The 62466-nt window shown below is 39.9% G+C and overlaps 1 pseudogene; it reads left to right on the plus strand.

The window, feature by feature from the left end:
* The first annotated feature begins 4649 nt into the window (after positions 1–4649).
* LOC120032756 lies at positions 4650–47668 on the plus strand (annotated as a pseudogene).
* The last annotated feature ends 14798 nt before the right edge of the window (positions 47669–62466 follow it).

Below are 62466 nucleotides of genomic sequence, written 5' to 3' on the forward strand. Positions count from 1 at the left end.
GTCACTTTTTGTTAAATAATAGTCTTTCAATTCAGAGCCTGGATTTTCCCCTGAGGCTAATATCCATATAATGCTGCAATCAATTGAACAGGGCAAACGATAAGGTAGAACATCATTAAAATACTCCAACTACAATGTTAAAACATTCTACATTGTGACATCATTAAAATACTCCTTCTACAATGTTAAAACATTCTACATTGTGACATCATTAAAATACTCCTACTACAACGTTAAAACATTCTACATTGTGACATTATTTCATTGATATCATGAAACAACTCCTTCATGTATGTATTTTCTGATGTTTGATCAGAGATCTTTTATCAGAGTATCTCTTGTCACATTGATCACAGCTATGAGATTTCTCTCCTGTGTGTGTTCTCTGGTGTCGAATCAGATGGTTTGATGTGGTAAAACTCATCCCACATTGATCACAGCTATGAGGTTTCTCTCCTGTGTGTGTTCTCTGGTGTTGAATCAGATGGCTTGATGTAGTAAAACTCATCCCACATTGATCACAGCTATGAGGTTTCTCACCTGTGTGTGTTCTCTGGTGTATTTTAAGTTCTGATGAAGATTTGCAACCTTTCCCACAGTCAGAGCAGCAATGAGATTTCTTCCCTGTGGGTCTCTGCTGGTGTTTCCTGAGGTGTTTTGATGTGGAGAGACTCTTCTCTGCCTCGTCAGCATCATGAGGTTGTTGAGGCCCCCCAGAGGATCCACGATAGTCACGTCTCTCGCCTGTGTGAACAGAAAGTCGGACAGATGGTTTAAGGCCCACAACAGCAAAAATCCGCTGTAAAAGGTGATGCCAACATCGTAGCCATGATGTTGTACAAACAATGACGTCTGTCATGAATGTTCATTATTTGACATTTGTCTTAAGACAGTCAAGTGAACAACAATAGTCATATTTTGTCTTGTTTTCACATTAGTAACATCGGCGATTGTATGCTAGGCAGTAAGCAGTGTGCCAGACAACTTTTGGTCTACAATATAGGCACCTTTCTGTAGGTCTATGTTGTTGTTAGGTGAAGTTATGGGTCCTACAGTAGGTCTATGTTTTTAGGTGAAGTTATTGGTCCTACAGTAGGTCTATGGTATAACTAGAGGTTTCCGCATTAGCTTGGAGGAGTTTCTGCAACCAAATTGCGTTTTAACAAACACAAAGGGCAGAGAGCAATGTAGAGAGCGATGCACCTATTTGGGGATGTCTGATAGTATTGACGCACCACCACTAATGATTTGTGGAGCTTCTCAAAGTAATTTTCTCTTCACCTCAAACAGCAAGTAAAGAAAGTCTTACTAAAATAAATTGGCAAATGACAATAGTTCCTCAAAGTATTTGTAAAATATTTCCAGCTCTCACTCTTGATAAACACTTGACATGAAAGGGAAAAATGTAATGCTCTGATCCAGTGGAAATATCATAAAATACCTGATTACTTCTTATCCCTTACACAAATAGCCTACATCTGTGTCTGTCCCAAACTCAATGGCGCGGGAAACTCTGAGGGCCCAGAATATTTTATATCAAGTTTCGGACCGACCTAGGTGATAGAACTTGAAACATTGTATCAACTATGTAGACAGGCCATGAGCAGCCAATGTGATTTATTTTTATCTGGATATTTTCTAGCTGTTTTTATTTGTAGGCTTTATGTAGGCTATTTTTACATAGTTGGCAATGGCAATAAAAGTTATTTAGATTTGTATAATTGTCATTTAAATAGAATGTAGATTAATCATAGAAAATGATTTTGAGATACAAAGACTATTTAATTAGTTAATTAATTAAATGAAACTGTTCCAGTAAAATGTAAATATGAAAATCATAACTGTTACCAGATCAGTAGAAATGGTCAGATAAATTGGCACTACAAATGTAAAAGGTTGCCGACTGCTGTTGTAGCCTATTACTGGAAACTTCAGGAGCATAACGTCAGAATTTACGAAGGCCAGCAGCAGTGTGAGGAGAATTTAAGGAAGAGTTTTTTTTCTTATGGTTAGGCTATCTTGATCTCTGGTTCCCTCGAGTCATTTGTGTGTCTCAATTATTTAAGAAAACGGGTGATTCCTATGTTGATGATGTAAATGATGTTTGCTGCTCTGTGGTATGTAATGAGGAGCAACCAGACGCTGCACGCATTTATGAAATTGCTTATTCCAGTTACTAATAAGCAAGCACCCATTAAGAAAATGACTGTAAAAACTGTTAAATTCCAGTGGATTGATGAGGAATTGAAAAATGGTATGGTTGAGAGGGTTGAGGGAAAAGGAATTGCAAATAAGTCTGGCTGTACAACCGATTGGCAAACATCCTGCAACTTGAGAAATCATGTGACTAAACCGAATAAAAAGAAAAAAAAGACAATGAAACAAAGATAAATGACATAAAGAATGATAGTAAAAAGCTTTGGAGAACCTTACATACAATTTTGGGGAAAAAGGCAAACTCTGCTCCATCATTAACTGAATCAGATGGCTCATTCATCAAAGCCAACTACTTTTATGATTTTTTCATTGACAAGATTAGCAAATTTAGGAATGACATACCAGCAACAAACGCTGACACTACACATCCAAGTATATCTGACCAAATTATGAAAAACAAGCATTGTAATTTAGAATTCCGTAAAGGTAGTGTGGAAGAGGTGAAAAAATGATTGTTGTCTATCAACAATGACAAGCCACCGGGGTCTGACAATCTAGATGGAAAATTACTGAGGATAATAGCGGACTATATTGCCACTCCTATTTTCCGTATCTTTAATTTAAGCCTACTAGAGAGCGTGTGCCCTCAGGCTTGGAGGGAAGCTAAAGTCATTCCACATGTGCTATGCTCTGCATAGTTAGCTCCAGGTATAGCCATTCTGTGACCAAAAACAAGCTACATATGGACAGTACCAAAGTAAACTGACTCTGGAAATGACAAAGCGCCTCGTAACCTTGCTGGGAATGGGGCAAACGGACCTCGTCTGTGGTAACAAACTGGGACGATTTGTAATCAAATCTAATTCCCAGGAACGGGGTTCATATGAACCACAGAGACTGTGTGGGATAATAACATAGCCGTGTCCAACCCTGCTTGTTCCCTCGACTCCGCTACCAACCACCAATCTCCAACAGGGCCCTTTACCTGTATCACTAGACACCTCATGGTGAGCTACAGGTAGGAATCAGCAATGAATCCCAATAATGTCCCACCTATGGGAGGGGTAACAAATCTCTGTGAACAAATCTCTCAACGTATTACTGCTACCCTGGGGGGGATTGATATACCCCTTGAACACTGGCTCCGACCCTCGTCGGATGTGGCAGGGCTTGCAAACTATTAGACTACGAAGGGAAGCACAGCCGATAGCTGCCCAGTGTCACGATACTACAAGACAAGCTAAATAACTTCTATGCTCGCTTCGAGGAAAGTAACACTGAAACATGCATGAGAGCATCAGCTGTTCCGGACGACTTTGTGATCACGCTCTCCGCAGCCCATGTGAGTAAGACCATTAAACAGGTTAACATTCACAAGGTCACAGGGCCAAACGGATTACCAGGACGTGTACTCCAAGCATGCGCTGACCAACTGGAAAGGGTCTTCACTGACATTTTCATCCCCTGTCTGTAATACCAAGATGTTTCAAGCAGACCACCATAGTCCCTGTAGCCAAGAACACTAAGGTAACCTGCCTAAATGACTACCGACCCGTAGCACTCATGTCTGTAGCCATGAAGTGTTTTGAAAAGCTGGTCGTGGCACACATCAACACCATTATCCCAGAAACCCTAGACCCACTCCAATTTGCATACCGCCCCAACAGATCCACAGATGATGCAATCTCTATTGCACTCCACACTGCCCTTTCCCACCTGGACAAAAGGAACACCTATGTGAGAATGCTATTCATCGTCTACAGCTCAGCGTTCAACACCATAGTTCCCTCAAAGCTCATCACTAAGCTAAGGACCCTGGGACTAAACACTGAGCACGCCCCCATTCTCATCAAAGGGGTTGTAGTGGAGCAGGTTGAGAGCTTCAAGTTCCTTGGTATCCACATCCTTGGTGTCCACATTATAGGCTTAGTTAACTGGTGAACTGTTGAAATCATGGAAACATAATGACAATTCTAATTCTAGATTTGGAATATATTGTTGTTTGACATGACTACCAATTAATAAACCAGGGAGGAATTACTGACAGAGTAGGAGCATGGTGGAGACATCCAAGAGAGGGAAATCAGGAAGGGAAATGACAGCAAGTAGTGCAGACGAAAGGGATAACAAGTTGGTGAAGCAACAGATGTGCTGGAATGAGAACAATATAGATGGAATGACAACAATATAGATGGAATGACAACAATATAGATGGAATGACAACAATATAGATGGAATGACAACAATATAGATGCTACTTTGAGAACACAAACTCTCACATCTTTCACAGCACAGAGCGAGGGAGTCCAGGGATGACTGGAGGAGCAATGGAGGAAGCATTGTGGGATTCTCTTGGCGTGAGTACAGTTGGTGAGACTGCATGGAGGATGGTGAAGAACAGTCACTTTAACTCTACCTACATGTACATATTACCTCAACTAACCGGTGCCCCCACACATTGACTCTGTACAGTTGGTGATACTGAGTGGACGATGGTGAAGAACAGTGGAGTGAAAAGGGCTAAAGTTGGTAATGAACAGCCGTTTAGGGTCGGAGTGGGAATCATCAGCAAGGACGTTTTTGTGGGTGACCTGTTAACGGTCTCAAAGATGGTGAAGGATGAATTGGGTAAAGTGGAATCGGTTCGAGTGACCAGGAGCGGTATGATACTGATTGTGTGTCAACAACGCGAAAGGAGAAAGCTTTATGTGGTTTAGGTTAAACATTTCAGGTAGATGCACGTTGATTAAAATGAATGATAGATGGAAGGTCTTACTGTGGTTTGGTGAAGTGGTTCTCCCATCTTATGTAAAACCTGGGTAAGTGAGATATACAGAAGCCGCTGCAGTGTTACAATTGTAAAAAAGTTTGGACACGTGGCAAGTGTTTGTCGAAGGAATAAATATGTCGTAGTCAGATGAAGCATGTTGTAATTGTGATGGGAATCACGTTCCCGAGTTCCCGGAGTGCCCTGTATGGATGAAGGATGTCACAGTAGCTAGGATGATCAGGCCCATCCAGCAGGTGTCCTATGTGGAGGCAGTGAAAATAGCTGAAGGAGTAGAGAAGAGAAGGTAGTTCATGTCCCACAGTCTGCAGTGAAGCCATGCAGGAGAAGGATCCCAACACACTAATAGTGAACAAGTTGGACTTTGTTGTGTTTATAGAGCAAGTGATAAATTGCATTAATAAATTATTAGTAACCTTCGTCCAAAACTAGCAGTTTCCGCATTAGCTTGGAGGAGTTTCAACAACAAAGTTGCGTTTGCATTGCCCTCACTGCCGCAGTGATAAATTGCATTAATAATAAACTAATAAAACATCTAAGAAGCTAGACATCATTGTGAAGGCGGCAAATAGATTTCTGGATCTCCAGGACTTCAGACTAAATGTTACAGGGAGTACTGAATGAAGACGTTCCCCCCCTCCCGGGTTCCTGAACCTGTGTAGGGATCTGAATAGTACCATTTTTGTTTGAAATTCAGGGTAGTGGAGTGAATTTGGTTCGTGTTAATTTTACGTAATTAGTATGATTTGTTAATCCCAAATTGTTTTGCGTTTTGGATATTTTTTACAATCCTGTACAGTAGGTGCCAGCAATACACCTGATGAGTGTAGTCTGACAATAAACCTCAGAGAAGAAGACATGGTAGGAAGCAAAGTGTTGGTCAGTGTTTCCAGTTGACCCTAATTAGATGTTACATTACATTTTGTTTTCTTACTTCATGTAGCCGGCTAGCTAGCCAACATATTCATACTTCGCTTACTCCTCTCTGATAAGATACCGCTGCACAAACATGCTTATCTAGGCCTACACCAGCACTGGTACCAGGCAGTATTAGCTAGCTACGTTTGCGCTGACTCTTAATACATTTAGCAAGCTAGCTAGCCCGCTAACTAGCGATTAGCATTAGCAGCTAACATTATTTGAGCAACACCTTGCTAAGAAAAGACAATCTTTCGCCTTTAATGTAATGGCATGAAAAGAATTGCCAGAATAATATACGATGACTTATCAACAGCTGTAACAATTTGACCCCAACAGGAAATCTACACTGGCAGTTATAGAAAGACCCATTTACTATATAACCATTGATTCTTGAAGAATATAACTTATAAATGCCTCAAATGTTTCAACTGTATTACCCAACCAGAAACCAAAACATAAGCTTGTATAACGCCACTGTTTGTAAACAAATACTATATGGCTGAGGAGTAGGGTCAATCCAAGCGTTCTGACCTCACAATGACAGTAAAGCACCCAAGCTAACTGGCTAACGTTGGATAGCTTGCTAGACACAAATCAGAGAAAACCTCACTCTTACCATTTTACTTGACCTAGCAGAGTTGGTTAGGCTGTTTTCATGTTATCCAGGGTGTTGGTGACTAACTGTGCTGCTGGCAACAATTTAATTCGATTTTTTTTGCAGATGTTTACTTACACCGGCCATATTCAACGGGTGTTGAGCGTTATTAAATTCATCAGTTATTCTGCGCTCTAATCAAGTCAATAAATATTGGGTAGTTAGTTAGAATATAGTTACTATACTGGCAAGTTGGATGTATAAGTAGCCAACTAACGTTAGGTAGCTAGCTCACATACTGGTACATACTGCTGTAAAGATATGCTATGCGTTTTGTAAGGATAGCGTTGCTAACATAACGTGTAAGGTAACTTATTTGAAAAGTCATTACTTTATTACATTGCTCAACATTTGTCATAATTATTTAAAGCAGTTCATTTGTATCCGCTCTCTCGTTGGACTTCGGCTGCATATTTTCCCCCATTTTCTTCTAATCTGAAAACGTTGAAGCCACAACCATTTCCTGAAGAATTGCATTATGGGCCCTAAAGTACTGCGTGTATACTTCGTATTTCTGCGAATTTAGTACGACATCCGGGAACTTTTGGCATACTAACTACATCATACTATGACCAATAAGCAGACTATATACTCAATTAACATCACAAATAGTGCAGTTAGTATGAGTATTCTAACACAGCTCAGGACTCTGGGCAGCCATTTTGTTTGTTTAAAAACTAGGTTGCCCCTTTAAAAAAGCCACACAACAATCAACCAATCTGCAGTTCAACCAATAACAAAGCTGTAATTCCACCACTGTTTTGGTAATAAGATGATGGATGGGGCTGGAGAAATGTAACTAGTCTCAAATTCATAGACAGACCTATGTATGAAAGGACTGACCATCCATGATATCAACATTATAGTTTTAACCATGTTGAGGCTATACAGTGTTGATTTACATTGTTTCTAAACATTGGAGTAAAAAAAGCTTATTTGGGGTTCTGATGGGGTAAAAACAGTTTAACTAAGGTCATGAGGCATGTGTTATATTCTTCAAGAATCAATGGCTATAAATAAATAATTTAAAGTCAAAATATGGATGTAGCAATTGCACATTTCCCCTTTAACACCACACATCAGTTCAACAATCGCAGAGTTTGTGCTTCTGTTTTTAAGACAGTATTTACGAGTGTTAATCAGGGAACGGTTTCTCAAAACCATCTTATTGCTAAGTTCATCTTTAGAACCAGATGCCTTAAGATGCTTTTGGGAAACCGGGACCAGATATCCAGTTTCGTCCTCTTCATTTTTCGATGTGACAGTCATCTCACTCTCCTCTTCTTTCACTGAAACGTCGTAGTCCTCCTCTTCCTCTGTAACGTCTTTCTCTTCTTTCACGGTAACAGCCTCACCTTCTACTTGTTTTTGTATAACAGCCTCCTATTCCTCCTCCCCCTCTTTCACGAGAGCTTCTTTCTCCATCCAGCAGACCGCCTCTTCTTCAGCAGGAACGGGGTTACGTTTGCGACTGGAGCTATGAGGCATGTACTGAAGTCTCTAAGCGGTATAAATCAAAGGAGTGTCACTTTATCAGCAGCACGTGATCAATGACGTCTGAAGAATAATTTCGTCGAACACCTGATTGGTTTGGTATTGGGCTCGTTCGACATTGCAGCCGACATTGCAGGTGGGTGCTGACTGACTAATTTACAAATCACCTTGCATCATAAATAACTACTCATGACTATTTATAAATCAGTCAGCCAATCGCCGTTTACCCACAACGCAACATGGATTTGATGCTGTCGAACACGGCCAGTGGTTTAATATATGACATAATGGCTACGCTGCTACGGCGTGTGACTTCATCTATAATGATGTGGCTGTTCTAAATTCTGTGTCGCTCAAAGCCTTGAGTAATGAACCTATTTTTGACACAATTGGCTGGAAAGAGCCAATGCTTCAGGAAGCGTTGTTTCCCCATCACTACTTTTCAGCATGTTTTCTGTGAATTAGACTACGGGAGTTTTGTAACTTTTTCTCCGGTAATGTTAGTTGGTGTCGCTGACCATAACCGTGCTGGTTGGCTACGCTGGTTAGGCTAATAGCTAGTTGGCTAAATATCTAACGTTAGCTGGCTGGCTAAGATAACTGCATATAGCTAACGTTAGCTGGCTGGCTAAGATAACAGCATATAGGTAATGTTAGCTGGCTGGCTAAGATAACAGCATATAGCTAACGTTAGCTGGCTGGCTAAGATAACAGCATATAGCTAATGTTAGCTGGCTGGCTAAGATAACAGCATATAGCAAACGTTAGCTGGCTGGCTAAGATAACTTCATATAGCTAACGTTCTTTGATATTTTGTTAGATGGTGTTATGTATTTCCAAAATGTTTGTTTACTTTAATTACTCAAGTCATGAGTGCAAACGATTGGTTTAATTTGAAGTTATACATTTGAAGTTATTTCTGTTGTAGTTTACATCACAGGGAATAGGCTGGTCCTCCATATTACATCACACCTGACTTCATCATTCTTCTGAATTCTGATTGGTTTCATGTATTTAATTTATTAACTCCAAAAATAGAACAGTGAGGTGTAACTTTGCAATGGGACTTCTTGTCAATAGGGGGGGCGCTGTTTTCACTTTGGAAAAAATCGTGCCCAATTTAAACGGCCTCGTACTCTATTCTAGATCATACAATATGCATAGTATTATTACTATTGGATAGAAAACACTCAAGTTTCTAAAACTGTTTGAATTATATCTGTGAGTAAAACAGAACTCATTTGGCAGCAAACTTCCATACAGGAAGTGAAAAATCTGAAAACGAGGCTCTGTTTCAGGGCCTGCCTATTCAATTGCCTTATATTTATCGATATGCATGCACTTCATACGCCTTCCACTAGATGTCAACAGGCAGTGGAAGGTGGAATGGGGTGTCTCGCTTGATCTGAGGTCGAACAAGAGCTTTTGGAGTGACAGGTCAGCCATTTTGTCAGTTTTCCAAGGCGCACGAAGGACCTCGACATTGTCTTCTGAAAAGCGTTCGGTATACACGGCGATTGTCTCCGGCTCTGATTTTATTTGATACATTTGATAATAACATCATAAAGTAGGTTTTTTCAACCGAGTTTTATCAGTTTATTCAACGTTTATTGGGACTTTTGGAGTTTTCAGTTCTTTGCGCCAAGAGAGGATGGGAATGTTAGTAACCTTGGCTAGCATTGTGGCGCGAATTCGACAGAAGAAATGGATATTCTAAAACCAAACAACGATTTATTCTGGACCAAGGACTCCTTGTACAAAATTCTGATGGAAGCTCAGCAAAAGTAAGAAAACATTTATGATGTTATTTCGTATTTCTGTGTAAAATATTGACTCCTATTCTCCGCCGTGTTGGTGAGTGCTGTCTCACAATAACGCAAGCTGTATGTTATGGTAAAGTTATTTAAAAAAAAATATAACACAGCGGTTGCATTAAGAACCAGTGTATCTTTCATTTGCCATACAACAAGTATTTTTATGTAAAGTTTATGATGAGTTCTTTGGTCAGATTAGGTGAGTGTCCAAAATATCTCCGGACATTCTGGGAAAATGTTGCTATGTATTCACAATGTATAACCACGATTGCAGCGCTAAATATGCACATTTTTGAACAAAACATAAGTGTATTGTATAACATGATGTTATAAGACTGTCATCTGATGAAGTTGTCCAAAGGTTAGTGATTAATTTGATATCTTTTGCTGGTTTTTGCGAAAGCTACCTTTGCAGTGAATAAATGTGTTTGTGTGTTTGACTATTGTGGTAAGCTAATATAATTCTACATTGTGTTTTCGCTGTAAAACACTTAAAAAATTGGAAATATTGGCTGGATTCACAAGATGTTTATCTTTCATTTGCTGTACACCAGGTATTTTTCATAAATGTTTTATGATGAGTATTTATGTATTTCACGTTGCTCTCTGTAAATATTCTGGCTGCTTTGGTGCTATTTGTGATGGTAGCTGCAATGTAAAACTATGATTTATACCTCAAATATGCACATTGTTCGAACAAAACATAAATGAATTGTATAACATGTTATAAGACTGTCATCTGATGAAGTTGTTTCTTGGTTAGTGACTAATTATATCTCTATTCTGTCAGTTTTGTGAAAGCTACCTATGCGGTGGAAACATGGTGAAAATATGCGGTTGTGTGTTTGGCTATTGTGGTTAGCTAATAGAAATACATATTGTGTTTTCGCTGTAAAACATTTTAAAAATCGGAAATGATGGCTGGATTCACAAGATGTTTATCTTTCATTTTCTGTATTGGACTTGTGATTTCATGAAAATTATATTATATGATATCCCTGTCCCGTTAGGCTAGGCTATGCTAGTCAGCTTTTTTGATGAGGATGCTCCCGGATCCGGGATGGGTATCATTAAAACATTTTTTGGGAAAAATATTTTATTTGATCTTTTATAAACTTTACCATAACTTAACCATTTTATTAACCTCCGTCGCCCAGCACTTTACATTTTTAGATAATAAAGCATTTGACCTTTCCACTGCGTTAACAATGGAGGATTGGTTGATTTCCAGTTGAAGTTTTTAAGATGATTGATGAGAAAAGTATCGTCCAACCATCCGGTAACTTGTTTCATGCGCATCAAAGATGAGGGTGAATTTCAGATGTTCACTGCTTGTATTGATGAAGGAGTGGAATCGATGAAGTTCCTCTGCTGTCCCCTGGAATAGAAGGAACACGTCATTAATGAAGACTTTTTCAGAGCCTGATGAGTTGCTAGAATAGATTGTTAGGGCTGACAATCACATTCTTCTCAAACAACCCCACATACAGTTACGCATAATTAGATGCTAATTTTTTTAAACTACAATGACCATAATGACCTGAGCACCTACTTGTCTTGTCTGTGTTTCTTTTACACATGCTATGTAAAAGAGACGGAAGAATGTGTAACATGGTCAATGCTATCTGGGATTCTTGGGACATCCCCACCCTAAACCCTAACCTTAACCCTTAACTATTTTAAATATCAACTTCAATGGGCTAGGGACGTCCCAAGGATGTCTCTACCTGAAAATATATGATCTAAGTGATTGATAGTTGGTATTCAGCAGTCATAAAGCCTTATTTACTTTAATGAACTACTAAAATAGTGATTTTGTCAGACAGCAGCTCTACACTTTATTGACTGACTGATCCATTCATCCTTCCATCCCTCCTCAGCCTTCCTCTCCTCTGAAGACCCAGTGAGGGTGGAGCTCAGTCAGAGAGCTGTTGAGGGACTGGTTAGGAAGAACACTTCTACAGCCAAAGAGGTGAGAGGTCACACATGGTTTAGATGGTAAATATTTATGTTCCCTTAGCGGTTCATCACGATAATTTCTCACCCCTTTTGGCTGTATGAAAGTTAATTTCCCCTCAGGCACACACATTTGTTCTTTGCTATTATGAAGGTCATTTGTGTAGAATGTACTTTTCCCCACTCATTCACCCCATCTCTTTAAATTGGTTATGCATATTCAGTGGCCTGGCTGCATCCAGACTGTCTCAAAGGCCCATCCTGGTAGATCTGAACCGAATGCAAAGTGATCAGATGACAGAAGTCACATTTAGGTGCCAGGTGTAACTGAGGCCCATCCTGGTAGATCTGAACCGAATGCAAAGTGATCAGGTGACAGAAGTCACATTTAGGTGCCAGGTGTAACTGAGGCCATTGAGTGTTTTATATAATATGACTAAATGTGTTTCTGTGTTGCAGGGGCAGTCAAGAAATGGAACGGCAAGGCCACAGAACATAAGCAGAGCTGTGGGAGACAACCTCAAGCCCCTGGTAGAGCCGGGGGTGGTGTTTACCACTCCACCACTCCTTCAGCAGGCTGGAAAAGTGGGATTGACACTGTTTTTCATACTAAGATGGAGGGTCTGTTGATTGGTCAGTCATTGGGTTAATTTGTTGAAATCAAATCAAGCTTTATTTATACAGCACATTTCAGACATCGATGCAACACAATGGCTTCACAGGAGAAAATAAACAGAAATATTTAGTACACAAACAGAAGACTAACAACTGAAAGACTAAAGAACATTCTAAGGAAATGCCATTGATTAAAATATTAATTGGATGCAATATCCAACCCAAAATACAAGCTTGTTTTTTTAAGAGGGGCTCTGAAAGACACTAGTCCACTGAAAGTTAACTAGTAACAACCACTGGGACCTAAAAGAAACCCACCATGAGACCCACTAAATCTGCCCAAGAAGAGGAAAACAAAAGAAAAACCCACACCAAACTTAAAGACAGGAAGCAAACCAAAAAGCTGGAGCAACTAAAGGTGTTGACTCTCCACATCTATCAAGACAACTGGACCACTGGGCCAGACACTCTTAAATAGAACATGGACCAGCTCAGGTGAAACACCTTCCCACTAACGAGATGGACAAACCAGCACAGGTGTAACACATACTGACTAACGAGGTGACACCAATCAGTGCGCCCTACATGCTGACGTGCTACAGTCCAACCTCAAAATATAAATGAAAAACCAAAGCCTGTAACACCTTCCCCCTTAAGACAACAAATAAATCCTATATTTTTTATGGACAAGTTCGCTCACCACCAACAGAAAACAACTTCCATTTCACATTATAATCAACTACAATGCTTCACCTTCACCAATATAAACATGGTGTCTACTGGCTGTCAACAATTAAAAACAAGAAAAAAACACTTAGTACTAAATAATAAAATACATTAATTTTTTTCAAATTTTCCTTCTATAGAATCCTAAACTCCATTAGCTTCTAGAACTCTCGTCCACTTTTTATTTAACTGATGCAGGATTTGTAATAAATTTGATCATAGACGATTGATTATTATTCTGCGTCCATATATATATATATTATTTCTTTACCTTTATTTAACTAGGCAAGTCAGCTAAGAACAAATTCTTATTTACAATGACGGCCTACCGGGGAACAGTGGGTTAACTGACTTGTTCGGGGGCAAAAATACATTTTTACCTTGTCAGCTCAGGGATTCGATCCAGCAACCTTTCGGTTACTGGCCCAACGCTCTAACCACTAGACTACCTGAAAGTACATTGAAATTAAGTTGTTTTCAAGTAGTTTTTAAAAAATACATATTTTCAACTATCACTTTCAACCACAACTGAAAGAATATTGGACGTCAGACAGTCTTCTTTTCAATGACATGTTGCTAGGTGAGATAGCCCCAATATCAAAACACAGTTTTAACTTGTCCAAATCAATAACCAATGTGCAGAAACAGTTTCTGATATATTGAAAACCTAAACATAAAATGGGCTATATACACAAACATCTGCCACAATAATCACATTACTTGTATTTTTTAAACAAGCACCTTATAAACTGCACAAGCACCAAAAACACTGTTGTTTTGACAAGTAGCAATAAATCACTGATATCGATTAGGGGGGAAATTAGGTTGTACGTGCTGTTGAAACTAACACAACTAAACAAAACACATGGAAATGGGAGATATATTTTACCTCACTGGTTAGAGGACAACCTGCAGAAGACAGTCAGCTATATTTTGGAGTGATGCATTTAAATTTAGGGGTCGCAAAACGAAGGAACGCAACACTTATTTGTCATCACTCAACGATATCATGTTGAAATCAATTGTGTGACAGAAGGGAGATGAGGTTGCACGTCCTGTTAAAACTAACAGCTCAAAAACCACACGAAATTTGGGAATAATGTGTACATCACTGGTTAGAGGACAATTTTTGTTAAATCACAAAAATAGTACTCTTTCAATTCAGAGCCTGGTATTTTCCCAAGGCTAATATCCATATCACGCTGAAATCAATTGAATGGAGCAAATGTTTAGGGTTCTACATTGTGAAATTCCTTAAAATACTCCTTCTACAATGTTAAAACATTCTACATTGTGACATCATTAAAATACTCCTTCTACAATGTTAAAAACATTCTACATTGTGACATCATTAAAATACTCCTACAATGTTAAAACATTCTACATTGTGACATCATTTCATTGATTTCATGAAACAACTCCATGTATTTTCTGATGTTTAATCAGAGATATTTTATCAAAGTATCTCTTGTCACACTGAACACAGCTATGAGGTTTCTCTCCTGTGTGTGTTATCTTGTGTCGAGTCAGATGGCAAGATCGACCATAACTCTTCCCACATTGATCACAGCTGTAAGGTTTCTCTCCTGTGTGTATTCTCTGGTGTTGAGTCAGAGAGCCAGATCGACCAAAACTCTTCCCACATTGACCACAGCTATAAGGTTTCTCTCCTGTGTGTGTTCTCCGGTGTTTAGTCAGACAGCTAGATGTAGCAAAACTCTTCCCACATTGATAACAGCTATAAGATTTCTCTCCTGTGTGTATTCTCTGGTGTTGAGTCAGAGAGCCAGAATGACCAAAACTCTTCCCACATTGAACACAGCTATAAGGTTTATCTCCTGTGTGTGCTCTCTGGTGTTTAGTCAGACTGCTAGATGAGGTAAAACTCTTCCCACATTGACCACAGCTATAAGGTTTCTCTCCTGTGTGTGTTCTCTGGTGCACTGTCAGATCACTAGATGCAGCAAAACTCTTCCCACATTGACCACAGCTATAAGGTTTCTCTCCTGTGTGGATTCTCTGATGAATTTTAATGCCTGATGAGGTGAATCTCCTCCCACAGTCAGAGCAGCAGTGAGTTCTCTTCCCTGTGGATCTCTGCAGGTGTTTATTGAGGTGTTCTGATCTGGAGGGACTCGTCTCTGCCTCGTCAGCATCGTGAGGTTGTTGAGGCTCCCCAGAGGATCCACGATAGTCCCGTATCTCTCCTGTGTGAACAACAAAGTCAGACAGATGATTAAAGGCCCACAACAGCGGTAATCCACTGTAAAAGGTGATGCCAACAGTGTAGCCATGATGTTGTACAACAATTGATGTCTGTAATGAATGTTAAAATGATTTAACAATCGTCTTAAAATGAGCAAGAATAGTCATAGTTTGTCTTGCTTTCACATTAGTAGTAACATCAATGATTGTAGGCTAGAAATAAGTTATTCATGTTGTTGAAACCCTAAGCAGTGTGCCAGATGACTTGGTCTCCAATATAGGCCCCTTTCTGTGTTTGCTAAAATTGCGGCACGAGGGCGATGCACATGCAATTTGATTGTAGAAACTCCTCCCTGCTAATGAGGAAACCGATAGTTATGGATGTACTATATCTGCCTGGAGCAAAAATGGTGAGCAAATATTTTAGTTTTTCACAATGTATTCTGAATGTGAATGGGGGGAAACTCAGGGGAGTAACCTCCATTTCCAGGTTGCTTATAAGAACATTTCACATTACTTTGGATTATAAGTGTAAGGCTTGTTTGAATGTCCTGCTTAATATAATGTTTGCTACAGTACAGTATTAAAAATTGTGTAATTATTGAAGAACTGCGTTAATGACAGTATCCATTTGGGTGTTGTCAATAAAGTTAAGATATTTTTTAAATTATCTTACCTTTAATTTAACCAGGTAGGCCAGTTGAGAACAAGTTCTCATTTACAACTGCGACTTGGCCAAGATAAAGCAAAGCAGTGCGACAAAAACAACACAGAGTTACACGTGGGATAAACAAACGAACAGTCAATAACACAATAGAAAGTCTATATACAGTGTGTGCAAATGGAGTAAGGAGGTAAGGCAATAAATAGGCCATAGTAGCGAAGTAATTACAATTTAACACTGGAGTGATAGATGTGCAGATGATGTGCAAGTAGAAATACTGGTGTGCAAAAGAGAGAAAAAAAGTTAATAAAAACATGGGGATGAGGTAGGCAGTTGGATGGGCTATTTACAGATGGGCTGTGTACAGCTGCAGCGATCGGTAAGCTGCTCAGATAGCTGATGCTTAAAATTAGTGAGGGAGATATAAGTCTCCAACTTCACCAATTTTTGCATTTCGTTCCAGTCATTGGCAGCAGAGAACTGGAAGGAAAGGTGGCCAAAGTAGGTGTTGGCTTTGTGGATGACCAGTGAGATATACTTCCTGGAGCGCGTCCTATGGGTGGGTGTTGCTATGGTGACCAGTGATCTGAGTTAAGGCGGCCTAGCAAAGACTTATAGATGACCTGGAGCCAGTGGGTTTGGCGACGAATATGTAGCGAGGGCCAGCCAACGAGAGCAGTGGTATATGGGGCTTTAGTGACAAAACGGATGGCACTGTGATAGACTGCATCCAGTTTACTGAGTAGAGTGTTGGCGGCTATTTTATAGATGACATCACCGAAGTCGAGGATTGGTAGGATGGTCAGTTTTATGAGGGTATATTTGGCAGCATAAGTGAAGGATGCTTTGTTGAGAAATAGGAAGCCGATTCTAGATTTAATTTTGGATGGGAGATGCTTAATGTGAGTCTGGAAGGAGAATTTACAGTCTAACCAGACACCTAGGTATTTGTAGTTGTCCACGTATTCTAAGTCAGAGCCATCCAGAGTAGTGATGCTGGACGGGCGAGCAGGTGCAGGCAGTGATCGGTTGAATAGCATGCATTTAGTTTTAGTTGCGTTTAAGAGCAGTTGGAGGCCACGGAAGGAGAGTTGTATGGCATTGAAATTCGTCTGGAGGTAAATTAACACAGTGTCCAAAGAGGGGCCAGAAGTATACAGAATGGTGTCGTCTGCGTTGATGTGTATCAGAGAATCACCAGCAGCAAGAGCAACATCATTGATGTATACAGAGAAGAGAGTCGGCCCGAGGATTGAACCCTATGGCACCCCCATAGAGACTGCCGGAGGTCCGGACAACAGGCCCTCTGATTTGACACACCCACCTGTAGCACACGCTCCAGCAGGTATATCTCTCTGGTCACCCCCAAAACCAATTCCTCCTTTGGCCGCCTCTCCTTCCAGTTCTCTGCTGCCAATGACTGGAACGAACTACAAAAATCTCTGAAACTGAATGACCACTTATCACCCTCACTAGCTTTAAGCACCAGCTGTCAGAGCAGCTCACAGATTACTGCACCTGTACATAGCCCATCTATAATTTAGCCCAAACAACTACCTCTTCACCTACTGTATTTATTTATTTTGCTCCTTTGCACCCCTTTATTTCTATTTCTACTTTGCACATTCTTCCACTGCAAATCTACCATTCCAGTGTTTTACTTGCTATATTGTATTTACTTCGCCACCATGGTCTTTTTTTGCCTTTACGTCCCTTATCTCACCTCATTTGCTCACATTGTATATAGACTTATTTTTCTACTGTACCTACTGATATTACTGTATTATTGTATGTTTGTTACACTCCATGTGTAACTCTGTGTTGTTGTATGTGTCGAACTGCTTTGCTTTATCTTGGCCAGGTCGCAGTTGTAAATGAGAACTTGTTCTCAACTTGCCTACCCGGTTAAATAAAGGTGAAATAAATAAATAAAATAGATCAGCAACGGTGGCTTCAAACAGTGGATAGTAAGTAGCCCACCTTTGGAATAACTATGTATAGTTATAACTGTAGTATCCTGTATAACTGTAGTATCCTGTATAACTGTAGTATCCAGTATAGCTGTAGTATCCTGTATAACTATAGTATCCTGTATAACTGTAGTATCCTGTATAACTATGTATAGTTATAACTGTAGTATCCAGTATAGTCTGGGAGGAGGTGAAACCACTCAGGCTTATTTGATGTGATCTAATGTTTTGATCATCTAGTTTTCCTTACAAGCATTCAGTCACCAAAGGGGGTTCGGTCATTCCTTTGTTTATATACTGTCTCATTGACAAAAATATTTTGGATTATTTGTTTACATCATTCCTTTGTCTCAACCCAGTACACAGTAAACGTGCCGAGGTTCTAATGTTGCCAAGGAGAAACATTTTATTTATTTATTTACAGTTTGGAGGTCTGACATCCAGGCGACACATTTTATTATTTATTTACAGTTTGGAGGGTTGGGGGTCTGACATCCAGGCGACACATTTTATTATTTATTTACAGTTTGGAGGGTTGGGGGTCTGAAATCCAGGATACACATTTTGTTATTTATTTACAGTTTGGAGGGTTGGGGGTCTGACATCCAGGATACACATTTTGTTATTTATTTACAGTTTGGAGGGTTGGGGGTCTGACATCCAGGCGACACATTTTATTATTTATTTACAGTTTGGAGGGTTGGGGGTCTGAAATCCAGAATACACATTTTGTTATTTATTTACAGTTTGGAGGGTTGGGGGTCTGACATCCAGGCGACACATTTTATTATTTATTTACAGTTTGGAGGGTTGGGGGTCTGACATCCAGGAGACACATTTTGTTATTTATTTACAGTTTGGAGGGTTGGGGGTCTGACATCCAGGAGACACAGTCCCACAGTAGTTGTCTGTTATTGGTGTAGAGTGGACGACAAAGGAGAGGGATCCCACATGTGGATATGAAGACACAAATTATCATTATTACTGGAAAATATTAATTTAAAATCCAGGAACTTTACAACTTTAGCTCTCTAGGTCAAGCCAGTAGGCTACAGTAGGTTGTAACTCTTTAGGTCACACCAGTAGGCTACAGTAGGTTGTATCCAAGTGGAAACAATTATCAACCCAATGTGGAAAGTGTCGAATTGTGTCAACAACTAAATTAATGGCTTATTTGCTACGTGAGGTTTACTTGATCCAACAGAAGTTTCGTAATGATTAAGTTGTTATGTGGACACGTGACATATAGACAACTTTAAATAAAAACACTAAAGGAGTTGTCTCCAGATCGCTATGCATATTCATGCTAGTAGCTTAGCATCTCTCTCCATTGAATACAGGCGGTTGACGTCAACAACCCTCCTAGAATATAAACAATAGATTACAATAATAAGATGTATCCACCAATCCAAAGAAAGGATAGGCGGGAGCTAGACAACCCGCAGTTCCGCTTTGTGGACAACGACTCCCCTTGTGAGGGCGGAGAGACATCTTGTCAGTATATCCATAATCTTTGATGTAGCCAACCCAACTCTCGCATGGCACTATTGGGGGGTACGTTGTGTAGTAAAACATCACTACATGCCGCGCCCCCCAGTCTGCGGTCAGCAGATAGACCCTTCTCAAATATATATGTTAAGTCACTTTTGGAAACGGAACAGAGAAAACAAGGGGTAGCTTGTTCTCTACGTCGTCTGATTCTAGACATATCAGTCATCATCCTAGGGCCCTCCGTTGAAGAGGTATTGACGAGCCAACTCCGAATATCCAAAGTTAAAAACAAATTTAAGGCGGTACTTACTGGTGTTAATCAGATCTCCTATCTCCTCCTCTTCATCTTTCAATGTGACAGTAATCTCCCCTTCCTTCTTCACTCCAAAAACTGCATTCCCCCATTTCTCTTCCTCCTCTTTTACTGTAACATCCTCCTCTTTCACTCTGAACGCGTCTTCCTCTTCTTTCACTGTAACAGCCTCACTCTCTACTTCTTGTTTTACTGTGACATCATCCTCTTCTTCCTTCTCCTCTTTCACGACAATGTTCAGCCCCAGACCTTCTTTCTCCGACCAGCAGACCTCCTCTTCTTTAACAAGAGGGGAGTAGTTTAGGGAGCTCATGTTCGGGGATGTTAGCTAGCTAGCTATCATTAGCGACTAGGCTAGTGCTAATTTAACCAGCCAGATACTATAGCTGACTAATACAAAATAACGTAATATTAAATTAAGTAGGTTAACAAGTAGATACGACAGAACTGTGTCTAAAACACAGTAGCTAATTTACACCGAAAGCGTATAAATAGCTTGAATCTTTCGGCTGTTGGCTAGCAAGCTACCGAGGTGGTTGACGAGCTGTTTATGAAGAACCGTCCACTAGATTATACGTCATGCTGGCAGCATCGCCTGAAAGACGCACATCGCCGTCTGCTGACTGGAGTGGGAAACGCAGTTGAGGATCATATTTTATTTTCAGACAAAGATTATTGTAAATGGATTTAATTAAATAATACTATTATATTGAGACATACAAAGACAGGAATGTGTTGATTGATTAGTGCGAATATTTTTTTTTACCACGGCATATTTAAGGCAGTTTCATTAAGTTATACTACATCTAAATTAGCAGCTAGCTACTGTAGGTCTATACTGCTCCTACATGGTGTAACAATACATCATATAGATGTATATAATGAACAGACTAGGTCTATACTGCTCCTACATGGTGTAACAATACATCATATAGATGTATATAATGAACAGACTAGGTCTATACTGCTCCTACATGGTGTAACAATACATCATGTAGATGTATATAATGAACAGACTAGGTCTATACTGCTCCTACATGGTGTAACAATACATCATGTAGATGTATATAATGAACAGACTAGGTCTATACTGCTCCTACATGGTGTAACAATACATCATGTAGATGTATATAATGAACAGACTAGGTCTATACTGCTCCTACATGGTGTAACAATACAGCATGTAGATGTATATAATGAACAGACTAGGTCTGTACTGCTCCTACATGGTGTAACAACACATCATGTAGATGTATATAATGAACAGACTAGGTCTATACTGCTCCTACATGGTGTAACAATACATCATGTAGATGTATATAATGAACAGACTAGGTCTATACTGCTCCTACATGGTGTAACAATACATCATGTAGATATATATAATGAACAGACTAGGTCTATACTGCTCCTACATGGTGTAACAATACATCATGTAGATGTATATAATGAACAGACTAGTTCTATACTGCTGCTACATTTTTGTGTTATTATGTTGCATTTATTTCTCCTTTATTTAACCAGGTCGGCCAGTTGAGAACAAGTTCTCATTTACAACTGCATCTTGGCCAAGATAAAGCAAAGCAGTGTGACAAAAACAACAACACAGAGTTACACATGAACAAACATTCAGTCAACAACACAATAGAAGATAGAGAATATATTTTTATGTTTAGGAATACTGTGAAACTGTGAAACACGATCATTCCAATATTAATGCAGATATTATGGACATTTTATTTAAAACATGTAGTTACATTTTAATTGTAGCTCCTTTAATTTAGACCCAAAATGTATTTGCTATAATGTGTGCCATTGCCTGGCTATTAACATGGACAGGCGACTATTTGAGACTCAGCCTTGAATTTAAATTTTATGGAATGTTAACTTTGATTGTCTTCAATGAAAATGATAGACCTTTCAAACATGGAATGCAACATTGTGTGCAACATTATTGTCAACTGACTTGATGTCTACGGTGCCAAAGAGATTGATAGGTGGGAGTGTTGGGAGTGTCCAGTGTGTTGATATAACGGTAATAATGTAAAAATCCCACTTTTAACAACCATCAGAATTGGTTAACAAAAGGTTGCATCTCAACGTGGCAATAAACACTAGGCAAAGTGACCGTGTCAGGACAAAGTTAACTCAAACGTTTTACCAATGGAACACTTGATGTATTTAAATCAAACGTTTTACCATTGGAACACTTGATGTAATTAAATCAAACGTTTCACCATTGGAACACTTGATGTAATTAAATCAAACGTTTTACCATTGGAACGCTTGATGTAATTAAATCAAACGTTTTACCATTGGGACGCTTGATGTAATTAAATCAAACGTTTTACCATTGGGACGCTTGATGTAATTAAATCAAACGTTTTACCATTGAAACGCTTGATGTAATTAAATCAAACGTTTTACCATTGGAACGCTTGATGTAATTAAATCAAACGTTTTACCATTGGAATGCTTGATGTAATTAAATCAAACGTTTTACCATTGGAATGCTTGATGTAATTAAATCAAACGTTTTACCATTGGGACGCTTGATGTAATTAAATCAAACGTTTTACCATTGGAACACTTGATGTAATTAACTCAAACGTTTTACCATTGGGACGCTTGATGTAATTAAGTAATTCGGATATAAAGACTACGCGGTATCAACAAAAAAACGGATTGCAACTTGCAAAACATCCGGGAAGAAAATTACAGACGGAGGCGCAACAACTTCCAACTTTGTTCGACATTTGAACCTGCACAAAGAACGGTAAGTCGTGGCTAATATAGCCAACAGCTATACAATATTTGTTTTTGCTAGTATAGCATGTAGGCTAACGTAACATTAAATCAATGAGCCTCCACACAGTCAGTCAGTGCGGGAACGTGAACATTGCACCCAAGATTGCGCTACAACTGGCTAGGCAGTTGTAGTCTATGTATTACTCATCTCATATGCATATACTGTATTCTATCCTATTCTACTGTATCTTAGTCTATGTATTACTCATCTCATATGTACATAGTGTGTTCTATCCTATTCTACTGTATCTTAGTCTATGTATTACTCATCTCATATGTATATACTGTATTCTATCCTATTCTACTGTATCTGTCTATGTATTACTCATCTCATATGTATATACTGTGTTCTATTCTACTGTATCTTAGTCTATGCATTACTCATCTCATTTGTATATACTGTGTTCTATCCTATTCTACTGTATCTGTCTATGTATTACTCATCTCATATGTATATACTGTATTCTATCCTACTGTATCAGTCTATGCCGCTCTGACATCACTCGTCCAAATATTTATATATTCTTAATTCCATTCCTTTAGATTGTGTATATTAGATATTACTTGTTAGATATTATTGGACTGTTGGAGCTAGAAACACAAGCATTTTGCTACACCCGCAATAACATCTGCTAAACATGTGTATGTGACAAATAAAATGTGATTTGATGTATAGAGGTCTGGTGTTGGAGATCATTCCACACTCTGTGTTCTACTTCCCAGGTCTGGTGTTGGAGGTCATTCCACACTCTGTGTTCTACTACCCAGGTCTGGTGTTGGAGATCATTCTACACTCTGTGTTCTACTACCCAGGTCTGATGTTGGAGATCATTCCACACTTCGTGGATCTCCTGCATGTATTTTCTGATTTAATCAGACCACTTGAATGAGAGTATCTCTTGTCACACTGATTAGGCTTCTCTCCTGTGTGGCTAAGTTCAAGTTGGCTACTGAGGTTCCTCTCAGCTCTAAGCTGAAAGTCGAAGGCCGGAGGGCAGTAAAAAAGTTTTTGGGGGTAACGATTCTCAGCCGTTTTTGCTTTTCTTTTCAGTTTTTCCTTTTTTGGAAGAGAGCGGGAGTGGAGATGGGGCAAAATTCTTCAAATAGGTCGGTCCCTGGGATCGGGCTGGCGAATACGGTTCGCTTTGTGTGGAAGGACAAAGAGATGGAGCCATTCGGGCGTGAAACTTTTGGTAGGACTATCATAACGTGGATCTTTAAACTGACAGGGAAGGATGTGTTTTGCCTCCTAGGTTACCCGTTGGAGGGAACTTAATGATGTGGCTTTACACACAGAAGAAAAACATGACGAGATCCTGAAAAAGGTGAGAGAAGTGGGAGGTGCGAGGCCGATGTGCCATTACGAGGTAACCAGCTTGGCAAAAAACAATTTCAGTATTGTAACTGTGAACATTTATACTCCGTATGTCAAGGACGAGGAGGTGAGGGCCTTTCTGGGGAGATACATGGATGACATCTCCTCAGCAAGGCACCTCAGGGACTCCCTGGGTTTTTGGAACGGGAGGAGAGACTTCCAGGCCCTCCTCAGGAAGGACCCAAAGGGACCTACCTTCATCCTCCAGCTATCTTTTCCCTGGGGGCTGACAGGGGGACATTGTTTTATGCACGTCAGCCCCCGTTTTGCAAGCGTTGTATGGCCTACGGCCACATCCTAGGGAGAGCGAGGGGGACAGTCAGGGACAGGTATCTGCTCTGACTTCTCATAAGCCTCTTTAAACGGGGGCTGTGGGAAGCCAGGCAGGACATGGTAAAGACAGGGAGAGATTGGGGGGTGGAGGAGAGGAAGTGGGGGCAGCATGCTGCCCGGGAGAGGTGGAAGGGAGGTTTAGGGCTGAGGTTAATTTGGATGATTTAAGGGGATAGATTAGGGACGGGAGATAGGGGAAGGTAGGGCTTTAGAGATGTAGTTTGTAGGCATGAAGGGGAGGGAAGATGCTCCCCTGAGTTTTTTGTATTGTGTTTTTGTTTCGTTTTGAATTTAAAAATGCCTATATCTGAGTTTGTTTGGAATATTGATGGTTTTGTTTTGTAGAAATGGCATTGTACGTAATAAAAACTTTTATATATAAAAATTCTCCCACAATGTCAATATAGTGCATGGTATGTACGTTTAGTATCACTTTTCAACCAACCCAGTGCATTTGTTGAAAGCGAAAAATTTAGAAATCAACAATACGTCAAAGGATTCAACAACTGAAAACTGAAACAAACACTTGTCTCAAACAGATCAATCCCACTGGACATTGGGTTTGATTCAGACCCTGCCAGTGTACCAGGTGGACATTGGGTTTGATTCAGACCCTGCCAGTGTACCAGGTGGACATTGGGTTTGATTCAGACCCTGCCAGTGTACCAGGTGGACATTGGGTTTGATTCAGACCCTGCCAGTGTGCCAGGTGGACATTGGGTTTGATTCAGACCCTGTCAGTGTACCAGGTGGACATTGGGTTTGATTCAGACCCTGTCAGTGTACCAGGTGGACATTGGGTTTGATTCAGACCCTGCCAGTGTGCCAGGTGGACATTGGGTTTGATTCAGACCCTGCCAGTGTACCAGCTGGACATTGGGTTTGATTCAGACCCTGCCAGCATGGCCAGAGATGTAACTTATAACCACAGAACCAACACAGACCTTTCATGCATGACTAAAAACGCCTAAGTATTAGATTTACTGCCCTGGTCTGTATCCGCCTCAGACACCATTCATAATGCTGGCTGAGGTACGAGTAAAACATGACATATTATTTCCTAACCATTCACAATGCTGGCTGAGGTACGAGTAAAACATGACATATTATTTCCTAACCATTCACAGTGCTGGCTGAGGTATGAGTAAAACATGACATATTATTTCCTAACCATTCACAATGCTGGCTGAGGTACCAGTAAAACATGACATATTATTTCCTAACCATTCACAATGCTGGCTGAGGTACCAGTAAAACATGACATATTATTTCCTAATTGTAAAAAATGGCTTTAGCTCAGTGGGCTTTTCCATTGTTGAGGAAAGCAGGAAGTGTTGTGAGTAACAGAACTGCCTGAGATGTGGGGGAAGGGAGGCTGCTCACTGATTGGCTGTAGTGACAAGGGTCCCTCTAAAAATCTATCACTATTCCAACTGACATGTCAAATTCTCCCCCAAATCCACCACTAATAGGCCAAGCCTCCACAGACCCTGTCTTGTATTGACAAACAGAACAAATCATTTGACATTCAAATATGTCATTTAAACAGCTCAATTCAATCCAGCTGGGCCTTTTAACACGGACAGTTGTTCCTGCTGTAGATGTTATGCCTTTGTACAGATCTAGGATCAGTTCGTTTTATATGCTCTCTAACACAGACAGTTGTTCCTGCTGTAGATGTTATGCCTTTGTACAGATCTAGTATCAGTTCGTTTTATATGCTCTCTAACACAGACAGTTGTTCCTGCTGTAGATGTTATGCCTTTGTACAGATCTAGGATCAGTTCTCCTCTACAATGCATATGCAGACAAACCTCCAAATTCAATGTTATTTCTTTATTTGAACTATTATCTACTTTGTAGAATAATAGTGAAGACATCAAAACTATGAAATAACTCATATGGAATCATGTAGTAACCAAAAAAGTTAAACAAATGTTAAACAAATCAAAATATATTCTATATTTTATATTCTCCAAGTTTATCATTTTAAAAGGCTAATTGATCATTAGAAAACCCTTTTGCAATTATGTTAGCACAGCTGAAAACTGTTCTTCTGATTAAAGAAGCAATAAAACTGGCCTTCTTTAGACTAGTTGAGTATCTGGAGCATCAGCATTTGTGGGTTCGATTACAGGCTCAAAATGGCCAGAAACAAAGAACTTTCTTCTGAAACTCGTCAGTCTATTCTTGTTCTGAGAAATTAAGGCTATTCCATGCGAGAAATTGCCAAGAAACTGAAGATCTTGTACAACGCTGTGTACTACTCCCTTCACAGAACAGCGCAAACTGGCACTAACCAGAATAGAAGGAGGCCCCAGTGCACAACTGAGCAAGAGGACAAGTACATTAGTATCTAATTTGAGAAACAGACGCCTCACAAGTTTTCAACTGGCAGCTTTATCAAATAGTACCCGCACAACACCAGTCTCAACGTCAACAGTGAAGAGCCGACTCCGGGATGTTGGCCTTCTAGGCAGAGTTGAGATTTATACAGGGTAAAAGGGATCTTGAAGAAGGAAGGCTATCACTCCATTTTGTAACGCCATGCCATACCATGTGGACGGTGTTTAATTGGAGCAAATTTTCTCCTACAACAGGACAATGACCCAAAGCACAGCTCCAAACTATTTAGGGAAGAAGCAGTCAGCTGGTGTTCTGTCTATAATGGAGTGGTCAGCACAGTCACCAGATCTCAACCCCTTTGAGCTGTTGTGGGAGCAGCTTGACCGTATGTTACGTAAGAGGTGCCCATCAAGCCAATCCAACTTGTGGGAGATGCTTCAGGAAGCATGGGGTGAAATCAGATTACGTCAACAAATTGACAACTAGAATGCCAAGGCTGTAATTGCTGCAGATGGAGGATTCTTTGACGAAAGCAAAGTTTGAAGGACACAATTTTTCAAATTTTAAATACTTATTTATAACCATGTCAACGTCTTGACTATATTTCCTATTCATTTTGCAACTAATTTCATGTCTGTTTTCATGGAAAACAAGGACATTTCTAATTGACCCCAAACTTTTGAATGGTAATGTAGGTTCAACAGGTTTGAGCAACACAGAATTTAGAACAGTCACATCGATATAGATGACGTCCCACACGCCCTAGAGCGTCATCTACTTTGAGGGGCCATGTTCGAGAGCATGAAATCCATGCTGCATTGTGGGTAAATGGTCACTGGCTGACTGATTTATAAATAATAATGAGTAGTTATTTATGATGTAAGGTGATTTGTAGATCAGTCAGTTGGCAGTCGCCTGCAATGTCGAACAAGCCCAATACCAAAACCAATCAGGTGGTTGTTGATGAAATGAATCTTCAGACATCATTGATGACGTGTTGCTGATGAAGTGATACAGGCATCAGCACTGCTTTGAAGTTTACTGCTTTCAAGGCATGCCTCGTACCTCCGGTATCAAACATTACATCCCCATCGAAAAGTTGACAAAACAAAAAGGAGCAAGCAGGTTGATTTCCTCTTTTATTTGAGCCCATGGCAAGAAGTCATCAGAGCCTACCTTGCTAACGGGTTCCCACTTGATAACACAACCACACAGTACATGGAAAGCATGAGGTGTGGCTAACGTTATCAAGCTTGAGCTAGCCACCGAGCTAGCATACAAACTCGGTAGCACAGAGTAGATCCGCCATATGACTTCGAGAAATAGTGCATTGTGGTTAGTTTAGAAGATATCCTGAAATAAGTAAAAATGTAATAACGCAAAAACATAACTGTTTGTACTTATAGGGAACCAGATCGTGACTACAACTCAGTTACTACGTTTTTAACCACACTGTGTTGTTACACTGGTGAGTAAAAACTCATGCTTCCTACACTTTTTGTCAACTGCGTTACCCACTCCAGTCAATAGATGGCGATGTGAGACTTGAAGGCAATACTGATGGTGTGACGTATAATCTAGTGGACAGAACGCTTCTTTCAGCAGCAGCAACAGTTAGTCAGCCACCTCCGTAGTTTGCTAGACAAAATAGCCGAACCAATATAGCTCTTTAGACGCTTTCGTGTATATTAGCCACTGTGTTTTAAACCCTCTTCTGTCGTCTAGTTAGTTATCCGATTTAATTTAATATTTACAGTGTTGTTATTAGTCAGCTAGCGGGCAGGTTAGGTTAGCATTAGCATAGCCAGCTAACATCCCGAACATGAGCTCCCTAAACTACCCCCCTCCTGTTAAAGAAGAGGTGGTCTGCTGGACGGAGAAAGAAGCTCTGGGGCTGAACATTGTCGTGAAAGAGGAGAAGGAAGAGGAGGATGTCACAGTAAAACAAGAAGTAGCGGATGAGGATGTTACAGTGAAAGAAGAAGAGAAAGACGTTTCAGTGAAAGAAGAGGAAGATGCGTTCAGAGTGAAAGAGGAGGAGGATGTTACAGTAAAACCAGAAGTAGAGGGTGAGGCTGTTACCGTGAAAGAAGAAGAGAAAGACGTTTCCGTGAAAGAGGAGGAGGAGGAGATGACCGGTTTCCCAAATGCATCTTAAAACCTGATGAGGACAGAGGGCGCTGTTTTCACTTTGGGGGAAAAACGTGCCCAATTTAAACGGCCTCGTACTCAATTCTTGCTCGTACAATATGCATATTATTATTACTATTGGATAGAAAACACTCTCTAGTTTCTAAAACCGTTTGAATTATATCTGTAAGTAAAACAGAACTCATTTGGCACAAACTTCCTGACCAGGAAGTGGAAAATCTGTTCTTTCTCCGTCCTGTTCTGCTCTCTTCTGGGTCCTGCCTATAAATGGGCATGATACCTATTAGTATACATGCACGTCATACACCTTCCCCTGGATGTCAAGATGCAGTGAGAGAAGAAATGGAGTGTTTATCTTGGTCTGAGATGGAATACGTCCTCTTGGAATGACGTGTCACCCATTTCCTGTTTTCAGGAATGCGCGACGTTGGACCTGGATTTGCCTTCTGAATAGCTTTCGTTATAGGCGACTATTATCTCCGGCTTTGATTTTATTTGATACAAGTGACAATATCATCGTAAAGTATGTTTTTTCAATATAGTTTTATTAGATTTTTGAAATTTATTCGGGACGTTAGGCGTGTTGCGTTGTGTGCCTTTGTTCAGAAAGGAGAGCTTCGCGCCACTTGGCTAGTGCGCTTGCTAATTCAAGAGGGAAAATGGACGTTCTAAATCCAAACAACGATTGTTCTTGACAAAGGACACCTTGTACAACATTCTGATGGAAGATCAGCAAAAGTAGGACCCATTTTATGATGTTATTTCATATATCTGTCGAACTGTGTACTATTAGTTTTGCGCCCAGGTTTTGGGCACTCGGTCGACATAACGTAAGCCTTATGTGGTAATGAAGTTATTTTTAGAATTCTAACACGGCGATTGCATTAAGAACTAGTGTATCTATCATTTCCTATACAACATGTATTTTTTAGTTATGTTTATGAATAGCTATTTGGTCAGAATATGTGTGTCAGAAAAAGTGTCAGAAAAAAATCCGGACGTTGTGGGAAAAAGTAGCTACGTTAGCACAATGTATAACCACTGATTTCAGCTATAAATATGCACATTTTCGAACAAAACATAAGTGTATGTATAACCTGATGTTATAGGACTGTCATCTGATGAACCTTATCAAGGTTAGTCAAAAATTATATATCTTTTGCTGGTGTGTCACGATCGCTAACTTTTACTGCTGGGAAATGGCTTGTGTTTCTGGCTATTGTGGTAAGCTAATATAACGCTATATTGTGTTTTCGCTGTAAAACACTTAAGAAATCGGAAATATTTGCTGGATTCACAAGATGCTTGTCTTTCATTTGCTGTACACTATGTATTTTTCAGAAATGTTTTATGATGAGTATTTAGGTATTTGACGTTGGTGTCTGTAATTATTCTGGCTGCTTTCGGTGCAATTTCTGATTGTAGCTGCAATGTAAACTATGATTTATACCTGAAATATGCACATTTTTCGAACAAAACATAGATTTATTGAATAACATGTTATAAGACTGTCATCTGATGAAGTTGTTTGTTGGTTAGTTTGGTTGGTTCTTGGTTAGTTAGGTTGGCTTTGTGCATGCTACCTGTGCTGTGAAAAATGTCTGTCCTTTTTTGTATTTGGTGGTGAGCTAACATAAATATACGTGCTGTTTTCGCTGTAAAACATTTTAAAAATCGGACATGTTGGCTGGATTCACAAGATGTGTACCTTTCATTTGCTGTATTGGACTTGTTAATGTGTGAAAGTTAAATATTTCTAAAAAATATATTTTGAATTTCGCGCTCTGCCTTTTCAGTGGAATGTGGGAGGAGTTCCGCTGGCGGAACGCCTGAGCAGTAATTAAGGCATCCAATGGTTCTAACGATGAACTTAGCCATAAGATGGTTTTGAGAAACCGTTCCCTGATTAACACTAGTAAGTACTTTCTTAAATACAGAGGCACAAACTCTGCAGTTGTTGAACTGATGTTTGGTGTTAAAGGGGAAATCTGCAATTGCTAAATCCATACTGTGACTTTTAAATTATTTATTCATAGCCATTGATTCTTGAAGAATATAACACATGCCTCATGAGCTTAGTTCAACTGTTGTACCCCATCAGAACCCCAAATAAGCTTTTTTTACTCCAACGTTTAGAAACAATGTAAATCAACACTGTATAGCCTCAACATGGTTAAAACTATAATGTTGATATCATGGATGGTCAGTCCTTGCATCCATAGGTCTGTCTATGAATTTTGAAAGTAGTTACTTTTCTCCAACCCCATCATCATCTTATTACCAAAACAGTGGTGGAATGACAGATTTGTTATTGTTAGAACTGCAGATTGGTTGGTTGTGTGTTTTTTTTAAACAGCAACAAAATGGCTGCCCAGAGGCTTGGTTTGGTAAACAGCTGAGGGATGGGGGAAGGAGAAGTGTAACCACTCAAGTTCATAGAGAAAGGCAACTTCGTCAAGAAGTTCAGACATCTTGGCGTAACAGTTATAAGGTGTTGACTTGACAGTCGCTGGACCCAGGTTTGAGTCCAGCTCAGGGCTACCCCCTGAATTCACTACACTATGAATACAAGGACTGGCCATGCATGATGTCATAATGATAGTTTAACCAGGTTTCTAGGATATATAGTGTATTCTAGAATTCATACATGATGTCATAGGGATAGTTTAATAGTTTAACCAGGTTTCTAGGCAATATAGTATATTCTAGAATTCATCCATGATGTCATAATTATAGTTTAACCAGGTTTCTAGGATATATAGTATATTCTAGAATTCATCCAAGATGTCATAATGATAGTTTAACCAGGTTTCTAGGATATATAGTATATTCTAGAATCCATCCATGATGTCATAATGATAGTTTAACCAGATTGAGGCTATATAGTATATTCTAGAATTGCCGGTGAAGATTTCCTATGGGGGTCAAGATATTAGAGCTGTTGATAAGTCATTGTATAATATTCAGCCAATTTTTTTCATGCCATTACATTAAAGGCGAAACATACCTAGATTCAATAACATTCATGAATTGGTTTGAAACCTTTGTTTTAAACCCTTCTCAAAGTTGGTGCCTTGATGGATTTGTAAAAAACAGTTTGTCAAAAAACACAATTTTATTTATTTAAATGTTACCTTTATTTAACTAGGCAAGTCAGTTAAGAACAAATTCTTATTTCCAATGATGGCCTACCCCGGACGAACCTGGGCCAATTGTGCATCACCCAGGAATCAGGAAAATATCCTGAAATATCCTAGAAATCACATTGGCTGCACATGGCCTGTCTACAACAAACTTGCAACATTGTATAAAATATTCTGGGCCCTCAGAGTTTCCTGCGCCATTGAGTTCGGGACAGACACAGCTGTCGGCTATTTGTGCAAAGGATAAGAAGTTATCAGGTATTTTATGACATTTCCACTGGATCAGAGCATTACATTTTTCCCTTTCATGCCGAGTAGAAGTATTTTACCAAAATACTTTGAGGAACTATTGACGTACGCAATTGATTTTGATTAGACTTAGTTTACTTGCTGTTTGAGGTGAAGAAAAAATGTGTTTGAGAAGCTCCACAGCTCATTAGTGGTGGTGCGTTAAGACAATGAGAAATACTATCAGACATCCTCAAATTGGCACATTTATAGGCCTACATTTGCACACAGGCCAGGTAGACTAGTCCTACTTCTATATGCGTAATTAGGTGTGCGTCCTTACTCAACATTGACAGGAGTGTTTCAAACAAAAGACAATGAATAAATTGACAAAACTAACACATCTTGCGGGGTAAGGTCTGGGCCGTTTCATTTAGTGTCCGTTTGGGTCGGCATGGGGAATGATTGTATTTTCCCATAGTATGTTGTACCGAAGTTGACCGACTGAAAGGGAGTGTAACTTTATGACTATTATTGGATTCTAAACTTTAAACATTGAGATAATAACCTCTCTGGGGCCGGCCAATATCCAGGGAAAATACAGCGCGCCATATTCAAATAACATGATATAAAAAATCTAACTTTCATTAAATCACACATGTAAGATACCAAATTAAAGCTACACTCGTTGTGAATCCAGCCAACATGTCAGATTTCAAAAAGGCTTTTCGGCGAAAGCATAAGATGCTATTATCTGATGACAGCACAACAGTAAACAAACAGAGTAGCATATTTCAACACCGCAAGCACGACACAAAACGCAGAAATAAAATATAAATCATGCCTTACCTTTGACGAAATTCTTTTGTTGGCACTCCAATATGTCCCATAAACATCACAAATGGTCCTTTTGTTCGATTAATTCTGTCGATATATATCCAAAATGTCAATTTATTTGGACCGTTTCATCCAGAAAAACACAGCTTCCAACTATCGCCACTTCTCTAAAAAAAAATATCAAAAGTTACATGTAAACTTTACCAAAACATTTCAAACTAATTTTGTAATACAACATTAGATATTTTTAAACGTTAATAATGGATCAATTTGAAGACGGGATGATCTGTGTCCAATACAAAAGAAAACAAACTGACGCAACTTTTTTCGTACGTGGCTCTCTCAAAAAATTTACTTCATGTGACCCTCATTTACGATAGCCCTACTTCTTCAGTACACAAAGGAATAACCTCAACCAATTTCCAAGGACAGGTGACATCCAGTGGAAGCGGTAGGAACTGCAAGCAAGTCCATTAGAAATCTGGTGTCTCTAAAAAAAATTGAAAAGACAGTGACATAAAAAAAATACAAATTCTGAATGGTTTGTCCTCAGGGTTTTGCCTGCTACATAAGTTCTGTTATTCTCACAGATATGATTCAAACAGTTTTAGAAACTTCAGAGTGTTTTCTATCCGAATCTACTAATAATATGCATATCAAATATTCTGGGGATGAGTAGCAGGCAGTTGAATTTTTGCATGCTATTTTTCCGAAAGTGAAAATGCTGGCCCCTGCCCACAAGAAGTTTTAAAGACATGATAGATCAGACGCAGAGTATATAAAGGAGTGAGATCTGTAGAAAGACAGAGTGGCTGTGGAATGTGCTGGGTGGACGGGAGGAGATCACAGGATTGCTATAGGGGAAGCGGATGGACATCTGTGGATTAGGCGAAGGAGGGGTTGAGGTCAGGAGGTCAGGTCAGATCCCCTGAAGGGGGTAATAAGGGTTTAGAATCCTGTTACCCTATTCCCGTGGAACCAGGAGATGTAAGGATTGGAGAGAAGGAGTGTCCAAAGTGGGGTATTTATACTTGTGATGGTGAGAACATGTTTTTGTCTGAATTACAGCTGTAATGACCCTTTGGGAAGAATTCAACTTGGTTAAACTTCTCTAGTGTCCGTGAGTTATTTACTCTGAAAAATTAGAACAAAACATTATAATTACTGTTCCCTGAAGGAGGGAACCGAGGTACAACACCTGTTTGGCCCCACCCCTTCCTGGGTCGGTGAAGAGCGGTATTAAATTTAAGGAATAAAGTCGAGCCTCACACTCATCACCTGTGGAAGGTGGGGCTGGCGTAGCAGTAAGACATATTTGTTGTTGAAAAGGTTTATTTTTTTGCCTTTTTGTATATATTGCAATATATTTCAATCTCTTTTTACATTTTTAAATTAAATATACCTTCCGGCAACCCGCCTCACCCAATGTGATACGGATCTGCAATTTCTTTAGACCTTATAGCTAGAACCTCCATCAGAAACTAACCAGCTAATTAGCTACTAGCTATTTAGTCATTGTTAGCCACTGCTAGCGGCCTTTACCTTTTTAGCTCAGACACCAGCCGCTTTTAGCCTGGATAATAACTGCCAGTCTGCACAGCGCGATATCAACCCTGAGCATATCGGACAGTTTTTCTCCACTACATCACCGTATTCCTGTCGTAAGCTCTGGATCATTACACCGGATAATCGCAACTAGCTTGTTGCTACCAAGTGGCCCAGCCCCGAAGCTAGCCTTGAGCCAGGCCCATCTCCCGGCCACTACATCACCGGATTCCTGCCGTAAGCTCTGGACATTTGCACCGGAGTGGCTAACACCCTTGTCCCAAAGCTAGCCTCGAGCCAGGTGCATCTCCCCGCTAGCAAACAAAATTACTCCAGCCACAATACCTCTTTTGCCAATTGGCCTGGACCCTTTGTTGACACGGAGCACCGCCGATCCATCACAACTGGTCTGCCGATGTAATTCCGTCCGATGTGCCCTCAACCAGCCTTTGCCAGACGTCGGTGACGCCCATGTCCCGAAGCTAGCACCAGTTAGCCTCGAGCCAGGCGCATCTCCCGGGTAGCGTAGTAACGACTACCTAACGGCTTCCCTGGTTCATATATTGCTGTTCGCTGGACCCTATGATCACTTGGCTATATAGCTGATGCCTGCTGGACTGTTCATTAATCACGGTACTCCATTTTGTTTATTTTGTGTATCTGTTGGCCCCAGCCTCGAACTCAGGCCCTGTGTGTAGTTAACTGACCCTCTCTGCCCATTCATCGCCATTTTACCTGTTGTCTTAGCTGATTAACTGTTGTTTTACCCGTTGTTGTCTTAGCTAGCTCTCCCAATCCAACACCTGTGATTGCTTTATGCCTTGCTTTATGTCTCTCTAATGTCAACATGCCTTGTATACTGTTGTTTAGGGTAGTTATCATTGTTTCATTTTACTGTGGAGCCCCTAGTCCCACTCAACATGCCTCAGAGAGCTCTTTTGTCCCAAATCCCACACATGTGGTGACCTCACCTAGCATAACTAGTGCCTCCAGAGATGCAACCTCTCTTATTGTCACTCAATGCCTAGGTTTACCTCCACTGTACCCGCACCCTACCATACCCCTGTCTGTACATTATGCCTTGAATCTATCCTACCACGCCCAGAAATCTGCTCCTTTTATTCTCTGTTCCCAACGCACTAGACGACCAGTTCTGATAGCCTTTAACCGTACCCTCATCCTACTCCTCTGTTCCTCGGGTGATGTAGAGGTTAACCCAGGCCCTGTGTGTTTCCAGGCGCTCTCATTTGTTGACTACTGTAACCAAAAAAGCCTTGGTTTCATGCATGATAACATCAGAAGCCTCCTCCCTAAGTTTGTTTTACTCACTGCTTTAGCACACTCCGCCAACTTTGATGTCCTTGCCGTGTCTGAATCCTGGCTTTGGAAGGCCACCAAAAATTCTGAAATTTCCATCCCCATCTACGTCATTTTCCGTCAAGATAGAACTGCCAAAGGGGGAGGAGTTGCAATCTACTGCAGAGATGGCCTGCAAAGTTCTATCATACTTTCCAGGTCCATGCCCAAACAGTTCGAGCTTCTAATTTTAAAAATGAATCTCTCCAGAAATAAGTCTCTCACTGTTGCCGCCTGTTATAGACCCCCCTCAGCTCCCAGCTGTGCCCTGGAAACCATATGTGAATTGATTGCCCCCCATCTATCTTCAGAGTTCGTTCTGTTAGGTGACCTAAACTGGGATATGCTTAACACCCCGGCCGTCCTACAATCCAAGCTAGATACCCTCAATCTCACACAACTTATCAAGGAACCCACCAGGTACAACCCTAAATCTGTAAACATGGGCACCCTCATAGATAATATTCTGACCAACTTGCCCTCCAAATACACCTCTGCTGTTTTCAATCAGGATCTCGCGATCATTGCCTCATTGCCTGTATCTGTTATGGGTCCGCGGTCAAACGACCACCCCTCATCACTGTCAAACGATCCCTAAAACACTTCTGCAAGCAGGCCTTCCTAATCGACCTGGCCCGGGTTTCCTGGAAGGATATTGACCTCATCCCGTCAGTAGGGGATGCCTGGTTGTTCTTTAATTGTAATTTCCTCACCACCTTAAATAAGCATGCCCCTTTCAAAAAATGTAGAACTAAGAACAGATATAGCCCTTGGATCACCCCAGACCTGACTTCCATCGACCAGCACAAAAACATCCTGTGGCGTACTGCACTAGCATCGAATAGTCTCCGCGATATGCAACTTTTCAGAGAAGTCAGGAACCAATACACACAGTCAGTTAGGAAAGCAAAGGCTAGCTTTTTCAAACAGAAATTTGCATCCTGTAGCTCTATCTCCAAAATGTTTTGGGACACTGTAAAGTCCATGGAGAATAAGAGCACCTCCTCCCAGTGTCCTACTGCACTGAGGCTAGGAAACACTGTCACCACCGATAACTCCACGATAATCGAGAATTTCAAGAAGCATTTCTCTACGGCTGGCCATGCTTTCCTCCTGGCTACCCCAACCTCGGCCAACAGCTCCCCACCCCCCCGCAGCTACTTCCCCAAGTCTCTCCAGCTTCTCCTTCACCCAAATCCAGACAGCTGATGTTCTGAAAGAGTTGCAAAACCTGGACCCATACAAATCAGCTGGGCTAGACAATCTGGACCCTCTCTTTCTAAAATTATCCGCCGCCATTGTGGCAACCCCTATTACTAGTCTGTTCAACCTCTCTTTTGTATCGTCCGAGATTCCTAAAGATTGGAAAGCTGCCGCGGTCATCCCCCTCTTCAAAGGGGGTGACACTCTAGACCCAAACTATTACAGACCTATATCCATCCTGCCCTGCCTTTCTAAAGTCTTCGAAAGCCAAGTTAACAAACAGATCACTGACCATTTTGAATTGGACCGTACCTTCTCTGCTGTGCAATCCGGTTTCTGAGCTGGTCACGGGTGCACCTTTAGCCACGCTCAAGGTACTAAATTATATCATAACCGCCATCGATAAAAGACAGTACTGTGCAGCCGTTTTCACCAACCTGGCCAAGGCTTTCGACTCTGTCAATCACTGTATTCTTATCGGCAGACTCAACAGCCGATAAGAACAACCGATCAATCAACAACCGATCGCTGCCCACACCCGCCCGACTAGCATCACTACTCTGGACGGTTCTGACTTAGAATACGTGGACAACTACAATACCTAGGTGTCTGCTTAGACTGTAAACTCTCCTTCCAGACTAATATTAAGCATCTCCAATCCAAAATTAAATCTAGAACCGGCTTCCTATTTCGCAAGAAAGCCTCCTTATGCTGCCAAACATACCCTCGTAAAACTGACTATCCTACCGATCCTTGACTTCGGCGATGTCATTTACAAAATAGCCTCCAACACTCTACTCAGCAAACTGGATGCAGTATATCACAGTGCCATCCATTTTGTCACTAAAACCCCATATACCACCCACCACTGCGACCTGTATGCTCTTGTCGGCTGGCCCTCGCTACATATTCGTCGCCAAACCCATTGGCTCCAGGTCATCTATAAGTCTTTGCTAGGTAGAGCTCCGCCTTATCTCAGCTCACTGGTCTCCATAGCAACACCCACCCGTAGCACGCGCTCCAGCAGGTATATCTCACTGGTCATCCCCAAAGCCAATCCTCCTTTGGCCGCCTTTCCTTCCAGTTCTCTGCTGCCAATGACTGGAACGAATTGCAAAAATCACTGAAGTTGGAGACTTATATCTCCCTCACTAACTTTAAGCATCAGCTATCTGAGCAGCTCACAGATCACTGCACCTGTACATAGCCCATCTGTAAATAGCCCATCCAACTACCTACCTCATCCCCATATTTTTATTTACTTTTTTTGCTCTTTTGCACACCAGTATTTCTACTTGCACATCATCATCTGCACATCTATCTCCCCAGTGTTAATTTGCTAAATTGTAATTACTTTGCTACTATGGCCTATTTATTGCCTTACCTCCGTACTCCATTTGCACACACTATATAGATTTTTCTATTGTGTTATTGACTGTTCGTTTGTTTATCCCACGTGTAACTCTGTGTTGTTTTTGTCGCACTTCTTTGCTTTATCTTGGCCAGGTTGCAGTTGTAAATGAGAACTTGTTCTCAACTGGCCTACCTGGTTAAATTAAAGGTGAAATAATTAAAAAAAATAGCGTAACTTTATTGACAACACCCAAATGGATACTGTCATTAACGCGGTTCTTCAATAATTACACATAATTCTCAAAACTGTAGCTGTTTTGTTAGTCACATGGTCAACTATCATCAGCTGATCCAGGAAATCATTTTCTGAATGCCAGTTAACCTGTACCGCCCAGGCGTTCCGCCAGCGGAACTCCTCCCACATTCCACTGAAAAGGCAGAGCGCGAAATTCAAAATATATTTTTTAGAAATATTTAACTTTCACACATTAACAAGTCCAATACAGCAAATGAAAGATACACATCTTGTGAATCCAGTCAACATGTCCGATTTTTAAAATGTTTTACAGCGAAAACAGCACGTATATTTATGTTAACTCACCACCAAATACAAAGAAGGACAGACATTTTTCACAGCACAGGTAGCATGCACAAAGCCAACCTAACTAACCAAGAACCAACCAAACTAACCAAGAAACAACTTCATCAGATGACAGTCTTATAACATGTTACACAATAAATCTATGTTTTGTTCGAAAAATGTGCATATTTGAGGTATAAATCAGTTTTACATTGCAGCTACCATCACAGCTACCGTCAAAAATAGCACCGAAGCAGCCAGAGCAATTATAGAGACCAACGTGTATTACCTAATTACTCATCATAAAACATTTCTTAAAAATACACAGCGTACAGCAATTGAAAGACACAGATCTTGTGAATCCAGACAATATTTCAGATGTTCTAAGTGTTTTACAGCGAAAACACAATATAGCGTTATATTAGCTTAGCACAATAGCAAACATCACAATAGCTCACAATAGCATTGATTCAAGCCAAACATAGAGATGACGTATAAACCACCAAAAATATATTAATTTTTTCCCTAACCTTCTCAGAATTCTTCAGATGACAGTCCTGTAACATCATATTACAACATACATATAGAGTTTGTTCGAAAATGTGCATATTTAGCAGCACAAATCGTGGTTATAATGAGAAAAGTAGCAAAGCTGGCCAGAAAATGGCAGGAGAAATCTTTGAAGAGGCACCTAATCTAATCAGTAACTATTCCAAAACTTGACTAAAAAATACAGGTTGGACAGCAATTGAAAGACAAATTAGTTCTTAATGCAATCGCTGAATTACATTTTTAAAATTAACGTTACTTCAAGCATACAGCGTGCGCTAAAGCGAGACCGCACCATAATTCATGGCGGATATATTATCTGACATTTGTCAACATAAGTACGAATTAACAGCATAAAGACTGCTTACTATTAGCTGAGCTTCCATCAGAATCTTGGGCAAGGTGTCCTTTCTCCAGAACAATCGTCTTTGGGTTGAAAGATGTCCTCTTGTCCGGTCAAAATAGCCGCTAATGTTAGCCGCCAACTGGAGTGGTGTCCAACTCGTGAACGCGCATGGCAAAGAAATCCCAGAAAATCGCAATAAACTGCTATAAACTGCTATAAGTCGGTTTAAATTAACTACCTTATGATGTCTTTAACACCTATAACGAATAAAAACATGACCGGAGATATAGAACTAGTAAAACGAAAGCTTTTGCAGGACGCCATTGTGATGTCTTCATGCGTCGAGCGCACTGCTGAAAAGGACGTTCCTTCCGAGCCACGGTCTATATATAGGGCCCAGATTGCGCAATCGACTCCATTCAAATTCTCACCGCTTACTGACATCTAGAGGAAGGCGTGTGCAGTGCATGTAGCCCCACAGCGTTCACAGGGACTTATAAACTGATCCTGGAACAGAGAAATCTCACTCCCTGGCAGGAAATGTGCTGCAGAATGAGTTCTGTTTCACTCAGAGACATAATTCAAACGGTTTTAGAAACTAAAGAGTGTTTTCTATCCAATAGTAATAATAATATGCATATTGTACGAGCAAGAATTGAGTACGAGGCAGTTTAATTTGGAGACCAATTTTCACAAAGTTGAAACAGCACCCCCCCTGGGCTCAAGATTAAATGACAAACATTACGACATGCAACAACAACCAAAGTGCTTCTTCATTCATTACTCTGGTAAAGACAGTTATGCCGTGCTCCACCTTGGATCCAACATCCCTACTTTGGTCATAATGTGTAGAGAACTGTTCCTTGATGGATAGGCTATTGTACAACACACAGAGCTATTTTCCTATATTTGTTGTTAGGTGAAGTTATGGGCCAATTTGGCAAACCGTGTATAATCCTTCATTGTCAGGCTGATGGAAAAGCTAGCCAAAGAGCATTTTACTGGTTGAAGTGTTTTTTTTAAGTACAAAGTGGTTGATTTGCGATGATGACACAAACATTATATTAAGCAGAACATTCAAACGAGCGTTACAATTATAATCCAAAGTAGTGTGAAATGCACTCATAAGCAACCTGGAAATGGAGGTTACTCCCCTGAGTTTTCCCCTTTTCACATTCAGAATACATTGTGAAAAACTAAAATCTTTGCTCACCATTTTTGCTCCAGGCAGATATAGTACATCCATAACTATCGGTTTCCTCATTAGCGGGGAGGAGTTTCTACAACCAAATTGCATGTGCATCGCCCTCATGCCGCAATTTTAGCAAACACAGAAAGGGGCCTATATTGGAGACCAAAAGTCATCTGGCACACTGCTTAGAGTTTCAACAACATTAATAACTTATTTCTAGTCCGCAATCTTAGATGTTTCTACTAATGTGAAAATTAGACAAAATATGACTATTCTTGCTAATTTTAAGACAAATGTCAAATAATCATTACATTTATTACAGACGTCAATTGTTGTACAACATCATGGCTACGCTGTTGGCATCACTTTTACAGTGGATTTTCGCTGTTGTGGGCCTTTAACCATCTGTCTGACTTTGTTGTTCACACAGGAGAGAGACGGGACTATCGTGGATCCTCTGGGGAGCCTCAACAACATCATGATGCTGACGAGGCAGAGAAGAGTCTCTCCACATCAGAACACCTCAAGAAACACCTGCGGAGATCCACAAGGAAGAGATCTCACCGCTGTTCTGATTGTGGGAAATGTTTAAAATCTTCATCAGAACTTAAAATCCACCTGCGAAATCACACGGGAGAGAACCCTTACTGCTGCTCTGACTGTGGGAAGAGTTTTACTTTGTCAATCAACCTGATATCACACCAGAGAACACACACAGGAAAGAAATCGTATAGCTGTGATGAATGTGGGAAGGTTTTTACTAAGTCTAGCTGTCTTGTTGTACACCAGAGAACACACACGGGAGAGAAACCTTATAGCTGTGCTCAATGTGGGAAGAGTTTTACCATGTCTAGCAGTCGGACTAGACACCAAAGAACACACACCGGAGAGAATCCTTATAGCTGTGCTCAATGTGGGAAGAGTTTTACTTGGCTAAACAACCTAGTATCACACCAGAGAACACACACAGGAGAGAAACCTCATAGCTGTAATCAATGTGGGAGGAGATACTCTGATAAAAGATCTCTGATTAATCATCAGAAAATACATGTAGTTGTTTCATGATATCAATAAAATAATGTCACAATGTAGAATGTTTTAACATTGTAGTAGGAGTATTTTAATGATGTCACAATGTAGAACACTAAACGTTTTTCCCCTGTTCTATTGATTTCAACATGATATGGATATTAGCCTCAGGGGAAAAATCCAAACTCTGAATTGAAAGAGTACTATTTATGAGATTTAACAAAAAGTGACTCACACAAAAACAGCTGTGTTACACTTACCATGTTGGTGACCCACTTGAATCAAAATGCAACACTTCAAAATGTAGCTAGCTGTTTTCTACAAATTGTCCTCTAACCAGGGATGTACACATTATTCCCAGATTCAGTGTGGTTTTTGAGCTGTTAGTTTTAACAGGACATGCAACCTCATCTCCCTCTCGCACAATTGATGTCAATGTGATATCGATGAGTGATGACAAATAAGTGTTGCGTTCCTTTGTTTAGCGACCCCTAAAATTAAATGCATCACTGCAAAATGTAGCTGACTGTCTTCTGCAGGTTGTCCTCTAACCAGTGAGGTAAAAGATATCTCCCATTTCCATGTGTTTTTTTAGTTGTGTTAGTTTCAACAGCACGAGCAACCTGATTTCCCCCCTAATCGATATCAGTGATTTATTGCTACTTGTCAAAACAACAGCGTTTTTGGTGCTTGTGTCCATGGTGAGGACAACATGGTTTCTGATTGTCTCAAGGTTGGGCAGTCAAAAAGATGTGTGTTTTGTGTTCAGCCAGTGTGTTCCATGGATCACAAATAATTTTTCATTTCTGGTGCTTGTGCAGTTTACAAGGTGCTTGTTTAAAAAGTAAAATGATTATTGTGGCACATTTGTTTAAATAGTAAATGTTATGTTTTGGTTTTCAATTTATCAAACTGTTAATGCATATTAGTTATTGATTTGGACACGTTAAAACTGTGTTCATTAAAAAGATGTTGAAAATAAGAAGACTGTTGGTTTAAAGTGAAAAGTTGAGAAGATGTCTTTTCAGATCGTTTTTTTTCAATGACTTGAAAACAACTTAATTTCAACGTACTTGCAGCCTATACACATGGACACAGTATAATAAATTGGTCTATAATCAATTTGATTAACAATCTGACATCACTCCAGTATTTCTTGACAACATTCAAGTGCTAATTGTCTTTATTCCACTACTGAAGAAGCATGACTCAAATCACCTCATATTTCAAACATCCAGCCTGACAAAAGATACATGTTTTATTATTCCATGCCTCACCATTAAGTTAATTATTACCAATACATATTAACAAAGCAGTGAACATTTGGTTTTTATATTTCATATTTACAATTGTGTATATTCAGTTTTGATATTTACAGTTAATTTCACATCTAATAATCATAATTATTTATGCAATCAACTGACAGAGATGGGTGTGTGTTGAAGTGGGTCTGATGTAGTTAATGGAGATGGGGGTGTGTTCTAGTGGGTCTGGGCAGGTGTGATGTAGTTAATTGAGATGGAGGTGTGTTGTAGTGGGTCTGGGCAGGTGTGATGTAGTTAATGGAGATGGAGGTGTGTTGTAGTGGGTCTGGGCAGGTGTGTTGTAGTTAATGGAGATGTGGGTGTGTTCTAGTGGGTCTGGGCAGGTGTGATGTAGTTAATGGAGATGGAGGTGTGTTGTAGTGGGTCTGGGCGGGTGTGATGTAGTTAATGGAGATGGAGGAGTGTTCTAGTGGGTCTGGACAGGTGTGATTAATGGAGATGGAGGTGTGTTCTAGTGGGTCTGGGCAGGTGTGATGTAGTTAATGTTTGTATGTGTATGTTTTGTATTGTTTATAAAATATCAAATAAAATATTAAAACATTTCCAATGCAAAATAACACCTCACAGTTCTATTTTTGGAGTTATTACATTAAACCAATCAGAATTTAGAAGAATCCCAAAGTCAGGTGTGAAGTAATATGGAGGACCAGCCTATTCCCTATGATTTATACTACAACAGATATAACTTTAAATTAAACCAATAATTTGCACTCATGACTTGAGTGATTGAAGTAAACCACAGTTTTGTAAATACTTAATGCCGTCTAACCAAATATAAAAGAATGTTAGCTATATGCAGTTATCTATATGCAGTTAGCCAACCAGCTAACGTTGGCTATCTAGCCAACTAGCTATTAGCCTAACCAGCGTGGTTATGGTCAGCGAGACCAACTAACGTTACCGGGAAAAAAGTTACAAAACTCCCGTAGTCTAATTCACAGAAAACATGCTGAAAAGTAGCGATGGGGAAACAAAGCTTCCTGAAGCATTGGCTCTTTCCAGCCAATTGTGTCAAAAATAGGTTCGTTACTCAACGATTTGAGCGACACAGAATTTAGAACAGCCACATTTTTATAGATGAAGTCACACGTCGTAGCAGCGTAGCCATTATGTCATATATTAAACCACTGGCCGTGTTCAAGAGCATCAAATCCATGCTGCGTTGTGGGTAAACGGTGACTGGCTGACTGATTTATAAATAATAATGAGTAGTTATTTATGATGCAAGGTGATTTGTAAATTAGTCAGTCAGCAGTCAGCAGCCACCTGCAATGTCGGCTGCAATGTCGAACGAGCCCAATACCAAACCAATCAGGTGTTCGACGAAATTATTCTTCAGACGTCATTGATCACGTGCTGCTGATAAAGTGACAATGCTTTGAATTATACCGTTTAGCTACTTCAGTACATGCCTCATAGCTCCAGTCTCAAACTTAACCCCGTTCCTGTTGATGAAGAGGAGGTCTGCTGGATGGAGAAAGAAGCTCTCGTGAAAGAGGAGGAGGAAGAGGAGGCTGTTACAATACAAAAACAAGTAGAGGGTGAGGCTGTTACAGTGAAAGAAGAGAAAGACGTTTCAGTAAAAGAAGAGGAAGACACGTTCAGAGTTAAAGAAGAGGAAGACACGTTCAGAGTTAAAGAAGAGGAAGACACGTTCAGAGTTAAAGAGGAGTATGTTACAGTGAAAGAAGAGGAAGACACGTTCAGAGTGAAAGAGGAGGAGGATGTTACAGTAAAAGAAGAGGAGGAAGAGGAGGATGCAGGTTTTGGAGTGAAGAAGGAAGAGATAACTGTCACATTGAAGGAGGAGAAGGAAGAACAGGAGGGGGACACAGGCGATCTGATTAAGACCAGTAAGTACTGTCTTAAAAACAGGAGCACAAACTATTGATGAACTGATGCGTGGTTTTAAAGCAGCGTTATACTGAATGTTTATGCTTGAATGTGTTATTATTTAATGTAGGAATTGATAAGTACACCATAATATGTGTATACCACCTAAGAGCGGGTCACCAACAAAACCTTAACAATGGATTAGCAAATTCACAACTTTAATGTCAATCAGAATTGACAAACAAGATATAAATGACACGGGATGTGTGTTGCTATAGTAACCCGTGGGGGGTGATGTGTGTTGCTATAGTAACCCGTGGGGGAAGTGAACACCCAGACAGTGGACATCTTTGAAAACAAAACCAGGAAGCTACTTCATCGTTAACCAGAAAGGATTTGATGTTGAGATTAAAAACGGCTGCATTGGCCCTTTAATGTAAGATACATACGGCTTCTTATGTGTTTTATTTATCCAACATAACTACCTTACCGTGAATGATTTCAATTAAAATAGTCAACAAGACACAATAATAATATTAACTACGACTACATACACCCTTCTACACCCTGCTAGCTGACCACCGATTTTTATTGCAATTCATGTAAGTTAAGTTAGGTTATGAGAGTTTTCAAAAAAGTAATATGTACACATTTTGTGGGACATTCTGTATATTGTAAAATTCGACTGCGTGACAGACCACATTTAATTTCATATCCAACTTTTAACCTCTGAAATATAGCTAACGGGTTTGCTAATGTTGTTAGTTTAACGTAGTTGCTAAATGTTGATATAACTGCTTAGTAACCAAAAAGGAAATAAATTGTAAGTGTTAGATAATACATATCACGAAAACAGTTGAATGTTGTCAAGCTATAGATAGATAATAGAGCTCAGCCTGTAAACATAACATTATCTATTATTATAGAGCTCTGTTCAGCCTATAAACATGACATTATCTATTATTATAGAGCTCTGTTCAGCCTGTAAACATAACATTATCTATTATTATAGAGCTCTGCTCAGCCTAAAAACATGACATTATCTATTATTATAGAGCTCTGTTCAGCCTATAAACATGACATTATCTATTATTATAGAGCTCTGCTCAGCCTATAAACATGACATTATCTATTATTATAGAGCTCTGCTCAGCCTAAAAACATGACATTATCTATTATTATAGAGCTCTGCTCAGCCTATAAACATGACATTATCTATTATTATAGAGCTCTGTTCAGCCTGTAAACATGACATGATCTATTATTATAGAGCTCTGCTCAGCCTATCAACATGACATGATCTATTATTATAGAGCTCTGCTCAGCCTATAAACATGACATTATCTATTCCTATAAACATTATCTATTATTATAGACATGAGAAATTAGATATGCTCTACATCATCTACATCATTTGTTTTTAAATCTCAGAATGGTGAACTTACTAAATGACTAGATTGACTGTGTGATATTAGGTTGCTTCTTGTGTAAATATTTTCAGTCTGGATTTTAGTCATGTAATGTTATTTTTAATGATGTAATGTTGTGAAGACTGACCTCGGGTTATTGAGGGATCTAGTCTGGATTAAACCTCATAGGAAAGCAGTTTTATTGTGTGGAGATTTCATTCAGGTCTCTCTTTAGTATTAAACAAATTACTCTGTATTTGGCAGGAGAGAGACCAGACTCTCACTCTGACAGCAGCAAGAGTCCTTCAGAGGAACCAGACACAGAGACGCCCAAACCAGCGAGACGACACCACTGCTCCTACTGTGGAAATAGTTTTACCCGATTACTACACCTGAAAGCACATGAGAGAAAACATACAGGAGAAAAGCCCTTCCACTGTTCCCAGTGTGGAAAGAGTTTTAGGTGGTTAACGAGTCTGAAACACCATGAGAGAACACACACACACAAGAAAAGCTCTAGCAATGCTCCCTGTGTGGAAAGAGTTTTAGGTGGTTAACGAGTATGAAAAAGCATGAGAGGGGACACACACAAGAAAAGCTCTACCAATGCTCCCTGTGTGGAAAGAGTTTTACCAAGTTAGGGGGCCTGACTAGGCATGACAGGACACACACAGGAGGGGATAAGACCTACCACTGCTCCCTGTGTGGGAAGAGTTTTACCAAGTTAGGGGGCCTGACAAGGCATGACAGGACACACACAGGAGGGGATAAGACCTACCACTGCTCCCAGTGTGGAAAGAGATTTAACCGGTTAAGGCATCTGAATAAGCATGAAAGAATACATACACAGGGGGAGAAGACATACCACTGCTCTCATTGTGGAACGACATTTTCCCAGTCAGAGGACCTGAAAGCACATGAGAGAATAGAGAGACTGTGTTCTGACTTGTGTTTTTGACTGAGAATGTGTGTTTCTGTTGTTTTGTTTCTTAAGTGTCTTTCAGAACCTAAAGCCACACTTGTGTCGTTGTGGTTGTTGTCAGTGACTCTGTTTCTTTAAGGGATCAGCTTAATATTGTTGTCAGTGACTCTGTTTCTTTAAGGGATCAGCTTAATATTGAGGAAAGAATGTTGCTTCCATCAATGTAATTGTCTGCATCATTTCCAATCCCCCATATATTTTTGGGGTAAATATATACACTGCTCAAAAAAATAAAGGGAACACTTAAACAACACAATGTAACTCCAAGTCAATCACACTTCTGTGAAATCCAACTGTTCACTTAGGAAGCAACACTGATTGACAATAAATTTCACATGCTGTTGTGCAAATGGAATAGACAAAAGGTGGAAATTATAGGCAATTAGTAAGACACCCCCAAAAAAGGAATGGTTCTGCAGGTGGTGACCACACACCACTTCTCAGTTCCTATGGTTCCTGGCTGATGTTTTGGTCACTTTTGAATGCTGGCGGTGCTTTCACTCTAGTGGTAGCATGAGACGGAGTCTACAACCCACACAAGTGGCTCAGGTAGTGCAGCTCATCCAGGATGGCACATCAATGCGAGCTGTGGCAAAAAAGTTTGCTGTGTCTGTCAGCGTAGTGTCCAGAGCATGGAGGCGCTACCAGGAGACAGGCCAGTACATCAGGAGACGTGGAGGAGGCCGTAGGAGGGCAACAACCCAGCAGCAGGACCGCTACCTCCGCCTTTGTGCAAGGAGGTGCACTGCCAGAGCCCTGCAAAATGACCTCCAGCAGGCCACAAATGTGCATGTGTCTGCTCAAACGGTCAGAAACAGACTCCATGAGGGTGGTATGAGGGCCCGACGTCCACAGGTGGGGGTTGTGCTTACAGCCCAACACCGTGCAGGACGTTTGGCATTTGCCAGAGAACACCAAGATTGGCAAATTCGCCACTGGCGCCCTGTGCTCTTCACAGATGAAAGCAGGTTCACACTGAGCACATGAGCACATGTGACAGACGTGACAGAGTCTGGAGACGCCGTGGAGAACGTTCTGCTGCCTGCAACATCCTCCAGCATGACCGGTTTGGCGGTGGGTCAGTCATGGTGTGGGGTGGCATTTCTTTGTGGGGCCGCACAGCCCTCCATGTGCTCGCCAGAGGTAGCCTGACTTCCATTAGGTACCGAGATGAGATCCTCAGACCCCTTGTGAGACCATATGCTGACACATGCACATTTGTGGCCTGCTGGAGGTCATTTTGCAGGGCTCTGGCAGTGCACCTCCTTGCACAAAGGCGGAGGTAGCGGTCCTGCTGCTGGGTTGTTGCCCTCCTACGGCCTCCTCCACGTCTCCTGATGTACTGGCCTGTCTCCTGGTAGCGCCTCCATGCTCTGGACACTACGCTGACAGACACAACAAACCTTTTTGCCACAGCTCGCATTGATGTGCCATCCTGGATGAACTGCACTACCTGAGCCACTTGTGTGGGTTGTAGACTCCGTCTCATGCTACCACTAGAGTGAAAGCACCGCCAGCATTCAAAAGTGACCAAAACATCAGCCAGGAACCATAGGAACTGAGAAGTGGTGTGTGGTCACCACCTGCAGAACCATTCCTTTTTTGGGGGTGTCTTACTAATTGCCTATAATTTCCACCTTTTGTCTATTCCATTTGCACAACAGCATGTGAAATGTATTGTCAATCAGTGTTGCTTCCTAAGTGGACAGTTTGATTTCACAGAAGTGTGATTGACTTGGAGTTACATTGTGTTGTTTAAGTGTTCCCTTTATTTTTTTGAGCAGTGTATATTGATATACATACACGCATGCATACATATACACATATATACATACACATACATATACACATATATACATACACATACCTATATAGACATACATACTTTTTTTTAGAATATACCTTTATTACTCCACAAACCCTACCACCCTTCCCCCAATTGGAGTAAACTAATAAACACTTAGGCTTCTACCTTCAGTTTATACTTCTTACACACATTTTACAGACACAGTCTACTTTACAATAGTTCTCTCTTGTTTGTTCTTGGTCCTTCCTCTATTTCTGATGTCCATCCAGTTTGATTTCTATTTGTAACTATGTTATTTCACAAAAGTTCTGAACCTATATACATTTTACAGACCCCATGTGTTTTACATTGGTTATCTTGTTATTAGTCCCACCCTTCAGCTCCATTCAACCCCTCCCATCTATCTATCAACATAATCCATTTTGGTTTTCTATTTGCCATATATTATTTAACTGTGCAGTGATGCTTCACAAAATTATTGAACCTTTCTATTCTCATAGCTTCTACAGATTGTACATTTAAAAAAAAAATGTTTTGCTAAAATAATAATTATTTTATTGATTGATTGACTATGGCTTTTCAAATCACCCAGTATTGCTATCTGCAGCGTTAGTTCTAGGCAAATGTTGCAATTCTTCAGCCATTCCTGGACCTGTGACCCAAAAACGAGCTACATATGGACAATACCAAAATAAATTATCTAATGACTCTGCCTCCTCACAGCAGAATCTGCAGAGCTGGGATGATTGTATCCCCCATATATATAACATTCTATTGGTTGCAAGAATTATGTATTGTAATTTAAATTGAAAAATGGAATCGGTACATCGAAAATCTCTTCCCAACTATTTTGCAATTTATATGGCACAGCTGTCAGTTTTTTGGTCCTTAAATTAAATTGGTATATGTTTTTATTTATCACACTTTTCTTTAACCATTTATGTTCTTTAATACAGGGCCGACATACAAGTTCCTTATTTTTTTCCCCTTATACTTGCCTCTTCCATTTTTCTGGTAATGCTGCAAATAATTGGTTGTAATTTTGGGTAGAGCAGACATTTCCATATGTCTGTGTTAGCTGCATGTGTGATATAACTCCACCAGTCCTATTTATGATATCATTCACAAAAATTATACCTTTTTTTAAAATGTCTTCGAAAAATACGTTTTTTTAAAAAATCAATTAGTATATTTGAGTTTAACCACAATATTTGTTCTATTATTGGTTCTGTCTTTTCAGGTGGATTAAACTGAAATTAAAATTGCAGTGAGAATGTGTGTTTTTGTTTGGGCTGTCAGACTTGAGTTTAGTTTTTGTAATGTTAGTGCACAATAAATAAAAAAATTGGGTGATGAATCCATTTTCTGAAGGGTTAAAAACACACTGAAAACATCCAAAATGCATCCTGTATACCGCTACAATCTACAACGCCATGTAGAAACAAGATGACATGGAGGTTAAATAAAGTCTGCTTTATTAATTAAACATATTTTGACACGTCATTGGGGTTAAATAAAGTCTGCTTTATCAATGTAACATATTTTGACACGTCATTTAGGTTAAATAAAGTCTGCTTATCAATGTAACATATTGTGACCCGTCATGGAGGTTAAATAAAGTCTGCTTATCAATGTAACATATTGTGACCCGTCATGGAGGTTAAATAAAGTCTGCTTTATCAATGTAACATATTGTGACCCGTCCACTGTGGGGCGCTGTAGAGTCATAATATACATAACAACTACAGGTCAAACAGGGAAATGGTTCACATCGTTTTTCCACCATTCATTTTCCCCACAGGGCTGTTTTTTGTTTAGGCTTACCCTGGTGTGACGTTTTGATAACCATGTAAATCTCTCTAGGACAAGGTGACTGAGGGTGAATGTACACTAGATAAATAGCGGTAAATTGCTGTGTGCCGCTCTGGCTGCCCGTTGTGACTCCGTCAAGAATTCAGCAGAGCAAGTTTGTATGAAGGTCTGGTTATTAAATGGGTACATAGTTCAATAGTAATATCCTCTAAAACGCTCTGGGGACAAACTTTGCTGCCCTGTTTCCAGTTGTCCACATGGCTGGGAGAACCTATTCAAGTAAGTAAATAGATTTTGAAAATATAAAAAAAAAACGATGTATTATTAGCTAACTAGCTACAGTGCAGGCTAACTCAAATGAGCTGCTAAATGAGCTATCTAGACAACTTCAAATAATGTATAGATAGATAGCTAAGTGAATTAAATATCATCAGCTACCTAACTTCATATTAGCTAGCTATCTTGATGTATTTATCACTGTAAAAAAACAAACTCCAAATGCATTTGTAGGTAGCTAGCTAACAGCCATGGAGGCTGAAAGGATAGCAGCCCCAACTGTCAGTGAGAGATGAGGCTATTCTGGATAGGGCAGGTACTTTTGTGTAGTTCCTGTCCCTAGAAGTGAGGACGGAGATAATAGTCACATAATATTCAGTGTGGTGTAATTTGACTATAATGAAGTCTGTTTCTTGTGAGGTTTTCTGTCCTCAGATAAAGAGCGCTATGAAAGCCAGTCTACATATGAAGAGGTCCCAATGAAGAGCAGTGGTTCTCAGTCCTGGGGACTCAGAGGCACATTGTTGTTTTTGCCTCAGCACTGCACAGCTGATTCAAATTATTCAAACTCATTATCAAGCTTCAAGTGGTATTTATGTATTAATTTGTGATGCTGTCCTTGATATGATCCTGTTATTGTCACATACTACATACTACTTTGTTATTGTTTCAACTGCAGATTGGTTGATTGTTCTGTGGCTTTTTTAAAGGGACAACCTAGGGTTTAAAAAGCAACAAAATGGCTATCCACAATGAGCTGGTGATGTAACAGTCTAATAATTACATTGTCTTCCATATTCCTACAGATACCTTGTAACTGGAGATTCCTTCAAAACGATTGCCTACAGTTACCGTGTAGGGCACTGCAAGGTTGGGTATCCAGTGTCATCTGGAACTGCCTCCTGGAGGAATTCAGATGTGTGAAGGCTACCTGTGTCCTGCGTAACTTCATGCAGATGGACACGAGGACCAGGAGGGGATCTGCAGCTCCCCGCCGTGTCCCAGAGGAGGAGTCTGCTGCTCTGCAGGATGTTTCAAGGATGGGGTCCAACAACGCAGCAAGAGAGGCAATCCGTGTGCAGGAGATCTTCACCTCCTACTTCTTCAAAGAGGGTGCTGTTCCCTGGCAACACCATAGACTACACTATGCACAACCAAAGGCTCTTTTAATAGCAATTCACATTGCAATAAGAGTATTCTTCCATTTACTTAGCTATGTCAACTGCAGTTATTCAATTCACAGTTTCTCTCCCTTTGATTTCTACTTCTCACGTGAGGGTGCTGTTTAGGTAAGGGTGTGATGTCTGTGCAAAAAAACAAAACAGGCTATTTTAAATCACCCATTTTGAAAAAAATTGTATAACAATTAGACACCCTATAACCCACACCTACACACTCATGTATCAATCTGATTGATGGATTGTGTTGTGCAGTAAGCAGGCTCAGGTGTATTACTGTGGCTCCTTCCACCTTCAAAGAATAGGCAAGAGGGCCAACCATGGAGAATAGTAAGACACTTCATTATTTCTATAACTACGCTTGACTTTGTGTGTCCGTTCATGTTTTTCAGCATAAAGTACTCTGCAGCCACTTAGTGTGGTGTGGACACACAGATTCCTGTTGAACACTGTGGCTTTAACTACCTTATTTTCTCAATAACAGTCTCTCTCCTTCACTTCATCCCTCTCTCCCCTTTTCCCTAAATCCTCTAGGTTATATCAGCTGTGTCGGTGAACCCCTCCTGCGTCTGAACTGGCTACATAGAGGGCACAGCATGATCAGAGTTGAGAGGTCACTTGGTCAGGTCAACAGGAAGTATTGTTAAAGAGATGCTTTACATTGAAATACAGATAGAGATGCCGTAGTCCCAGAGGTAATGATCCCAGGTCAGTTTATATTATACAGGAAGTATTATTAAAGAGATGCTTTACATTGAAATACAGACAGAGATGCAGTAGTCCCAGAGTTAATGATCCCAGGTCAGTTTATATTATACAGGAAGTATTATTAAAGAGATGCTTTACATTGAAATACAGATAGATGCAGTAGTCCCAGAGTTAATGATCCAAGGTCAGTTTATATTATACAGGAAGTATTATTAAAGAGATGCTTTACATTGGCATACCGACAGAGATGCAGTAGTCCCAGAGTTAATGATCCAAGGTCAGTTTTGCATTTCACCTCCTGATTGATGACTAACAATGTTAGAATAAAAAATAAAAACACAAGGCTTAAACATGCTCTCTCTCTCCATCTGTCTCTCGTCTGCAGATATGTTTTGATGTGAGAGGATGCCAACCCCCAGTCCCATCATCTCCATCTCACCTGCTTTTAAGATGACCTTTGTGCCGACTAGAGACACTATTATGTAATTGTGATGAACTGAGAGAATATTTAGGTAGCACTGTGATTCATTAATCATGTGCTGCCTTCCCTGCTACTATGTGTTTACCTCTTTCCCTTTCTGTCTTTTACACCTCTCTCGCCCCCTCTTTCTTCCTCAGTTTTTATAATGCACAACAGATGTGCATTGAAGTACAGATTGAACTTGTATTTATAACACTTGGATAATGAGCTTTTCAATAAAGCGTTTCACATTCTCTACTGGTTGAAATTAAGTGTTATGTGATGAAATACTCCACCTATCCTGTGTTTACCAGATCAATGCAGATGAAGGGCATTACATGTTGAGATGAACCGGTGTTAGAGTATTTACATGATGCATAGGAAGTGTAGTGTTCTGGTTTTTAACATTATATTTCTGTATATATGAATTAACTAGTTAAATCCTGTTTCTAGTCTATTACTTACAATGTGTAACCATTGATGTCCCAGGACCAAGATTGGTAAACACTGTTGAAGTGTATAATTGTAATACATACATGCAGACACAGCGTCATTCAAAGACTGGAATTTGATACTCCTGGTATTGGATATGACTGAAAAATAATCTCAAAGATATTCATACCTAAACTGCACCTTTATTTGCCAAGGTAGAGTACATGATCAGTGAATATATTAAATGTACAGGCTACAATGTGGGGATCTCATGCATGGTAATAACTACATGTATATATGACTTGTATTCTTGGCACAACATGATATTATATTCTACTCAATATATAGGCTTCATTAATGTCATTCAGGCTGTTTTGAAGTTGATACAACTGGCTATGATAGCTGAGGTTCATAGCTAGGTTCTGAACTAATATGTATACCAAACGTTTGGGTCCATACACAGATCGGCTAGATAACTAGCTACACATCGTGGGCATACAGGGATTTTAATCATCCACTGCACAATAACAAGAACATAGCTAGCTACGTTATTTCATCTATCTGCCTGGCAAATATCAGCAAGGCAAGCTTACAAAATTGTACATTCAATTTGCAGTAAATTCTTCAGCTAGCTAGATTCTATACATCCACTGTTTCACAAAATGACAGCCTGGTTCGCTGGTTGTTTCATGAGTCCCTAAAACAACAAGAATTACAATTTCATACTCATGTCACAACATCCATAAAGCTAGTCAGCTAGCTGGCTAGTCTTAGCTAGTCAGCTAGCTTGCTAAATCACGATTTTTGTAAATTAACTTTATGATAAAAAAAAAAAGCATAATCGTTTGTCTCTACATTAACTAACATTCCTGGCAACTGTGCATGTTTTTGCATGATTCGTTTTGACGTTATAATCCCTTACATTTGCTTCCATCTTAGTATTGTTGTCCGCCATCTTTGATCCAGTTAAGTTCTGTGTAGGCGTACCCCTCTCTCCTAGTATTTCTGTCCGCCATCTTTGATCCAGTTCAGTTCTGTGTAGGGGTTCCCCTCTCTCGAAGTATTTTTCTTTCAGCGATCTTTGCTGAAGAAAGTCTAACAGTCACTAGTGAAGCAGCAGCCTCCCCCGGTCCTAGTGCCGGCCTGGTAAGAGGTTTAAGATGCGATGGAATGGTTGACGAAAAAATAAATCACAGAAAAAATATATAGACTGATATTGATTTATTTAGGGGGGGCTAATTAATATTTTAGGCCTAGCGACGTCTCTGATTCCTACCCTTTAACTTTTTGTCTGAAAATTAAATTTACATTTTACTCAACTGCGTTACCCACTCCAGTCAGCAGATGGCGGTGTGGGAATTTAAGGCAATGCTGTTGGTGTGACGTATAATCTAGTGGACGGAACGCTTCTTTCATCAGCAGCAACAGTTGGTCAGCCACCTCGGTAGCTTGCTAGACAAATAGCCGAACCAATAAAGCTCTTTAGACGCTTTCGTAATTATTAGCCACTGTGTTTTAAACCCTCTTCTGTCGTCTAGTTAGTTATCCGTTTTAATTTCATATTTACGGTGTTGTTGTTATTAGTCAGCTAGCGGGCTGGTTAAGTTAGCATTAGCCTAGCTAGCTAACATCCCCGACCATGCGGTCACTAAGCTACTCCCGTGCTTAAAGGAGAGGAGGAGATCACAGTAAAACAAGTAGAGGATGAGGCCGTTACTGTGAAAGAAGTGAAAGAGATTTGCGTCAGTTCAAATCTGGCATCAGGACAAAATGTGATTCATAGTCACCGAATATATTTTAAGTATTTTAATTAAACTCAGACGATAAATGGTAAATGCAATTTTCGTATATACGGGTTCGCTGTATCACCACGCAGGGTTAACAGGGAACTGTGGAATGTACTCAAATAGTAGTTTTTATACTATGACAATTTTATTCTCAACTTGTCCATTTGGCCTATCATAGTAGAGGTTTAGCATGGTTCATACTCTTGCTCCTCCTTTGTGGGCCCCCGAACTTGTCCAAGCCCCTTGGCGTTTTCCTTCTCCACATCTGGTTGTTGGGTAGAGCAGCTCCATCCTGTGTCCCCCTCGATTCTTCACTCAAACAATTCCTAATATGGTACTGAACAGTCTCTTCACCATCCTGGTTGGCCCAGAGTGATGCACCCCTCCCCTCTCCAGACTGTCCACAGCTTTTATGGCCTGTGGTGGTCAGTCCTTACACACCTACACACACTCTGTATTGTGTGTGTGTGTGTAACAAAACACTATTCATTTTCAACCTATATGCTACCCGGCTATAGTGCATAAACATAAATCCTAACAGAAGAGGAAGAAGCGTTCAGAGTGAAAGAGGGGGAGATGACTGTTACATCGAAAAAGGAGGAGTAAGAAGAGAAGGAAATTGGATTTCTGGGCCCGGTTTCCCAAACGCATCTTAAGGTGTCCGATGGTTCTAACGGTGAACTTAGCCGTAAGATGGTTTTGAGAAACCGTTCCCTGATTAACACTCGTAAGTACTGTCTTAAAAACAGAGGCACAAACTCTGCAGTTGTTGAACTGATGTTTGGTGTTAAAGGGGAAATCTGCAATTACCACATCCATATTTGGACTTTTAAATTATTTATTTATAGCCATTGATTATTGAAGAATATAACACATGCCTCATGAGCTTAGTTAAACTGTTGTACCCCATCAGAACCCCAAATAATATTTTTTACGCCAATGTTTAGAAACAATGTAAATCAACACTGTATAGCCTCAACATGGTTAAAACATGGTTAAAACTATAATGTTGATATCATGGATAGTCAGTCCTTGCATCCATAGGTCTGTCTATGAATTTGAGAGTAGTTACATTTCTCCAACCCCATCATCATCTTATTAGCAAAACAGTGGTGGAATTACAGCTTTGTTATTGTTTCAACTGCAGATTGGTTGTTTGTTGTGTGGCTTTTTTAAAGGGACAACCTAGGATTTAAACAGAAACAAAATGGCTGCCCAGAGACTTGGTTTGGTAAACAGCTGAGGGATGGGGGTTGGAGAAATATAACCACTCTCAAATTCATAGAGAAAGCTATTGTATCAACCTTAACCCAAAACCTGGGGACCTCGTCAAGAAGTTCGGACATCTTGGTGTAACAGTTATAAGGTGTTAACTTGAGAGTCACTGGACCCAGGTTTGAGTTCAGCTCAGGGCTACCCCCTCTATTCACTACACTATGAATACAAGGACTGGCCATCCATGATGTCAAAATGATAGTTTAACCAGGTTTCTAGGATATATAGTATATTCTAGAATTCATCCATGATGTCATAATGATAGTTTAACCAGGTTTCTAGGCTATATAGTATATTCTAGAATTCATCCATGATGTCATAATGATAGTTTAACCAGGTTTCTAGGCTATATAGTATGTTCCAGAATTCATCCATGATGTCATAAAGATAGTTTAACCAGGTTTCTAGGATATAGTATATTCTAGAATTGCCAGTGAAGATTTCCTGTGGGGGTCAAACTGTTAGAGCTGTTGATAAGTCATTGTATAATATTCAGCCAATTTATTTTCATGCCATTACATCAATATCGCCCAACCAGAAGAGAATAAACTCTTCCTGAACCAACTCCTGCTGGCCTTCATACATTCTGACGTTGCTGGTAATAGGCTACACAAGCAGTCGGCAACCTACATTTGGAGTGCAAATTTATCTGACCATTTCTACCGATCTGCGTGCCGGTTATGATTTTCATTTGCACATTTTACTGAAACAGTTTAATTTCATTGATAATAGTTTCAAATAAAATCATTGTCTGTGATTAATCTACATTCCATCTAAATCTAAATGAAAATTATACAAATCTAAAAGTAACTTTTATTGCCAACTATGTAAAAAATAGCCTACATAAAGCCAACAAATAAAAAGTCTGATAGCAAAGGGTCTGAATAATTAAGTAAATAAGGTATTTCTGTTTTTTACCTGTTTTCACTTTGTCATTATGGGCTATTGATGACCCCCCTCTGAAACAAGATAGCCTAACCATCAGAAAAACGTATTCTTTAGCCTACTCCTCCCGCTGCTGCTGGCCTTCGTAAATTCTGATGTTATGCTCCTATAGTTTCTGGTAATAGACTACACCAGCAGTCGTTATGCTCCTATAGTTTCTGGTAATAGGCTACACCAGCAGTCGTTATGCTCCTATAGTTTCTGGTAATAGACTACCCCAGCAGTCGTTATGCTCCTATAGTTTCTGGTAATAGGCTACACCAGCAGTCGTTATGCTCCTATAGTTTCTGGTAATAGGCTACACCAGCAGTCGTTATGCTCCTATAGTTTCTGGTAATAGGCTACACCAGCAGTCGTTATGCTCCTATAGTTTCTGGTAATAGACTACCCCAGCAGTCGTTATGCTCCTATAGTTTCTGGTAATAGGCTACACCAGCAGTCGTTATGCTCCTATAGTTTCTGGTAATAGGCTACACCAGCAGTCGTTATGCTCCTATAGTTTCTGGTAATAGGCTACACCCGCAGTCGTTATGCTCCTATAGTTTCTGGTAATAGGCTACACCAGCAGTCGTTATGCTCCTATAGTTTCTGGTAATAGGCTACACCAGCAGTCGTTATGCTCCTATAGTTTCTGGTCATAGGCTACACCAGCAGTCGTTATGCTCCTATAGTTTCTGGTAATAGGCTACACCAGCAGTCAGCAACCTTTTCCATTTGGTGCCAATTTATCTGACCATTTCTACTGATCTGGTGCCAGTTAGGATTTTCATATTCACATTTTACTGGAACAGTTTCATTTAATTTATAATAGTAATAATAATTGTAATAGTCTTTATCTCAACATCATTATCTGTGATTAATCTACATTCTATCTAAATGAAAATTATACAAATCTAAAAGTAACTTTTATTGCCATTGCCAACTATGTAAAAAAATAGCCTACATAAAGCCAACAAATAAAAACATTTGCAGCCTGCAGGTAGAAAATATCCCGATTTAAAAACAAATATCCTATAAATCACATTGGCTGCACATGGCCTGTCAACAACGAACTTGAAACATTCTATCAACTATCAACTGGGTCCTCTGAAACTTGCAACATTGTATAAAATAATCTGGGCCCTCAGTTTCCCGCGCCAGTGAGTTCCTGACAGACACATCTGTCGTCTATTTGTGCAAAGGATAAGAAGTAATCAGGTATTTTATAACATTTCCACTGGATCAGAGCATTACATTTTTCCCTTTAATGCTGAGTGGTTATCGAAAGGGCGAGAGCTGGAAATAATTTACAAATACTTTGAGCAACTATTGTCATTCGTAGTGGATTCTAATAAGACTTTGTTTACCTGCTGTTTGAGGTGAATAAAAAATTAGTTGGAGACGCTGAATAATTCTTTTTTAGAAGCTCCACAGCTCATTAGTGGTGGTGCGTTAAGACAATCTGAAATACTATCAGACATCCCCAAATGGGCACATTTATAGGCCTTCATTTGCACTCAGGCCAGGTAAACTAGTCCTACTTCTATATGTGTAATCAGGTGTGTGTCCTTACTCAACATTGACAGGAGTGTTTAAAACGAAAGAATGAATAAATTGACAAAACTGACGCATCTTGCAGGGTAAGGTCTGGGTGATCTGCCATGGGTCGTTTCATTTAGTATCCGTTTGGGTCGGCATGGGGAATGAATCTATTTCTCCAGAGTATGTTGTACCGAAGTTGACCGACTGAAAGGAAGTGTAACTTTGACTATAATTACTGTTTCCTGAAGGAGGGAAACTGGGTACAACACTTGATTGGCCCCACCCCTTCCTGGGTCGGTGAAGAGCGGTATTAAATTTAAGGAATAAATCCAAGCCTCACGCTCATCACCTGTGGAAGGCGGGGCTTCCAGCGATGTGTGGATTTAATAGTATGTTGTACCTAGTTTCCCTCCTTCAGGGAACAGTAGTTATAGTCATAACGTTACGCTTGTCATATGATGAACTTCAACTTAAATACTGGATCTTGCAGTGGGATAGTTTTTTGTATTCAGATCTCTGAAATGCTCTCTAACTACGTCACATTTAGTGTCTCCTTATGTTACGCTGGGAAAACAGTTTTCAATCATTTCAGAGTTTGCTAAATCCAATGGTTCTAACCGAAAGTCCCCTTAACTTTATTGACAACACCCAAATCAAGCGAGCAATACAATTATAATCCAAAGTAATGTGAAATTCACTAATAAGCAACCTGTAAATGGAGGCTATATTATATCTATTATTGCTGTCAGCCTATGAGAACTCCCCTGAGTTTTCCCCCATGGTGGTGAATTAGTGAATAGACACAGAGCTTAATGTGAGTTTCCTTCAGTAGCACTCCTGATCTTGTGCTGTAATATTCAGAATACATTGTGGAAAACTAAAATCTTTGCTCACCATTTTTGTTCCAGGCAGATATACTACATCCATAACTAGTGGTTTCCTCATTACCAGATATACTACATCCATAAATAGTGGTTTCCTCATTAGCAGATATACTACAGCCATAACTAGTGGTTTCCTCATTAGCAGATATACTACAGCCATAACTAGTGGTTTCCTCATTACCAGATATACTACATTCATAACTAGTGGTTTCCTCATTACCAGATATACTACATCCATAACTAGTGGTTTCCTCATTAGCAGATACACTACAGCCATAACTAGTGGTTTCCTCATTACCATATATACTACATCCATAACTAGTGATTTCCTCATTACCAGATATACTACATCCATAACTAGTGGTTTCCTCTCCTCATTACCAGATATACTACATCCATAACTAGTGGTGTCCTCATTACCAGATACACTACATCCATAACTAGTGGTTTCCTCATTACCAGATATACTACATCCATAACTATCAGTTTCCTTTTTTTTGATATTTCATATTTCCAATTCATGTAACATTTGGTAATCATAATTATTTATGCAATCAACTGACAATTTTCGGGTATAATTATATTGACGCTGTTGCCCTTCTTTTAGAATATCAGGGTTCATTCTCAGATGTGCCAACCCAAATGTACTAGAGCATGACATTGGGGACTGGGTCTTCCTGTCTTTAAGTTTGGTGTGGGTTTTTCTTTAGTTGTCCTCTTCTTGGGCAGATTTAGTGGGTCTCATGGTGGGTGTCTTTTATGTCCCATTTGTTGTTACTAGTCAACTTTCAGTGGACACCCCCATAGTGTTTATCAGAACCCCTCCTAAAAATCAAGCCTATATTTTGGGATTGGATATTGCATCCAATTAATATTTTAATCAATGTTATTTCCTTAGAATGTTCAATAGGCTTTCAGTTGTTAGTCTTCTGTTTGTTGTGTACTAAATATTTCTGTTTATTTAAAAAAAAAATCTTCTTCCTGTGAAGCCATTGTGTTGCATCCATGTCTGAAATGTGCTGTATAAATAAAGGTTAATTTGATTTCAACAAATGAACCCAATGATTGACCAATCAACAGACTCTTGGTCCATCTTACGATGAAAAACAGCATCACTTTTCCAGCCTGCTGAAGGCATGGTGGAGTGGTAAACACCACCCCCAGCTCTACCAGGGGCTTGAGGTGGTCTCCCACAGCTCTGATTATGTCATGTTCTGTGGCCTTGCTGTTCCATTTCTTGACTGCCCCTGCAACACAGAAATAAACACATTTAGTCATATTATATAAAACACTCAAAGTAATGGATATGAAGCATCTACAGCCTTAGTTACACTTGGCACCTAAATGTGACTTCATCTGATCACTCCAAGCTGCATTAGGTTCAGATCTACCAGGATGGGCCTTTGACATAGTCTGGACACAGTCAGGCCACCAAATATGCATAAGCAATGTAAAGAGATAGAGATACATCCTTGGGACGTCCCTAGCCTGTTGAAGTTGATATTTAAAATGGTTAAGGTTAGGGTTTAGGGTAGGGATGTCCCAAGGATCCCGGATAGAATTGACCATTGTGCATTCTTCTGTCTCTTTTACATAGCAGGTGATGCGTTCTGAATATAAATAAGCAACGTAAAGAGGTGAGTTGAATGAGTACATTCTACACAAATGACCTTCATAATATCAAAGAAC

This window comes from Salvelinus namaycush, chromosome 39, assembly GCF_016432855.1.
Source record: "Salvelinus namaycush isolate Seneca chromosome 39, SaNama_1.0, whole genome shotgun sequence".
In the NCBI taxonomy this organism is placed as follows: domain Eukaryota; kingdom Metazoa; phylum Chordata; class Actinopteri; order Salmoniformes; family Salmonidae; genus Salvelinus; species Salvelinus namaycush.